Raw genomic sequence first — 56,303 nt, 5'->3', positions numbered from 1 at the left:
TTTCTAAATATCTTAAAAGTTTAAGAAAGTGTTTTTTGCTTAGTTATTTGATTATAGGGTCTAGAAGACTCACAGAAGACTTCCCAAGAAGTCTTCTGACATATCCTGCCTACATTTTATTAGAATTTAGGGTTCCCACCTAAATTTAGAAAATTTTAGGTTTTCTGCCTAAATCGAAGTCTTCCAGAAGTCTTCCCGAAGTCTTCTAAGGAAAGGTGGCATTTTTAGAATTAGATTTTGGAATCTTAACTTTAAAAAATTTGTTTTGACCTCCATGTGTTTAGTTTTGTGTATATTAAACACTTTATAAGTTGATTATAAGTTTAATGAATTATTATTTGCTATTTAATTAGTTATTTGATTAGGTTATGGTTTGGAAGACTTCCAGACGACTTCACAAGAAGACTTCTTCTGACATATTTCCGCCTAAATTTAGTAGAATATAGGTTTTCCGCCTAAATTTTAGTAGAATATAGGTTTCCCGCCTAAAGCGAAGTCTTCTATAAGTCTTCTCATGTATTTGAATTTAGGGGAAGTCTTCTATATCGAAAATATTTAACCTAATTAAAATTTTTGTCTCCATATATAAAGAAAATTTACACATTCTCTTTCTTCCTCTCAAATGACTGCATCAAAAATGTAATGTTTGTTACTCTAAAACTCTCCATCCTCTCTATAATCTCTTTGAACATCAAAACACCAAATTAAAATTTATTTCTTATGTTTTTTCTTATGTCTTCTCACTAATTTATCTTCTTTTTACAGGTTTTTCATTACATGGTTCTCATCTTTCACTCATTCAAAGGTAGATCTATAAATGTTGGATATGTATTATTTTGTGTTTTATATATTACAGTATAACCTCTATAAATTAATACTCGATAAATTAATAATCTCTAGAAATTAATAAATTTTGCCGGTCCCAACTTGGACCGGGGTAAAGTATGACACAAATCAATAAAATAATAAGGTAATAATATTTTTAAAACTTCCATGTAAATATATAGTCCCATTAAAATCATAAATTAATAATCTATCTATATATAATTTTATATAAGTACAAAATAAACATTATATTATTCATTTTATATTCACAGTGAAAATATCTTTATTTTTCTTAACATTTTAAAATATTTTGATAATAGTTAGTAAAATTATATCGAAAACCATTTAACAATCATATAAAACATAAAAATATACACCAAATAAGATAATAAAACAATATGAAAGTCAAATTTCTAAAATTTAAATAATGTACAAACGATAAAATCAAATATTTTCATATTTTATATATAAACATATTTAAAATAAAAAAAATTAAATAAGGAAACTTTTGTAAATTAATATCTCTATAAATTAATAAAATTTTAAAGTCCCAATATTATTAATTTATAGAGGTTTTACTGTATATTATAAAAAACTATAAATTCAACCTATTGTGACTGTTTTGTTTATTATTTAAGCATAAAATTATATTTTTGAAGTTTTTATCTGTTTTGAAGCCATTTGAATGTTTTTGAATTTGCAGGTTTTCCAGATCTGAGACTGACTTTGAAAGACTTCTCAGAAGACTCTCAGAAGGCTTCTAGACAAGTCGTGAAGTCTTCTGATGCATTTTATGCTAGAAGACTTCCCACGAAGTCTTCCGGAAGCCTTCTACCCAAAGTGGTACAAATTTTGGATATGTATTTTTTGTGTTGTATATATTGTATTCTGCCCAAAGATATATTGGATTCTGCCTAAAGTGACAATTTTTTGTTTATTATTAAGCATAAAAATGTGTTTTTGAAGTTTTCTCTATTTTGAAGATATTTGAATGCTTTTGAATATATAAAATTTTCTGATCTAAATCAGACTTTGGAAGACTTCTCAGAAGACTCTTGGAAGATTCTCGGAAGACTTTTTGGGAAGTCTTCTAATGCATTTTATGCTAGAAGACGTCCCACGAAGTCTTCAGGAAGTCTTCCAAAGTTTGAATATGCATATTTTTCAGATATGAGTTAGACTTTGGAAGATTTCTCATAAGACTCTTGGAAGACTCTCAGAAACTCTCGGAAGACTCTTGGCAGACTCAGAAACTCTCGGAAGACTCTTGGCAGACTTCTTGAGAAGTCTTCTAATGTATTTTATGCTAGAAGACTTCCCACGAAGTCTTCGGGATGTCTTCCAAAATCTTCTGTTCAAAGTGGTACAAAAGAATGATGTCAAGTGGAGTCCAAGCTTATCTATGTTGAGGAATGATATCTAGTTCCATGTGTAATAGTTTTGTTTATGGTCTGTTTTATGATTTTGTATGTGCACTATTTAGTTGTGAATTCTTTTGTAAACTTAAAGAAATGTTAATCAAAAGAATTTGCTAAATATATTCATGTTTTGCCAAAAGTACTTGACATTATTGAAGTTATTGATACAACATACCACAACTTTAACCATTCTACCCACTCATAACAAAACACAACAACACAAAAACTTATTCAAATTTACTAAAACTAAGAGAGAAGACCTAAAAAAAAACTTAGTCAAATTCACAAATTATCAAATTTGAATTATAAGTGAAATTTGAATTTTTTTAAATGTCAGGTAAGTTAAAAATTATATCTGATGATCTAAAAAGACACATTAAACCACATGACTTGATATTCTTGAAGTTAGTTAACACTTTTGAAAGTTAACACTTATGACGAAGACTTACTGAAAACTTCTCCGTTTAGCTAGAAACATTATTGAACATCAATGTTTGTAACTTCATAATTATCACCAATTAAGTTATGAATTCGACTCAGTAGTCCCAATATTAACTAATAAACATGAATTAGCAAGAAAATATTAAAAATTCATTTTAATTTTGGATATATTTGAAGTTTAATAAAGATTACGTAGAGGACTTCTTTGGAGGTCATCCACGGAAGAGTTTAAAAGAAGTCTACTCTGTGTAGACTTCAAAAGAAGTCTTCTGTTTATGTCATTTTTGCAATTGCAAATTTACGTAGGAAGACTTCTTAAGAAGTCTACTCTACAGAAGACATCTTGAGAAGTCTTCCTTTGTAAATATTAGCTTACTTTTGAAATTGAATTTTTTTCAAAATTCCCAGAGAAGACTTCTTTGAATTTGACCGAAGTTGGTCAGAATTTTGACTTTTTGTAGAAGACTTCTACGGAAGTCCACCTGGAGAATACTTCAAAAGAAGTCTTCTCTAAGTCTTCCGAAAGTCTTCTCAATGTCGCAAGAAGTCTGATGGGTCACTTTTGCAATTGACTATATTTGACTTTTCGAGAGAAGACCTCTTTAGAAGTCTTCCGTCGGATGACTTCTCTAGAAGTCTTCTCTCGCGGGCAAAAGTTTGACCAAAACACAGAATTAAACTCGAGAAAACTTCTATAGAAGACTTCTTTAAATGTGTTCTCATTGATATTAAATGTGTTACTACTATTTTTCAATTGCAAAAGTAACTCACACAGACATCTTCCGGCATTGAGAAGACTTAGGGAAGACTTTTAGAAGATTTATGTAGAAGTTTTCTCCAGGAAGACTTAAGGAAGTCTTCTACAAAAATTCAAATTTCTGACCAGCTTCGGTCAAATTTAAAAGTAACATGTTTATCCGAGAAGACTTCTCTGGGAATTTCGAAATTTTTTGTTTACAAAGGAAAGTTAGAAGACTTCTAGGGAAGTCTTTTATTAAAAACACACAAAAGGTCAATTGCAAAACTAACTTATGCATTGACCAGAAGACTTCTAAAGAAGTCTTCTTCGTCGAACAGATCTAAAAAATAAAATGTGGTTCGCGCTTTCATACCTTGAACTCGTGAGATGACTTGCGTGGTTTCTCCAATCACCCAGAACAGCTACCTACTCGTTAATCACCGAGAATCGTGAGCTTATGAACCTTACATAATTTGTAATCAAAATCTTCAGTTTTTTGATGAATTTTGAGAGAAAGTGTAAGATATGTGGTTTGTGTGGATAGGAAATGAGAAATGATGAAAAAAATCAAAACTTTAGGTTATTAACACTCTCAATTTGGTAATTCATGGTGGTTGAGGTATTGATGATGTCAATGGAAAAGTTGTAAATATTTGGTGAAGATGAGGGTGGTAAGGTAAAAGCATCATTTTCGAAAAAAAGGAAAAAAAAGTAATGGCATTTTCGTGAATAACTTGAACTTCTAGAGTGAATATGACAAAACAAAGTTTCAAAAAAAGCATAGGTTATTTTTGTGTTTGACTTGAAATTTTGAGTCACATTTGAAAGAAGCCCAAGCTTTTTTTTTTCTTTTCGAAAATGGTCTTTTTACTCTCTCAACCTCATCATCTTAAAGTATTAACAAGATTTTCATTGCCATCAATACACCAACCACCATGAACAACCAATTTGAAGCTCTTAATGCACCTCAAATCGATTTACACTCATTCTTTCGCAATTCTTATGAACTAAAACCAACATCTCTTTCATTTTCTCTCCATATTCATGCAAAAAAAAACAAGATTTTGATTCTAAATTTTTTATGGTTTATAGAGCCATTGAAGCTTACGATTCTTGGTGGGTCACTTTTGTTTGAGATTATGGGTGCTTGGAGAAGACTTTTGTGTGCTAAACAAGTTATCTCACTGGTTGAAACTATGAAATTAGTTTTTTTTCCAGATCTGTTCGTCCAGATGACTTCCGGGTAAGTCATCTGGCTGTAGACGACTTACATGGAAGTCTTCTGGTCAATGCAGAGGTTAGTTTTGCAATTGATTTCTAGACGACTTACATGGAAGTCGTCCATCTTTGTTTGTTAAAAAAAAATTCAAGACGACTTCCATGTAAGTCGTCTAAGGTAAACGGGTTAGTTTTGCATTTGACCGTATTGTATCAGAAATTTAACTTTTCCTGGATGACTTACATGGAAAAAATTCGAGATGACTTCCATGTAAGTCATCCAGTAGAAAATTAAAAAATCAATATTTTGTTATACCTAGATGACTTCTATGTAAGTCGTCTCAGGTTAGTTTTGCAATTGAAAAATAAAACAAAAAAAAAATTATTTTTGCCTAGACGACTTTCACGGAAGTCGTCCATCAGACGACTTACACGAAATTCGTCCATGATTTTGTTCCGAGATTCTGGTCGAACCTTGCTTATCTTGGACGAGTTTCATGTAAGTCGTCGGACGGACCACTTCCGCGTAAGTCGTCCAGAAAAAAATAATATTTTTGTTTTATTTTTCAATTGCAAAACTAATCTGTGATGACTTACATGGAAGTCGTCTAGGTATAACAAAGTATTGATTTTTTAATTTTCTACTGGACGACATATGTGTAAGTCATCCATGAAAAGTCAAATTTCTGATACAATCCGGTCAAATGCAAAACTAACCCATTTTCCCTAGACGACATACATGGAAGTTGTCTCGAATTTTTTTTTAACAAACAAAGATGAACGACTTTAATGTAAGTCTTCTAGGTTAAAAATCAATTGCAAAAATAACCTAAATGGACGACTTCCTAGAAGTCTACTAGACGACATCCGTGGAAGTCGTATACATCAATGTTTAATAAACTTTCATTTTCTTTAAGACTATAAAGACTTTTTAATTTTTTTTGTTAATTATTGTATATTAGTCAATATTGGGGCTACTGAATGAAATTTATAACATAATTGGTGATATTTATGAGGTTACCAACCATTCATGCTTAGTAAAGTTTCTAGCTAATTGAGAAGTCTTCTACGTTAGTTTTTGTAAATTTTTTAAGTAACTTTAAGATATGTTTATTTAATTTTCAAAAGTGTTAAGTAACTTCAAGAATATCAAATAACATGGTTTAATGTGTCTTCTTAGATCATAAGATATACTTTTTACTTATGTATCTAATAAAAGTGTTCTATCTTTGAACTTATGTAATGTTTTATTTTTTGTGAGTTTGACTAAGTTTTCTTGAGAATTCTTCTCCCTTAGTTGTAAGAAATTTGATTAATTTTTTGTGTTATTGTGTTTTGCTATTGAAGTTGTATCAATAACTTCAATTATGTCAAGTAATTCAATTATGTCAAGTAATTTTGGCAAGATAATATTGTAGAAAATGATCATATTTACCACATATTTTCATTAATCTCTTCAAATTTACAGAAAAAGTCACAAATAAAGGAGTACACATGCAAATCACAAAACAGACCACAAACAAAACTATTATAGTTATTTATAGATCATTCTTCTACAAAGACAAATTTAGACTCCACTTGATATGGAAGAAGACTCCGTCAGAAGACTTCTAGGAAGATTCTGGAATACTTCCTTGAAGTCGTCTGGAAGACTTCTCTTAAGTCGTCTGGAAGACTTCCTGAAAGTCTTCTAACGCATTATATTTTAGAAGACATCCGATAAGACTTCCCATAAGTCTTCCAAAGTCTGATCCAGATCTGAAAAACATGTATATCAAACCCAGATCTGAAAAACCTGCATATCATATCAAAAAACGTTCAAATGGCTTAAAACAGAGAAAAAGAGTAGAAAATTAGATAGATATACTTTTATAGAACACACAAAGTACATATCCAAGTGGAAGATGAGAACCATCTAATTAAAAACCTCCAACAAAAAGATATATTAGTGAGAAAGACATGAGACAAAATGAAAAATTCATATAAAGTTTAGTGTTTTCAAGTCAAAGAGATTAGAGTGGGTTTGAAGAGTTTTAGTTTAGGAAAAAATTATGAACATTATGCAACAGAAGTTACCAAATGAAAAAAAAATCAGACATAAAAACTTACCAAAACGCTTAGATCTGTTTTTAAAGGGAGACATGAGAGAAGTCGTCTGGAAGTCTTCTAGCCTAGAAGTCTTCTAGATCTGAAAAACCTGCATATTCAAATCCAGATATGAAAAACCTGCATATCAAAAAACGTTCAAATGGCTTAAAAAACAGAGAAAATGAGTGGAAGATTAGATAGATCTACCTTTATAGAACACACAAAAATACATATCTAAAATTAATAGATCTACCTTTAAATGAGTGGAAGATGAGAACCATGTGATGAAAAACCTGCAAAAACAAGATAAATTAGTGAGAAAAATATGAGACAAAAAAAAATTGATATAAAGTTTGATGTTTATAAGTTCAAAGAGATTATAGAGAGGTTTGAGAGTTTTAGAATGAGGAACATTATATTTTTGTTGCAGCCATTTGAGAGGAGGAGAGAGAATGTGTAAATTTTCCTTTACATAGAGAGACAAAAAAAATCCAATTAAGTTAAATATTTTCGATTTAGAAGACTTTCCAGTAAGTCTTTTCTAATAGAAGATTTCCTGGACGACTTACTTGTAAGTCTTCCAGAAGACTTCAATATTTTTAGCGGGAAACTAAAATATTTTTAGCGGGAAACTAAAATAGAAGACTTCTTAGACGACTATCAGTTAGTCGTCTAGACCCTAAACATAACCTATAAACTAAATTAACTAACTAAACACTTCATAAAATCAAATTAAACTTAAAAAGTGTTTACTATACACATGAATAAACACATATAGATAAAAAATTAATTTTTCAAAAAAAAACATTTAAGCTTTCCAAAATCTAACTCTAAGAATTCATACAATACTGCAACATATGTTGTCAAACCCTAAACTAAAGAATATCATGATTAACTACTTTCACTCATCTATGTTGAAAACTATTCAATATTATTATATCTTAATTTACATCACTTAAAACTGTTTATAATTACATGATTTTAATTTTATAGTTGTCAAAATACTTTTTAAACAATTTATAAATTATTTTTAAGATCAACAACACTAGACGACTTACCTAGAAGTCGTCCACACGACTTCCAGTATCTCAGAAGATTCAGACGACATATCGGGGCTATATTCGTAAAAATGAGTTTTAGTTTTTTGTTTGGCCACAAGGGGTTGGATGTATTTTCACAAGGCTTTTAGGTTAGCTTTTCATTTGATTCAAGTTTGAGTATAGTTTTGCATTTCAAATCAAGTTTTGAGTCATATTTGGCAAATTCTCTTATATATATATATATTTCATATCTTTTAAATTAAACTATACATCATATGAAAATACATACTTATATTTTGATATCTGCGTTGAACATATATTGAAAATTTAATAATTAAATTTTGAAATCTTCATTTTTTTAAATGATTATAAATTATTGAAACCACTAAACATTTCACGTTATAAAAAAATCATTGGTGTAAAATTTTGTTACACAAATATGCAAATAATCATAAAATCATATGAGTAGAAACCTCATGTAATAAATATCCATATTGAAAGTATACTAAATATCTATGTTAATATCATTTAAATTTAATTATATATCATATACGATAGATAAGGTTGATTGTTTTGATTTATTTATCATAAAATGATTGCGAATAAATAAGAGGGGTCGTTTGATTTATATGCACACGCCTATTTATTACATAATTGTAACTGATTTCTTAGTTATTTAATATATAATTATTAATTTATTATTTCATAATATGCAGAAAAACGAAAAATAAGTAATAAATATAAAATATTTATTTTGCACAAGGCGTGTATCTTAACCTAAGTATGTATCTCTTTAATAATTTTAAATCTTAAACATTTTTTTAAATCTCAGGCTAAAAACAAAATACCGAAATGAGAATAAACTCAAAAATCAATATTTATATCGAGCAATAACCAAAATGAAAAAAATAACACAAAAATGAGAAAAATATTGAAGATAGATAGGATTGACACGTGAACATAAACTTCTCATAACCATAATTAACTTTTAAATTGCTAAATCATGATATAAAACCGAACTGGCATAGTTTCACTGTAACCAAATAGTAGGTGTGAGATTCTTCGGCCTAAACGTTAGGTTCTTATGCGATAAGTGATTTTTTGACTTAAAATATTTTTAAAAATGAAATCAGCTCATTAGTAAACAAATTGTGTAATTAACAAAAAAAAATTAAAAAATTGTTTAAGGGCCAAAATATTAATTCAATCAAGAATATAAATTTTATTTTTCCATACAAATATTTAGTAAATAATTTTCATATAAATTCATCTTGTGCGAGGTGCGAGTTTTATCCTAGTTCTTATTATCGCTAAAGATATTTTTTTCTAATCGTAAAAAACATACTTATCGCGGAGGCTTAAAACTCATGTGCCCTCTAAGACCATGATTAACCCGGACTCTTAGGATGGAGTTCTTAGCTTTGGCTAAGAACCGTTTCTTTATTTTCAAATAAGAAAAGCTAAGTATCGTCTCTTAAATAAGAGATATAAGAACTGGTTCTTAGCCAAAAAATGTAAAAAAAAAAAAATGTTAAATCATGAGTTAATAACCCCAAATTAAGAGTCTGATTAATCATGCTCTAAATGTCAATTTTGACCACAAATTTATCTTTTTACGTCTACAATGACCACATTCAGCTAAAGAAATCCAATCCAACGAATGTTAGCGATGCAAAGAGATTCAAGACACTTAAAAAGTTAAGGTAATCTTTCTGCTAGGGATATATAAAAGAATTATACTGGAGACAATACTGAAAATTAGCACAACAATAATATTTGATAATTTAGATTCGCCACCACAGTACGTACGTATAACAAGTGGGAAACAGAGGAAATAAAACTCAGCATAAACGGACCCATTTCCACATTTATCTATATATTCATCCCAGCAATTCCCCATTTTCCCCCTAAGATCTAAACACTCATCTTTCACCACATTCTTTTACTTTGATCATCTTTTGGTTTCTATTTTTCCTTTCATATTCATGTTATATTTTGGGGTTTTTGCCAAAACTAACCCACAACTTGATTTTAACCCCAAACTTATACCCAAACTTGAATCAAATGCAAAACTAACCTAAAAGCCTAGTGAAATTACAGCTCAGCCCCTTGTGACCAAACAAAAAAACAGAAGCCATTTTTACGAATATAGCCTTAGTAAATCGTCTGAGTCGTCTGAGATGTTGGAAGTCGTCTGGACGACTGAAGTGTAAGTCGTCTGGTACCGGTTTATTTTAAAAATAATTTATAAATCTTGTAAAAAAATATTTTGATGCGTGAAAAATAAAAATCAAGTAATTATAAACAGTTTTAAGTGATATAAATTAAGATGTGATAAAATTGATTTGTTTTGAAGATAGATGAGTGGAAGTAGTGAATCATGAAATACTTTGGTTTAGGAGTTTGGCAAACATATGTTGTAGTATTGTATGTATTGTTAGGGTTAGATTTTGAAAAACTAAAATGTTTTTTTCAAAAATTAGTTTTCACCTATATGTGTTTATTTATGTGTATAGTAAACACTTTTCAAGTTTGATTTGATTTTATGAAGTCTTTAATTAGATAATTAAGTTTAGGGGTTATGTTTAGGGTGTGGACGACTTATATTTCAGTCGTCTGTTGAATAATTTACTCGGACGACGTATATTTTAGTCGTCTGTTGAATAATTTACTCGGACGACTTACATTTCAGTCGTCTGGTGAAGAAATTAAAACAGATGACTTACATGTAAGTCGTCCAAATATTCCCGCCTAAAATTTTTTAAAAAAATTATTTTCCCGCTTAAATAATTTAAACCAGACGACTTACTTGTAAGTCGTCTGGAAAGTCTTCTATTTTAGTTTCCCGCTAAAAATATTTAATTTCCCGCAAAAAATATTAAACTCTTCTGGACGACTTACATGTAAGTCGTCTGTTTTAATTTCTTCACCAGACGACTAAAATGTAAGTCGTCCAGGAAGTCGTCTGAGTAAAAAATATTTAATCTAATTGGATTTTTTGTCTCCCTATATAAAGAAAAATTTACACATTCTCTCTCCTCCTCTCAAATGGCTGCAACAAAAATGTAATGTTCATCATTCTAAAACTCTCCAACCTCTCTCTAATCTCTTTGACTTGAAAACACCAAACTATATATGAATTTTTCAGTTTTGTCTCATGTATTTCTTACTAATCTATCTCTTTTACAGGTTTTTAATCAAATGGTACTCATCTTCCATTAATTTAAAGGTAAATCTATTAATTTTAGATATGTATTTTTGTGTGTTCTATAAATGTAGATTTATCTAATTTCAGATCTGGATTTGATATGCAGGTTTTTCAGATCTGGAAGACTTCTTGGACGACTTACCTGTTAGTCGTCTGGAAGTCGTCTGGACTTCTTGGAAGTCTTCTGACAAAGTCGTCTGGACTTCCAGGAAGTCGTCTGGACTTCCAGGAAGTCGTCTGGACTTCCAGGAAGTCGTCTGGACTTCAGGGAAGTCGTCTGGACTTCAGGGAAGTCGTCTGGACTTCCAGGAAGTCGTCTGAACTTCATGGAAGTCTTCTGACGAAGTCTCCCTTTCATAATAGATCTGAGCGTTTTGGTAAGTTCTTATGTCTGATTTTTCTTCATTTGGGAACTTCTTGTTGTATAAAGTTCTTACTTTTTTCCCAAACTAAAACTCTCCAAACCCACTCTAATCTCTTTGACTTGAAAACACCAAACTTTATATGAATTTTCCAGTTTTGTCTCATGTCTTTCTTACTAATCTATCTTTTTTGCAGGTTTTTAATTAGATGGTACTCATCTTCCACTAATTTAAAGGTAGATCTATTATTTTTAGATATGTATTTTTGTGTGTTCTGTAAAGGTAGATTTATCTAATCTTTCACTCATTTTTTCTGTTTTAAGCCATTTGAACGTTTTTGGATATGCAGGTTTTTCAGATCTGGATTTAATATGCAGGTTTTTCAGATCTGGAAGACTTCTGGGACGACTTACCTGTTAGTCGTCTGGAAGTCGTCTGGAAGTCGTCTGGACTTCTTGGAAGTCTTCTGACAAAGTCGTCTGGACTTCCTGTAAAGTCGTCTGGAAGTCGTCTGAACTTCCTAAAAGTCTTCTGAACTTCTTGGAAGTCGTCTGGACTTCTTAGAAGTCGTCTGGACTTCTTAAAAGTCGTGTGGTCTTGTCTACTCAAGTGGAATCCAAGCTTGTCTTTGTAGAGGAATGATCTATAATACTTTTGTTTGTGGTATGTTTTGTGAATTGCATGTCTACTCTTTTAGTTGTGAATTTTTTGTAAAATCAGTAATAATGTTTTCCAAGATGTATTAAATGTGCTAACAATGTGTTTACACATTTACAAATCAATGAAATAATAGACTTCAGTAGCCTTTTTCTTATCTTTGGATCTCTCATATGCAATAATAAACTCCAATGGCCTTTTTCTCATCTTAATAAACAAGAATGTTGGTAGCTTTATATTGATACAACATTTTAAGAAGTATTTTAACCCTTCTTCCAACTCATAACAATAGTCATCATTATTGTCTATAACAATAATACTTAAGAGATGGAAACAAACAATAGTAACTAGTCAAAGCATATCATATTTTATTATAAGTTTGCGTTGAAAAACTTAGTCAAATTTAGTAAAACTAAGGGAGAGAACATATTTTGTAAATATGAGTTTTACATATCTTGAAGTTACTTATCACTCTTAAAAATACAAGTTATTCAAAAACTAACGTAGAAGACTTAAAAACTAGCGGAGAAGACGCGGACGACTTCAATCTAAGTTGTCCAGACGACTAAACTATACGTCGTCTGGTCAACACAGAGGTTATTTTTGCAATTGACTTTGAAATCTGTTATTTCGGACGACTGAAAAATAAGTCGTCTACTATTGTTTGGCTAAAAAAAAAACTCCATAAAAGCTAGACGACTTACATTTCAGTCGTCATAGGTTAGTTTTGCATTTGACTGGATAATTTTAGAAGTTTGACTTTTCTGGACGACTTACATTTCAGTCGTCTAGTGAAAATTAAAATAATAATATTTTTTTAAAAGTAGACGACTTACAGTTAAGTCGTCATAGGTTAGTTTTGCAATTGAAAAAAAAACTTCAAGATTTAATTATATACAGACGACTTATAATTCAGTCGTCCACGAGACGACTGAAATGTAAGTCGTCCAGGATTTACGAGGTTTGACCAGAATCTCAGAAAAAAATCCTGGACGACTTACAAGTAAGTCGTCTCGTGGACGACTGAAGTATAAGTCGTCTGTGTATAATTAAATTTTGAAGTTTTTTTTTTCAATTGCAAAACTAACCTATGACGACTTAACTATAAGTCGTCTACTTTTAAAAAAATATTATTATTTTAATTTTCGCCAGACGACTGAAATGTAAGTCGTCTGGGGAAGTCAAACTTCTGAAATTATCCAGTCAAATGCAAAACTAACCTATGACGACTGAAATGTAAGTCGTCTAGGTTCTTTGGAAATTTTTTTGAAACCAAACAAAAACAGACGACTTAACTTTCAGTCGTCTCAGGTTACAGATTTCAAAGTCAATTGCAAAAATAACCTCTGCGTTGACCAGACGACTTCCAGGTAAGTTGTCTACAGCCAGACGACTTCCCAAGTAAGTCGTCTGACGAACAGATCTGGAAAAAAACTTGATGTCATACCTTAAATTGGTGAGATAAGTTCTTTAGCATACATAAGGCTTCTCCAAGCACACAGAATCACAAACGAAAGTAACCCACCCAGAATCGTTAGCTTCTATGACTCTATGAACCATAAAAAATTTAGAATCAAAATCTTGGGTTTTTTTAGCTCATTGTGGAGAGAAAGTGAGAGATATGTTGTGTTTAGTTCACAAGAATGGAAAAAGAAGAAGGATAAATCGATTTTGGGAGCATTAAGAGCTTCAAATTGGTTGTTCATGGTGGTTGTGGTATTGATGACAATGACAATCTTGTAATTACTTGAAGATGATGAGGGTGAGAGAGTAAAAATGTCATTTTCGAAAAAAAAAGAAAAAAAAAATTGATGGCATTTTCGTAAATTATATGAACTTGTGGGGTGAATAGGGCAAAACCAATTTAAAAAAAAAAAAAGGTTAGTTTTGTGTTTGACTTTAAGTTATAGGTCAATTCTGCAAAAAGCCCTTATATTTTTGTCAAAAGGTCTATAAAATTTTACTGTAATATTCTAGATTGAACATGTCGCTAGACGGATCAGGCGGGATGGCTATGGCTTACACGGCGAGGAAGTTTCATAGAGAGAACATGAAGATTTTGACGGCAACCACAACCGTGGGTGGTGGAATCGAAGAGAATGGTGGAGGATATACCCGGTGGTTCTTTGGAAAGCTAAGCACCAAGAAAAAATCGGCTAAAGTTTGTGATCTTATAACTATAGAATAATTAATAAGCTAAGCTAGTTACATCAAAAATTAACGAATAAAAAACTACGCTTTATATATATAAATATATCTCTCTCTTTTTTTGTTTTACTTCAGTTTCTTCTCTATGTTTGATAATGTCTATCATGTCATATTATTTACGAACTTATTGGTTTTACGAAAAGAATACTTTACGTTAAGGTTTCTGTAAAGCTATGAGAATTAATTATAGCACATCTCGTTGCTAAACTTTGTTTTTATGATGAAAAAAAACATGCACTCATATTCTCATATACAACTTTGAAAAGAAACTCAGAAAAATCTTCAAAATTATTTGGGTAAGAAAGAACATGAGCAGATTATCCTAACTATCTCCAGTGGTATATAATTCATGTAGCCAACCAATAACAAACAAAATATATCTACGGATTATATAACCTGAAGTTGTTTTCACACATGATAAAGGGTGTTACGCATGCAATTTTTTTTTTTTTTGGTAGAAGCATGCAAATTTATTCTCAGACCACCATCTCTCCTTCCCGTAGCAAATCCAGATGTTCACGTAGTTACCTGTTTTAATTTAAGACAAGCTTAATATCTAATCTATCCATTGATAACATCATTTTTTCTCACTGATTACATCATAATATGATATAATAGCTACATGTGGCCGAAAATAATATTTTGCCGACTTTAGAAATATCAGATTTGGTTAAAATAACTGAAAAAGTGATGATTAGCTGGAAAGCCTGGATTTATTAATATTGTATATGTATATATATTCTATAAACAGTATATTGTTATATGGAATCTTATTGTAATGCCTCTTTACACCCTGTATAGGTTTTTGATTCTCCAAATATACAAATTATTGGTACACGAATTTGAAGGTTAGAACATGCTACAAACATCAATTTTGTGATGGAATCTTCATCTCATATTAGGTGTTTTTATAAGTTAATACAAAACACTTCAATGCAAAACCTATCCTGATATTTCGTTGTCATAAAAAAATCCTGCCAAGATTAGGTTATGTTTTTTTCTCTGTCTGAATATAAACATTCCAACTGTCTATTTCACCAGAGAGTCTCTCTATCGGAACATGCGAATCATCTGAGAAAGCAGACTCTGAAGCAAATGAGTAGGATCTTGACGACAAAACAGGCTGCTCGAGGCTTCCTTGCTTTAGGAGAGTACTTCCAGAGGCTTCGTGCTCTAAGAGAAGAGAACAAAGAGAAGAGAAGCACAAGAAAGAAGAGTCAACTTCCTCGAGTGATGTTAACTAGGGACTTGTTTATATGTGAGAGAGAAAGTAGTTGGAGATAGAGAGTGATTGATTCTCCATAAGAGAATCATCTTCCTCATTGATGTTTTGGTGTTACTTCGAGTGCGTGCGCCTGCGGCCCTGCGTCATATTCCCCGGAGCAAGAATGCTCCGACGGACCATCTTGCAAAAGAGACTAGGATCAAAGGTTTTATTTTCTCCCATATAGATTAGATCTGGTCAGATAAAGGTATTATTCGGAGAACTTTACTCGTTTGACCATCACTTAGAGCATAATTAACCCTATAACCTTTATGGGTTTCTTAAATTTTATTTTTTGTCTGATTATAAAAAAAAAAAAATTTAAAAGCACACCAATCGCAGACCGCCACGTGTCGATGGGATCCGTGAACAGTACAAAAAACCCACCACAATAGATCTTTATCTCACGCCTTCTGTCACCGGTTTTATAATTTTGGTGGAGTCCACACACTAATTTTGCTAAAGAAAACCTATTAACAAACTCCGATAATCATGGCTGTAGTTTAGTTAAATGGATAGCCGACAAAAAGCTTCAGATAATGAATTGAATAAAGAAAATGTAAAATTTGGGTGTTTAAGTGTTGAATTGAATAAAGAAAATGTAAAAAGTTCTTCAGATAACTCTTCAGATAACCGTCTCGTCTGACCATCGTTTGTTTCTCTTTCTTTGTCACAAAGGTTTTTGTCGTCATCGTTTTGTTTCTAGTACCCACTTTCTTCACTAATGGAGAAAAAAAATAAAATAATGTATCCACTTTTCGTCCTTGACATAAAGTTTCACTATTCTTATGTGGTGGTGATGAATTTCTCTGTTGCTTATCAGCGAAGGTTGTTTCTTTTTACCCTTTGTGTTAGTTCTTTGTTTCCGTGTTCATGTTAACTCATTATAATCATATATTTTCTCTTCAGTGATTGTAAGAATCAGATACTATAGTTATCTAGGACCATGAACACAGGTTGGTAAACTTTATACAAAAGTAAATATATGTTGGATTATATAATCTTCAGTTCTCAGTGAGGATTATTTCCAGGGATTGTTGCATTCGAGAGGGAATACAGGCTCTCCCTGGAAGAGCAGAACCGGAGAGTTAATGAGATTCAAACAGCACTCCAAGCTCATATAAGTGACACTGAGGTCCAATTACTAGTAGATTCTTGCTTGAACCACTACACCAATCTCTTCAGAATCAAAGCTGATGCTGCAAGGGCTGATGCATGCTACTTGGTATCAGGGGGGTGGCAAACTTCAACTGAACGTTTATTCCAGTTGATTGGAGGTTTTCGCCCATCCGAGCTGTTAAATTGTAAGTCCCCACTCTTTATATGTTACAGTATTCACTCTTCGGAACACATCTCAAGAAATGCTTCTAAAAATCTTCTTTGTTGTTGCTTCAGTTTGTGTTGCCACACCTTCCTCCACTAACTGAGCAACAACTCTTGGACGTTGGAAACCTCAAACAGTCGTCTCAACAAGCAGAGGATTCTCTCTCTCAAGGGATTGATAATTTTAAGAAGGTTTTGGCTGAGAGCATAGCATTTGATATAACATCTTTGGACTCCAGGAATCATGAGGCTCGGATGGCTGCAACCATGGAGAATCTTCAAGCAGTGGAGTGTTATGTGAAACAGGTAAAATCTCAGTATTTGATTTATGGTCTACAGTTTCTTTATTATCATCAGTTTTCATAGTGCTTTACAAACATCTGAACTGGAGAGGATTCGAACATACAACACTTGAGTTTGGCAAAAACCAAGAAACCTAGTGTCTCTTTTGTCTCTATAATTAAGCATTCAAGATGTATGTCTTATAAGTGGAGTATATCTTGTCTCTCTACGGGAAAAGCTGTATTGGATGGCCTTATATGTAATGCGCACGTTTGAAATCTTGTGTGTTGTGTTTAGTTTTTCTCCAATGCTTTCATTCTTTCTTTTCTTCTCCATGGTTTTAGGCTTTTAGCAAATGATGATTGTAAAAACTAAAGATTAAGAGTTTTTAAATCTTTGTATTAACATTGTCATGTTGAAACTTAAGAAGCTGGGCATAATCAAGACAGGTTTGAAGACGAAACCAGGAAGAGAAGAGAATCAGACCAATGATTAGGAACTGGCAGAGTACAGAGACTGTCTTAAATTCAGTCAGTTATCTCATCAGCTTATTGTTTAGAAGCGCCTTGAGGCTGATCTCTTCTCTGATCTCTTCTCTCTCCCAATGCTTCTTTCTTCTTGATAATATCTTTGAGTAGATGCTCAAAGATTGTTCAACCTTGAGGTTGTTCTGAGGAGTCGCGTAGAGAGCTCTTATTACTTTGTGTATTCTATCTTTTGATCCAGAGAAAAGGTCCAAAGGATCATATTCACTTGTTTCTGAGATCTGTAACACGAGTTTATAGCGTGTAAGGTTTTTTTTTTTTTTGCGTGTGAGGTTTGGATTGTGATCAATCTAAAGAGATTCAAAGTACCTCACGTTCTTGAAGCTTCAGAACTTGGTGCATCTTGAAACGAGTGATACTCTTCTTGATAGCATTCTCCTCAGCTATGAAACTTGAAGATGGAATAAACCCACATTTTGGCTACTTCATCAGATCAAACACAGCAATGTACATTAACCGAAGCATTCGATCACCAGCGAAAAAAAGGAAGAAACACATGATAATAATCAAGAACACCTTTATTTCAACACTTAAGCATGGTTTATCCTCAACCCGACCTGAAAGCAGAGAAGATCATCAACGTGACATGGCCTAGTAACCAAAAACCACAGCTAACCGTGGGCAAAAAGTGTCAAATCATCCATCAGAAGCACGAAACTGCGGTTAGTATCCGCACTGGCTACATCAGCTCGCCAAGAAGGTCGCTGAGATGTCCCAATGTTCTCAACAGACTCAAGAAACTCCTTTGCTACAAGAAGACGCATCTGTCAACAAAGCAAAGCTCTTTAAAACATCGCAAAATGGAAAATTTTCCATGTTATGATGACAAAAGATAAATGAAATGAAGAGTCCAGAATTGACATATTTATGACCCAACAGAGGTCTCATGCATGACATGTTTGACGAACAAAAACTCCAAAACCTCCTTGTTCGGGCAAGACAAGTTCCTTAATCTCTCCCCAAATAAGCTTTTCATGACTCGTTAGACCATTTTCACTTGTGTCTCTTTTCACATCATTGGGCATCTTCTGTATTCTCATCATCTTTCCCAACTTCACACATAACACAAAAGAAGAGAGAACAATGGTATATGAAATCAACGTTAAGTATTTCTTTTTCCATTACCGAGATGATAAAAAAAAGAACAAGGTTCAAATCAAAAATATTGAAATGAAAAGAAAAAAGAGACTAACAAAAGTGGGAGAGGTTCCAGTGTAAGCGAGAACCAGATTAACAGCTCCTTCACCTCTATACGACCAATTAACTGCATCCTTTGGTTTCAAAACAATCTCCATCTGAATCAAAAAACACCAACACATGAATACATGCCCTTTTTCAAAAAAATAAAAAAAACACATGAATACATGATAAACTCGTATTTTCTTTTTGTCGCTTTTTACTTGTTTGGTGTTTTTTTTTTTCCTTTTCAGATTTTCCTGCGTGAAATCAAATACTATATATGATCAAATCCAAAAAGGAAAACAAATCAACTAAGCACCTTTAATATTGAAAACAAAAGAGTGTCAAAATCTGATACTAATTCTTATGTAGTTCTGCAGATTTTCTAACTTCGCTCAAACACAAGGAGTGCAATATGAAACAAATTGGGTGTATTATTTTAATTATTGTCTGAAACAGACTGAATGTGTTCTATTAAAATAATCAATCAAGTTTATAAAGGGACGTGTAACAAAGATAACAATGTAAAGAAGGAATTTATAAATCAAATAGTCAGTGAATAAAGAGAAATTTTATAAATTGAAATGTTTCTGATACAATATAATTAGTTTGCAAGGATTACACAAGTAATTATAAAAAGCAGGAGGAAGAAAGGGCTTAGCCATTTTGTTGTAAAATGCTTAAAACTATGCGAAGTTAAAGGTGTTAAGATTAGAATTAACCAAGTCTCTCACCGTATATATAAAATGAGTTTGAAGAATTCGTAAATGAATATGTATATCCAGTACTATCGGTCTTTTGAGAACATAAATTTACCGCGGAATTGAATTTGTTGTTGTAATTTAGAGGGGATGAAAGCTTGTGAGGAAGACCGGTTAAAGAGAGAGTAAACCGGGGAGGGGCAGAAGAAGACAAGAGATCAGGTGGTGGGAAAGACCAATGATGAGGAACTGAAGAGAAAAGACAGAACAGAAGACTGTGTCTTAAAACAAGCAGTTTTTCTTCTATCTTTCTATCTTAGCTGTACTTTACATTTTTCTCCGTACCTTTATTATCTCTTATTGGCTTATCTTTTTCGATAAATTAAAAATATACTTAAACTGACGTCGTCTCTATAACATGGATATGGATTTGGTAATTTTATCGTTTAATAAATATTAAAATTTCGAGTTTTTTTATAAAGGGTTCACTAATTAGATTTTTTGAAGTAGTGCAGATAGAAGTAGATCGAATGTATTTAAGGTATATTATATGTACATTCAAAATCAGTTTCCTATATCAATTATCTCCAGAAATGGAAACAATATATATACATTAGCTGTTTGCACCATGGTTTATCGAACATTAGCTGTTATATTTTCTCATCCATTTTTTGCATTTGCTCTTTCTAAATCTGTAATGTATACTTAATATTCCCTAGAGAGATTATGATTCGATTTTAAATATTTTCTCTTACAAGTGTATCTCTTTTCCGTAGTATTAATTCACGCGGCCAGAGAAATTTAAAACCACAAAAAAGCCATCACTCACGTACCGACAAAAATATTAACCAACTAAAAGTTTTTAAAATATCGTAGAACACCCTCAAAGAAGATAAATTACACTGAAAAATACAAAAAACTAGAAACAAATCCTTATTGAAAAAAATACTCAATTATTCATATAAATTAAGCCGGTAATACTTGTTTACACTCTCAGCGATGGTATGATTTTAAGGTATGGGAGGATCCATGGATTCCATCGAATTCCGCCAGAGCAGCTGCCCCCATAGCTCCTGTGATGAACCCTAGCATGAGAGTAAGCGATCTTATTGATCAGGGATTGAAGGATTGGGATGTGGGACTGTTGGAGAACTATGTTCATCCTGAGGATATACCACTCATAAGGAGTTTGGCCATAAGCTCAACTCACCGTCGTGATACTTTCTGCTGGAACTTTACAAGGAGCAGCCAATACACGGTTAAATCTGGATATTGGGTGGCACATAATTTATTAAAGTTAACAGAGGAGAAGGAAGTTTTGGAGCCAAGTATTACAAAGTTCCAGGCCTTTGCGTGGAAACTGAAGGCCCCTACGAAGATATGTCATCTTATGTGGCAGTTGTTAACTGGTCATGTGGCAGTAACGAGGAATTTAGTTAGACGCAATATGCGGTGTGACAATTACTGCCCAAGATGTGGAGAAGCAGAGGAGACTGTCACACATGCAATCTTTGAATGCCCACCAGCCCGTCAAGTATGGTCTTTATCTTCAACCCCGACGTGCCCAAATATTTTTCCGGTATCGAGCGTATACACAAACATGGATTATCTATTCTGGAGGAAAAATAGTATCATGGAGCCAGAGCAAGACAGGGATCCTTATCCCTGGATAATATGGTTCATTTGGAAGGCTAGGAATGAAAAACTCTTCAGGGGCATAGATAGAGATCCTCTGGAACTAGTTAGACATGCTGAGAGTGAATGCCATGCATGGTTTGAGGCTAATGAGGTGGTACAAGCAGTGACACAAGACACTATAAATGAGGAACCCCAAGTCGTATGCTTGGAAAATATTTGTTTACTAGATGGTTCTTGGACCCTTTCAGCTAACTTTAGTTGATGTGGATGGACATGGATGGATAGCTCTGGGAATATTCAGCTTATGGGGACAAAAAACTTCTCTCGACGTTAATCAGCCTTGCATTCGGAGGTAGAAGCACTGCGGTGGGCGATGGAGAGTATGCTGCAGCACTCGACCTGCCAGAGCTTTGTGACAGACTGTAAGGAACTGATTGCTATGGTTAAGGATCTTCAGGCGTGGCCAAGCTTTGCGACAGAATTGGAGAGAATAGAGACGCTACAGAAATACTTCCCGGACTTCAACATCACTTACATTCCACGGGCGCATAATCAGACTGCAGATTTTCTAGCTAAGACTGCTAGATCTTTTAGCTAGATCTTTTCGTAGAGAGTTACACTTTGTTGGTTGTTCTATTCCGGTTTGGTTACCCAGACCACCTCAAGTTTGAGTAATAGAATAGCCTTTTGACGTCAAAAAAAAAAAAAAAAAAAAACTCTCAGCGATGGTAATATTTGTTTTCCATAAAGAAACGAATAAGTTAATTGTCGGGAGTACGAATTAACAATAACAATCAACCCCTGTTCGGGAACGCACGAGGCGCTAGTCGGGTGGTCGGGTTGGGCCTAGCGCCTAAAGAAAAAATCGGGATTAATAAAAAATTATGCGGAGCGAAATTTTTAGATTGTTTACTATGTTATAAAACATGTTAATCTTTAATTGTGTATAACATTAATACATTTTCATGTTTAAGATTGTATAAAACACACAAATAGAATATATAAACTTAATATAGTGTAATTTTTATCAAAATTATGAATATAAATGATATTTACAAAATTTTAGATCAAATAAATAAATAAAAATATTATTAAAAATAAAATATAAAATAAAAAAAATAATTAAAAAATAGATTAGACGGCTAGGCGGTCATTTAGGTGGTCTAGGCGAAGAAAATCGGATATCCGATTTTTTAAACCGATTTGGCATAAATCGGAACGGAAGAGTAGCGTCCAGGCGTCTAATAAGCGGCCGATTTTTAGAACAGGGCAATCAACTAAGAAGAACTGGTCTGATCTCTCGAACTATCATACCAACAAAACAAGACTTCAAACACTTTCCTCTCGGCGATCCTCCTCCTCCGCTCTCCACCACCGTCTCATCCGCCACCGCCGCTAATATAGCTTTCCTATATCCATCTTCACTACCACCATGCACATTGCCCTTATCATGATCACAATTATGGATAACACTATCGTCATCGTCAGTGGCAGTAATAATGACACTCTTATCAACATTATCCGCCAGATCATCCAAATCATCCCCCACCTCGTGTTGTTGATCATCACACTGATCATTCTCATCATCATCGTGATCATTATCATTATCATCATCAGATTGGTAATGAGAGGGCTCTTGAGGAAGTGCAAAAACGTCATCGTCTAGAGGAACAAGGTCGAGAGTGAGACGTCCATTAGATCTATGCGCACGGAAGTACTCGTGATGACGCACCTTCTCTTCTCTCAGGATAAGCCTCCCGTCGCTCGTCAACACACGCTTCAAAACCCACGGCATGTGCGGGAGAAGATTCTCCGTCTGAGCAAGCAACGTTATCGGCGGGGGAAACTCACGCGCCGCCGCGGCTCTAGCTGCTCTCTCCTCTCTCCTCCTTCCTCCGTAACGATACCGGTTCATAAACTCGGAGGAGGAGAATACGTCGTTTACTTCGTCGGCGGAGAGGACGTCGAAGCAGCTCTCTGTCCCGATGTAGTCTCCCACGGCGGAGGAAGATGATGATGACGTGCGGGAAAGCATGGATGACGTCAGATAAGACGAGGTTTGATCGGAAAAGATGGAAAGAGACTGATCAGAAGAACAAGAAGCCATGGATGATGATGATGACTTGGAGGAGGAAGAAGAGGCTCTCTCCATATTCTTGAATTTAAATAAATAACAAAACCCAGAAAATATTGATTTTTTGTGGGTTTTGTTTTTCTTTTATTTTTATTTAATGGGATGTTGCATGTAGAGAATTTAAATAGGGAGACAGCTAAGCGAAGGTGTTGACGTTATGGAAGGGATGGCCTCTGAGATATTACTGAGAATCTGTGACATTTAATGTTTTTCCTGTGGAAAAAAGAAGAAGGAAATGTATATTAGACCAGAAACGGACCCAAATTAAACTTTTAGCAACAGGTTTGAATGTGTCATCACTACCACATAATTAAAACCAGTCCCTATCCGATAAAAGTTTCTTAGAAATTATATACTGTCCATCGCTAACACCTTTCTTTTATCCAATGAATGGAGTTCTTTTCTTAACCCAAAAATGCATCCAGTACTACATTATAGGAAAAAAAGAAAAAGAAACTGTATTTTTTTTCAATGGGTTTCAAATATAAAACTATATATTAAAAAAAATAAGTTTATAAAACTTTAAAATACTTATAACTATGAGTAGATTTCACTACTAAAATAGATCCTCAAATTTAAAAAATGCCCCAACCTCAAATTCTTTTTTCTGCAGTCTACAACTTTAAATTATAATCAGACATCTACAACTAACTAAAAGCCTAGCACTTTAACCAATTTCTGTTTTAAATAAAAAATAAAACTGAAACTAATAATTAAATAAATTGTTGAGTATTGTGACATTCAACACTTATCAGCTGTAAACCGGGTCGGTTTACTAATGCTTGGTACAAGATTAGAGAAGGTGATAACCAGGGCGGTTATTGGAATCAGCTCAATCCACTGTACCGGTCTCGTCTATATATCTAAAGAGAAAGGGAGTTTGTTAGATCATCGGAGAAATCAGAAAGAGAAAGAACGAGTCACTAGAATCAGAGAGAGAAAGGAGAAGAAAAGATCAAGAGCTTGTGTTCATTGTATAAGTCTCTTGATTCACCTTTCTTTGTACAATCTCTTGAAGTGATTTAGTGAAATTGTTTTGCTTGTGCCGTCAAGCACCCAGACGTACGGATTCACATTGAATCCCGAACTGGGCAAACAATATGTGTGTGTTCATTTCTTTTGATTCTTTATGTTCTTGGTTGAAAACGAGAGCGTGAGAGTTGTGAGGTTAAACACATTGTGAGTGGATCGAATCAGACTTGATTGCGAGCTCAAGATTCATATTAGGAAGCGAAGTTTGATTTATTAGAAGTGGTATCAGAGCCAGGTTCCTCGGAGATGAAGGAATCGATGGCGAAGGTGAAGATCGCTTGTTTCGACGGTCAAGGGGATTTCTCGATGTGGAAGAAACGCATGATGGCTCATCTCTCCATTCTTGGCCTCAAAGATGCCCTGATCGAACCTCCGGTGACTTCTGGATCTGAGATTGAGATGAAGAAGGGCGAGGCAGAAGAAGACTTCAAGAAACGGATCAAGAAGCTCGAGGTGGAGAAATCAGAGAGAGCCGAGAAGGCGATGAACATGATCATTCTGAATCTTGGAGATCATGTACTGAGGAAACTAGAAGAATATACAACGGCGGCGACGATTTGGCTGCACTCGAAAGGTTGTATAATTCCAAAACTCTTCCAAATAGAATTCATCTTCAACACAAGTTATATACATTTAAGATGATAGAATCTAAATCTATAGATGAGAACATTGATGATTTCTTGAAGTTAGTTTCTGGGTTAAGCAGTGTGAATGTTTCTGTTTCAGAGGAAGTTTCAAGCCATACTGCTGTTGACCTCTCTCCCGTCACAGTACAATCAGCTAAAAAAGACGTTGAAGTATGGAAGAGACACACTGACTATTGAGGATGTCACAAATGCCGCAAAGTCAAAGGAGATTAAGCTTAAGGATGTGAAAGAGTCATCAAGCTCGCACAGGTCTGGTGATGCATACATCACGAGAGGAAGACCAGAGAGGGGAGACAGTTACAAAGGCAAGAACTTCAAGAGCAAGTCGAGGTCCAGGTCTAGATCGAAGCTTACATGTTGGTACTGCAAGAAGGAAGGACACGTTAAGAAAGACTGCTATGCAAGGAAGAAGAGGATGGAGAGTGAAGATGATGGTGAGGCAGCAGTGATGGTTGACAAGCTACAAGAAGTGGATGCTTTAGCTATCTCAGATCAGGATTCAAGAGGCAAATGGGTCATAGACTAAGGATGCTCCTATCATATGACTTCTAGGAGGGAATGGTTTGTTGAGTTCTCAGAGCTAGCTAGTGGTCAAGTCTTACTTGCGGATGACAGGGCGGTCTCGGTGCAAGGAATTGAAACTATCAAGATTAATGCAAAAGGAGAAACCGTCAAGTGTCTTACGAATGTTAGGTATGTACCTAACCTTAAAAGAAACTTGATCTCTGTGAGCTCACTTGATATGCAGGGGTTTATGCAAGAAGGAGGAAATGGCAAGACTTGTTTCTATAAGAACGGAAAGTTAGCTCTACAAGGGACGTTATGTGGAAGTCTCTATCTGCTTGATGGAGATACGGTGGAGCCAACTGCATACGCCGCTGTATCAAAGGATGACACTGCATTGTAGCACAGCAGATTAGCGCATACTAGCATCAAGAACCTGAAGGTGCTGGTTGAGAAAGGCATCTTGGACAAACAGAAGATCAGCGATTTGGAGTTCTGCGAAAGCTGCATCATGGGCAAGAACAAAAGGTTAAAGTTCAACGTAGGTAAACACAATTCTGAGGATGTTCTGAGGTATGTACACTCTGACCTCTGGCGATCTCCGAATGTCCACTTGTCATTGTCTAGGAAGAGGTATTTTCTTTCTATGATAGATGATTTTTCTAGGAAAGTCTGGGTTTATTTCTTAGCAACTAAGGATGAGGCTTTTGGTAAATTATGTGCGTGGAAAGGTTTAGTTGAGAATCATGTGAACAAAAAGGTTAGATGTCTTAGGACTGACAATGGTTTAGAATTTTGTAAAACTGCGTTTGATACCATTTGTAAGCAGCATGGCATAGAGAGACACATGACCTGCGCATACACTCCACAACAAAACGGAGTTGCAGACCGAATGAATAGGACGATCATGGAGAAAGTGAGATGTCTGTTGAACGAGTCAGGCTTAAAAGAAGAGTTTTGGGCAGAAGCTGTAGCAACATTTGTTTACATCATCAACCGTACTCCTTCTTCGGCAAATGATTTCAACATACCTGAAGAGTTGTGGTTGGGGAAGACACCAGGCTACAATCATTTAAGAAGATTTGGGTCAGTGATGTATGTTCATATTGATCAAGGCAAGCTCAAACCTAGGGCTTTGAAGGGCGTGTTCATCGGTTACCCACCTGGGGTAAAATGATACAAGGTCTGTATTGTTGAAGAAAGAAAGTGCATTATAAGTCGAAATGCAGTATTCAGAGAGGACAAGCTGTACAGAGACATTGTCAAGGATCGAAATGCAAAGCAGAGCCAGTATGGATCTGAGAGTCAGAACGGTGTTAAGAGTCAAATTGAGATATGTGAGACTTCAGGAACAGTTTCAGAGAGTCAAGATGAAGGTGGAGGTGTTAAGAGTCAAATTAAGATAGGTGAGGCTACTGAAGAAGTTGAAGATCTCAACAACTATCAGCTTGCTAGAGATCGAGCTCACAGAGAAATTGTAAAACCCGCAAGGTTTACGGAAGACTCAGAAGTTGCTTTTGCGTTATCTGTAGCAGAAGTCATTGACTCAGAAGAACCTGCTACCTATGATGAAGCGTTGAAGAGCAAAGACTGGAAGAAGTGGAACGCATGAATGGATGATGAAATGATGTCATTGGACAAGAATAAGATGTGGTTTCTAACTGAGTTACCCAAAGATAAGAAGGTAATTGGTTGCAAATGGATATACAAAAGGAAATCAGGCATACCAGGAGTAGAAGAACCAAGATTCAAATCGAGATTGGTTGCGAAAGGCTATTCACAATGTGAAGGAGTAGACTATCAGGAGATCTTCTCACCGGTAGTAAAGCATGTCTCTATTAGATTGATGCTATCAATAGTAGTGGACAAGGACTTGGAGTTGGAGTACTTAGATGTAAAGACGGCGTTTCTGCATGGTACTATAGAAGAAGACATTTATATGGAGAAACCATAAGGTTATGTGGTTGCAGGACAAGAAGACAAGGTGTGCAAGCTGGTGAAGTCGTTGTATGGTTTAAAGCAGGTGCCGCGTCAGTGGAACAAGTGTTTTGATCAAATCATGATCAAAAATGGGTTTGTAAAGAGCGAGTATGATCTATGTGTGTACTTGAAGAAGCTGAGGAGGCAAGAGTATGTCTACTTACTCTTATACGTAGACGATATGCTAATGGTGGCAAAACATATGTCAAATATTGATGAAGTTAAGAAGATGCTTGAGAGAGAATTTGATATGAAGGACTTAGGGCCTGCAAAGCGAATACTGGGTATGGATATAGAGAGAGACAGAGCAGGTGGAGTTCTGAAGTTATCACAGTCAAGATATGTGAGAAGATCTTACAAGTTTTCAGAATGGGAGAAGCTAAGCCAGTTTCTACTCCTGTTGGTGCTCAATTTAAATTGGTGGCGTTAAAGGAAGGAGAGCAAGGTCTGGCTAGTTCTGATGTGGAGTGTCCATATGCAAATGCAGTTGGAAGCATCATGTATGCTATGGTAAGTACAAGACCAGATCTAGCATTTGGAGTAGGTCTTGTAAGCAGATTCATGAGTAATCCTAGTAAAGAACATTAGGAAGCAGTGAAATGGATATTGCGGTATTTAGTGAAGATGCAGGATGTTGGCTTGGTGTTCAAGAAAGGTTCAGATGGGTTCAGCGTGAAAGGGTTTTCAGATTCTGATTTTAGAGGAGACCTTGATCGAAGAAGGTCTACAACTGGGTATGTTTTCAAGGTCGGAGGAAAGACTATGAGCTGGAAGTCAGGGCTTCAACAGGTGGTGGCTCTGTCAACAACGGAAGCGGAGTATATCTCGTTGGTGGAAACCATTAAAGAAGGACTTTGGTTAAGAGGAATAACAGAGGAGCTAGGGTATGATCAGACAGAAGTTGTGGTGGGATGCGATTCTCAAAGTCCAATCTGTTTGGCGAAGAACAATGTGTTTCACGACAGAACGAAGCACGTAGTGGTATCAAAACATGTAGCTCTGAAGATGAGCTTTGTTAGAGATATGATAGAAGCTGGAGAAGTGGTGATTCAGAAGGTGCATACTTCGACTAACCCAGCAGATATGTTGACAAAAGTAATACCGAGTAACAAGTTCGAGGAGGTGCTTGTTGATCTCGGGGTAGCTTACTGCTAAGGGAGTAGCTACGCTTGACGGCATAAGAGATGAATGATGAACTCATGGTGTTGATGTCAAGGTGGCGATTGTTGAGTATTGTGACATTCAACACTTATCAGCTGTAAACCGGGTCGGTTTACTAATGCTTGGTACAAGATTAGAGAAGGTGATAACCAGGGCGGTTATTGGAATCAGCTCAATCCACTGTACCGGTCTCGTCTATATATCTGAGGAGAAAGGGAGTTTGTTAGATCATCGGAGAAATCAGAAAGAGAGAGAACGAGTCATTAGAATCAGAGAGAGAAAGGAGAAGAAAAGATCAAGAGCTTGTGTTCATTGTATAAGTCTCTTGATTCACCTTTCTTTGTACAATCTCTTGGAGTGATTTAGTGAAATCGTTTTGCTTGTGCCGTCAAGCACCCAGACGTACGGATTCACATTGAATCCCGAACTGGGCAAACAATCTGTGTGTGTTCTTTTCTTTTGATTCTTTATGTTCTTGGTTGCAAACGAAAGCGTGAGAATTGTAAGGTTAAACACATTGTGAGTGGATCGAATCAAACTTGATTGCGAGCTCAAGAATCAGATTAGGAAGTGAAGTTCGATTCATTAGATAAATATATAGATTTTTTTTTGGTAAACAAATAAATATATAGATGATACAGAAGTTAAGGTATTTTGAACCACACAAAATATACAGAACAACTGCAAAAAGAAGATTTTGAACCACACAAAATATACAAGTACAACTACAAAAAAAATGCCTAGAAAGAAGTTGGTAGATGTAAAAAAAAAAAAAAAGTTGGTAGATGTAAGAGTCACGATGTGATTAAATATATACTGTTGGTCCATATATGTTGGATATATACGGTATATATTAGAATCAAGATGTGATTAAAGATTGCCTAAAATAATATACCAATATACCCTAGCCTCTTGAACCAATTAGTTAACGTTTATGGATTAAGAATCGTCATAAAATAACAGGGAGACTAAAACAGCCAAATTCTGTTGCCTGTCTTATGAAGTTTAACAAAGAAAAAAGTTGTCTTTTTACTAATTTTATTTTCCCTATGAATTAACCAGATTCCGTCCGTTCTTGAACGCAAAAAGATAGCGATTCACGAAATAAACAAGTTGTTGACTGATGTCTGATAAAACAAGTTATTGACTTATTATTTAATTTAATGATTAATTCATACACGCATTGGTCAAATCGAACAAGCTACGCGTACGTTTATTATATGTGTAACAAATTTTAAAAAAAATCGAAGCCGACTTCCACGAAGATGTTTCATAGGATTTTTTTTTCTTTCCAGATTTCAAACAACGATTTAAACCCAAATTCTATGGGAAAAGATAACTAATGTTGTGAACAAGAGATGAAATCGTGTTCTCTGTCTTATTATTTCTGAATCAAAATGTTCTCTTATATAGGGGATATAAGGGATAGATAAAAGGAAAGTATCCAAATCATAATCCTAGAGTGAAAAGGAAAATCTCCTAAAGATAAACATGAAAGATAAATGGAAACATTATCTAGACAAGGGGCGGCCGACTCTCTCTCCCCTTTGGGCTGCCGACTCTCTCTCTCTCTATGGGCCTCGGTCTTGGCCTTTGGTTCCTAGCAATCCACATTGTTCATAACACTCCAGATCCTTCAGGCGGCGCATCCCTATCTGATGAACCAGCTTCCTGAATGTTGAGGTTGGCAGAGACTTGGTGAAAAGGTCGGCTGAGTTGTCGCTGGATCGGACTTGGACCACTTGAACCTCCTTTGCCTTCTGCAAGTCGTGGGTGAAAAAGAACTTGGGCAGGATGTGCTTAGTCCTGTCTCCCTTGATGTATCCTTCCTTGAGCTGAGCAATGCACGCTGCATTGTCCTCGTAGATAATTATTGGCTCCTCCTTCTTTTGTCCCACGGCCAGACCACTCTCTTTCAAGACATGGCCGGTCATGTTCCTCAACCAAACAAGCTCACGGCTTGCCTCATACATTGCTATGATCTCGGCGTGATTAGACGATGTAGCAACTAAGGATTGCTTTGTTGAACGCCAGCATATTGCGGCTCCACTATGTGTAAACACATATCCTGTCTGAGATCTAGCCTGGTGTGGGTCAGATAAGTACCTAGCATCTGCATATCCGACCAAGTTCTCTCCTGGCCGGTTGGTGTAGAACAAACCGAGATCTTTTGTTCCTTGCAGATATCTGAACAGATGTTTCACTCCGTTCCAATGCCTTAAGGTCGGACATGATCCAAATCTAGATAGTAAGCTCACGGCAAAGCTTATGTCCGGTCTAGTATGACTAGCTAAGTACATTAAGGCCCCAATGGCACTTAAGTAAGGCACTTCCGATCCGAGTGCTTCCTCGTCCAGTTTCTTTGGTCCGAATGGATCCTTTTCCAGGTCTAAGGACCTTACGGCCATAGGACACGGTAAGGGGTGTGCCTGGTCCATATTGAATTGCTTGAGTATCTTTTCTGTATAAGTTTCTTGATGCACAAGGATGCCATTTGCTTTATACTCAAACTGTAATCCCAAACAGAACTTAGTTTTCCCTAAGTCTTTCATTTCGAATTCTTTCTTTAGACATTCAACCGTTTGGGAAATCTCTCCAGAGGTTCCTATTATGTTCAGGTCATCCACATAGACAGATATTATAACATAGCCCTTGCTGTCGAATTTCTTTATGAATATACATGGACTTATTGGATCATTCTTATAACCCTCTTTGGTTAGGTACTCGGATAGCCGGTTATACCACATTCGACCTGACTGTTTTAAACCATATAAAGCTTTGTTCAGCTTAATGCAATGTTGTTCTCGAGAACCTTTCTTATCTTTGAGCTCAATACCCTCTGGAACTCTCATATGTATTTCATTGTCCAGTGGTCCGTATAGGTATGCTGTAACTACATCCATTAGGCGCAAATCAATGTTTTCTCTCACGGCCAGACTGATTAGATATCTCAATGTAGTCGCATCCACCACAGGGGAATAAGTTTCCTCATAGTCTATTCCTGGTCTTTGTGAGAATCCTTGTGCTACAAGCCGTGCTTTGTATCTCACCACTTCTCCTTTCTCGTTTCTCTTCCTTACAAAGACCCATTTGTATCCCACTGGTTTGACATCTCTGGGTGTCAACATTATAGGGCCAAAAACGCCTCTCTTTCTCAATGATTCTAACTCCACGTTTATAGCTTGTTTCCATTTGATCCAATCTGATCTTAGCATGCATTCTTGTATGGACGTGGGTTCTAGATCCTCATCTTTATCCATGATCTCAAGTGCTACCTTGTATGCAAATAAATCATCAACGTTGATATCTCTTATGTTCCATTGTTTTCCAGACATCACATGGTCTATAGAGATCTCTTGGTTGTCCGGCTCTGGTGTCCCGTGAAGTCCAGCGTCCCGGACCTCACTTTGAGGAACGACCGGATCATCGGGTGTGGTCGGTACACTCGGCTCAACCGTCATGGTTGGCTCGACCGATCCATCTATGTCCTGGACGGTTTCCTTGATGCTCTCGGATCCAGCACCTTTCTTGGATTTCCGAGGCTGTTTGTCTTTGGAACCAATTGGTCTGCCACGTTTTAGACGTTGCTTAGACTCTGTAGCCACTTGACATTGTCTATCTTGGACGTCTAATCTTACAGGTGCATTACAAGCCGGGATGTGTGATATTGTCACTCTATTTGGGTCAGCAAATGTATCTGGTAGTCTATTAGCTAGCTCTTGAAGATGTATTATCTTTTGGACTTCTAAATCACAATCTTTAGTCCGAGGATCTTGCCAAGATGTTGATGGTCTAAACCATTCTAATTCTTTTGTTATCAACCGGCTGTTATCTCCCCCTAAGGACGGATATGTGGACTCATCAAACTGTGAGTCTTCGTATCTGGCCTTAAACAAATCACCGGTTGTTGGCTCAAGATATTTTATAATACTTGGGGATTCATATCCTACGTATATTCCCATCCTCCTCTGCGGTCCCATCTTAGTTCTCTGTGGTGGAGCAATTGGAACGTAGACGGCACATCCAAATATTTTGATGTGGGACACGTCTGGCTCATGACCCGTAAGTAATTGGGATGGTGAATATCTATGCTCACTAGATGGCCTGATGCGAATCAGTTCCGTAGCATGTAAAACCGCATGTCCCCATGCTGATACCGGAAGTTGAGACTTCATTAGCAATGGACGGGCTATCAGCTGGATACGTTTAATGAAGGATTCGGCCAAGCCGTTCTGTGTATGGACATGTGCCACGGAGTGTTCTACTTTTACCCCCATGGACATACAGTATTCATTAAACGCCTGGGACGTGAACTCACCAGCATTGTCTAGACGTATAGTCTTAAGTGGAAAGTCTGGAAAATGTGCTCTCAGCCTTATCATCTGAGCAAGCAGCCGTGCAAAGGCTAGGTTTCGAGTGGACAACAGGCATACATGCGACCATCTGGTCGATGCATCAATGAGGACCATGAAGTATCTAAACGTCCCACAAGGTGGGTGTATCGGTCCACATATGTCCCCTTGGATCCTTTCCAGAAAGTTTAAGGTTTCTTTATTAACCTTGGCTGGTGATGGCCTAGTTATGAGTTTCCCTTGTGCACATGCAGCACATGTGAGATTTTGTGGGATCACTCCTTTAAACGTGTGCCCTAATGAATTCATCATCAGTTTTCGCATCATTCCTGTTCCGGGATGGCCAAGCCGGTTATGCCATAAAGTGAATAGCTCTGAGGTATTTGCCTCGACCATACTGATCTTTGCATAGTAAAGACCAGTAGACATTGCGGGCATGGTCTCTAGGATCCTTTTATTGCCTTTGGTGATCAAAGTTATGTTAAGGAATTCTTTGTTTCCTTCTTCCCATGTTTCAAGGTGGAAACCATTCAACCTTATGTCCTTGAAACTCAATAAGCTTCTTCTAGAGCTTGGGGAATACAAGGCGGTTTTGATCTCTAGGTGAGTGCCCTTGGGCATCATCACATAGGCCTGGCCGTGACCTTCAATCAGGCTGGCCTCACCCGCAATGGTTTGTACCTTTGCACTTTGCAATGTGAGATTCATGAAATACCTTTTGTCTCTAAGGATCGTATGACTTGTGCCACTATCCACCACAAGTATACTCATCTCATCATTCATTTCTATAAGTAAAATTTACTAGACTTTAGAGACTTTGTAAGATCTTTAAAACTTTTATTATAAATGTCATAAAATAAAAACACCAAATCAAAAAAACATAAAGCAATAAGACAATGTGATTCGAAAAACTAGTCCTTTAGACAGTCAGATGTCTCAAAATCCATTTGGTCATCTTTGTTGTCCCTGTCGGATTCATCATCAGCATCATATCCATATCCTTTGTCGTCATGACCGTTCTCTTGGATCATGTTTGCCTCCGGGTTCTTGTTCTTGATACTCTCTTGATAGAGTTCGCACAAGTGCTTTGGAGTTCTGCAGTTCTTGGCCCAATGATTGTCCATCCCGCATCTGTGACACAATGACTTGGACGTGTAAGATGGTTTGGATATGCCACCTCGTCCACGGCCATAACTCCCTCGGCCCCGACCGTAATTGGAACCACGACCACGGTTATTGTGGTTTCCTCTTCGGCCGGTTGAGTAGTTATCTCGACCGTTATGGTTGTCACGCCTACGCCCCCTGTACCCACCACGGCCATGACCGTATGGTTTCCTGTTGTCTTGGGCGTAGTAGGTTTCTTTGGGATCTTTCTTTTCAACATCATGGGCTTCAGGTAATGGTGCTGTCCCGGCCGGTCTAGCTCCACTGTTCTTCATGAGAAGCTCATTGTTTGCCTCGGCCAAGAGTAGACAGGAGATCAGATCAGTGTATGTGGCAAAACCTTTTGTTCTATATTGCTGCTGCAATACAGAATTCGACTGATTGAAAGTCGTATAGGTCTTTTCAAGCATCATCACATCAGACACTTCTTCACCACACAGCCTTAGTATTGAGACGATTTTGAACAAGGCTGAGTTATACTCATCCACGGACTTAAAGTCCATGAATCTGAGATGCATCCAATCGTGCCTTGCCTTTGGAAGCAACACCATCTTTTGGTGATCATATCTGTGCTTTAAAGCATTCCAAAGATCCAATGGATTCTCAATCGTCATGTACTGATCCTTAAGACCTTCAATGAGATGATGGCGCATATAACATATGGCCCTGTATCTATTCTTTTCATTCTCATTGCTGTCCTCGATGATAGTATCACCGAGTCCCTTGGATTTTAGACTAATCCTTGTGTCTAGCGCCCACTGCAAGTAATTGTCTCCGGAGAGATTAAGGGCTGCATAGTCTCTGTTTGCTATTTTCGACATCTGATCCACATTATCACACAAGACATTAGATTCATAATGGGATCACGTGGCCGCATGATATAAGCAAGCTCGGCCACAACACATCTTATGCATTTATGATGTTCAAGCAATACTAATCGACCATGGTGCTATCAATCAAGAGCCACACGGCCCTGTCAGTTTTCTAATGCAAACAACCTAAGCTCATGTGATTCTATATGCTGGCCGATCTTGTTTTAAACAATTGTGAATGCAATATCATGTTCGGATTCATGCAGAAACGATTTAAAACATTCTTATGATCCCTAGGGTTTCAATCTTTAAAGTTCTATCAACTTATGTTTAAGGTTTCAAGGCCTTAAGTATTTGTATGTTCAGACAGATTGATTCAAGCAATCTAAACAATCCTAAACCTCAATTCAAATCAGAAATCAAGCAATCAAGATCAATCTTAAAATTGGCTACATGTCTCCTTTAGGGTTTAGGGTTTTTGATTCCTTGATTAGGGTTTGTCAATTTCAGATTCAATCAATCAACATACAATCAGGTTCTAATTGGAATCAATTTATGTTTCTAGTTCTAAGGCTTGTCGATTTTAATCTCATGGTTTCTTTTAGGGTTTCATCAAGACATTGTTTCCATAATGATGGAATTAGGGTTCTTACTGTTCTAGGTTCTCAGATTGTGTTTATACCTTAGTTTCGTAGGGGATTATGAACCGGACCACCAGAGAATGGATGGAACTTCGAGCTGAGATGATCGGACGTCTGCTGCCTCCTATCGGGTCGCGGATGGAGTCGATCGCGGCTGGAGGTGTCTCGGCTGCGAGCTGGACGGGGATCGGATCGTCTCGGGTCGGTCGCGGGCTGGATTGCGGTCCTTCTGATCTGGAACGTGATCTGAGAAGCTAGGATGGATCTTTTTGGGTTCTTGATGAACAAGGGACAAGATTAGGTTTAGGGTTTTGGTTTTGGATCGCCGGCTTAGACTTTTTGGGTTCGATTTTGGTCTCAGGGTTCAGAGGCTATCGTGCTGATAACGTGTTGTGAACAAGAGATGAAATCGTGTTCTCTGTCTTATTATTTCTGAATCAAAGTGTTCCCTTATATAGGGGATACAAGAGATAGATAAAAGGAAAGTATCCAAATCATAATCCTAGAGTGAAAAGGAAAATTTCCTAAAGATAAACATGAAAGATAAATGGAAACATTATCTAGACAAGGGGCGGCCGACTCTCTCTCCCCTTTGGGCTGCCGACTCTCTCTCTCTCTATGGGCCTCGGTCTTGGCCTTTGGTTCCTAGCAATCCACATTGTTCATAACAACTAAATTACTTTTCACGAAGATTTTTACGTTTATATAGGATACGTTAAGTGAGATTGGAATTAATTTCTAAATGAACCCTAATCAAACATAAAAAAGATTCAATAATCTAAAGAATCAAATTGAATAATTAATTACCTGTATACATGTAAGCCGGACCTGAGATTTTCGGAGCCTTATTCGGAAAAAGAAATAAATTTTGATTTTACCTAAGAATCAAAAGAAAAAACTCTTTGGTTTTCTTATGAACTTGCTTATACAAAGAAGAAGTTATAAAACCAGTTTTGTAAGTTTCTTCTGGTGAGTTAAATTTTTTTTATTATAATATGTATAAATTATTTAAATGAAAAATAAAATAGAAAAAGTCGAATAACTTACGTGCTAATGTTACAGACCCACATAATATTTTATTCATGTACACCACAAACCAAAACTTTGATTTTCAATTTGCCTTGCACTCTTGCACATAAGATTACATATATTAACATTACATAAGCAAAAATTGGAAGTGGATACGAATGTTTCGTGAGCCTTGGACTTTCTTCTCTGACGGTTAAAGGATGAACGTTAAGCGAACTTTTGTTCACTTAATTTGATTTTCTAATATTCTGGGATTAAGGGAAGATAATCAAGAAATATTAAAACGGACGGAAGACAATGCTTAAAATAAGGTGAAGTCGGCCATTCCTCTCTCGCCTTATGTAAATCCTTAGCCTTTCCTAATCTCTGGGGTTATTGATAACGCGTTTAACTATTTTACAGCATTTCCATAGTAACAAAATTTTGGGAATTAATTATTCACTATTTTCTCATCCAAAGGATAATGACAATAACTCATAGCCAGAATCTATATATATAAAAATATGTTTCTCTCTCTTCTAAGTTATCCACTTGGAAAGTCACTCTTTGACAGGCCGACACGTGTCTCTGGGTTTTATTTATTTGGCTGAGTTTGAGTTTAACTTTGGGCTTATACTATGAACAATTGATAGGACTTTTTACTCTTTAAATTATTGAATGTGTTAATTATTTCTTAATACATAGTAGATAAAAAAAAACACACACACATTACGATATTGACGTTATAATATCATCAAAGCAATCTTTACCCTATGTACCTCATCCTGTGATAATTTATAAAGTAGCAACGAATCTATGAGTTCAACAAATTTGCAATTACCTACGTCAGAATTTTAAGTATATGAACAGTCAACAGTAGTGTGTTGAATATCATATTCATATGATTTAAAAGCCTTTACAAATTTTTATTTTTAAACATACACCAAAAATTTTATGAAAGTAAATATTCATTCAGGTTCTCAACCACTTCAAATACCACCAATGCCAAAAAAATTTAATCAAGTGCACGAAAACTATAATATATTTAAAACTACAATAAATACATTAGTTAATGAAAAATCTTTTTAAAAAAATATTATGGATGCATACATAAATATTAAGAGAAATGTATAAAAAGAAATAAAAGTAACAATAACTTGAAGAACAAAATGTATAAGACTGAGAATATTTATGATTTGTGGTCTAAGATATATTCAACTTATTGTCCTAATTAAGATATATTCAACTTATTGTCCTAATTAAGGTATAAGAGCAAACATATAGTTTTGTACTAACAGCTTACCAACCAATTTAATTTACATAGTTCATTCAACAGTAATCAAAACAAGCAAATTATCCCTAATCAAATCAAATATTGGTAGCTTTATAGTCTATTTAGTATTCAAATACATTAACATGTATAATATTTAACTAATATGTATATTTTTATATGATACAAATTTATATTAAACATTCATTCTAACTGCTTAAATTGTTTTTTTAATTTTCATCCCGCGGGGCCGGCCCTAGTGATATATATTAAAATATACAAAACGGATATTAGGGGTTATTACATCGATGATTTTATACAAAATGTGATATATCTTTATACAAAATGTGATATATCTTAAACTCAGAGTCTGTCCTAGGCCATGCTAGGTGAAACATTCGCAACAGGTCTCCAAAATTTTTGAAAAAAATTACTTACAAATAGACACCAAAAAAAAAAATTATAGACCCCCAAATTTGAAAAAAAAAAATTTTTTTACATAAACACAGCTACCGACTCTCAAAATCTCAAGGCCGGCCGTGCTTAAACTAGGTTCATTAAAAGAAAGCAAGCAAAAAGCCTCTCGTCGCGTGAATGTAATCAACTTCTAACGCATGAAAAGAAAGAATCTACAAAGTAGTGAATATATAGAAAACTGAGAATATTACGGGATATTTAGAGCATATATAATTTTTTTTTGGTAAAATTATTTAGAGCATATTTATTAATCCCCATATACAGAAATAAATATGCTGGCTTCACGATTTTCATTAGATTCGAGGTTTTAGGTCATCTTACTTGAGATCCGCTATACATATGCTGTTCTACTTATTACAGTAACATGTGAGAGATTGCTGAAATGAGACCTAAATATCTATCATTTGACTTAACGTGCGTGATGGGCAATGTCGCAAGTTCTTGTCACATTATTAATCACCTAAACTTCAATGTTTTTTATAATACTTGCTAGTGCTACGATGACGAAGAGCAACGTCAGGAGAATGATGAATTTTGAAATCTCAGAGACTACAAGTTACAGGAACAAAAACGCAGGATACCAAGAACGCTTTCTTGTATATTAGAAATCTGTTAAACAATCTTCCAACATCTGTTGAATCCGAATTACTCTCAGTCACACACGACTAGAGACAGACCAATTTCTAATCTCACAAAACAGAAACACGAGCTGCACACAAGGTCACTCATAGTTCTTCAGCTCTCAAGAACAAACCTCTTGCTCTAACTTTTTTAATCTTAAACAGCTAACCTAGATCTACCCAAAGTAATCAGGTTAAATACCCTTAACATCATATTCTATCTTTCCTAATATTGTGATAAGCCCAAATCTTCCAGATCTCCTTTGCTTCACGCCAAAGTAATATCCTGGAACCAATGAGACACTGACACGTCATCGTCTCATAACTGACTTGTAACCGCGAGTTACACATCCATCAACTCGTGTAACACCTCCTCTGTTTCGCGATCCGACATGCTCCTTTTCCTGAGCTTACATTCTCCCCCTTTTTATCTGAATGTGACAACCTAAGCATCCTGCACTGGAAACAACCACACAGTACAAATATCCAAGAGCATGGAGATAACTAGAAAACTTAAACCACTAATCATGAGCTTGAAAAACACATTCTTAAATAAGTTGCAAATACGGTTCATAAAAAGCATAGCCAATACACATAGTATAGTCTAAGTCTTAGATGCCACAAGATAGATAATATCAACATCACACTTTCTAAAGAAATTTAGATGTGACACAATCGTTATTCAGAGACGCCTCAATCCTCTTCCTCGTCTTCATCATCTCCATCCTCCTCCTCGGCTTCATCAAACGCAAGATGAGGGACATATTGCACATAATCTCCCCCTGCTTAGGTGCACATTAAGAGAAAAACATATTTGTTAGACAAGCAGCAGGTAAAGATATAAAAATTGTACAACTCCCTTACTCCTCAGGCGAACTCGAATGCAATGGTACGATTGATGTCTTCTTCAAGACTGGCAGCACTTGAATCTGCTCCAGACCCTCGACCGGCCTTAATGTCCTTGACGACCAATTTTGGAGTTCCCGTGAATTCATCATTTAGAGTGTCAGGAGGTATAGTACGCTGAAAGAGAATGGCCTGCTGAATCAAGGTAGGAAACATGATGCAACGAGTCTTCTCTGTTGTAGTGTTTCCTGCCATCGCCATAATTTGATCGTAGACTAGTTTCCCAAAGTCGAATCCATCATTATGATGGAGCATGTAGACAAACCTGAGACTCTTCTGATTCATAGATGTGTAGTTCATGGTAGGAATCCAATTCGAGCAGACGAGTTTGTACAGAACCTGATTTGTAGCGGTGAGATACTTCGAACTCATATTCTCCCATCGCCTTATTCTGCCGTCAGTGAGAAAATCACAAACTTTATCAATGCTTTCTTCCATCCAGTTGGGATCTTCTTCAAATCCAGGAATGCAGTACAGATAATTAATCATACTCGGAGAGAAATCAACAAGAGAGCCTCTGACATACACAGCTACACCATCGTCTCGTTCCTCAGCCTCATGGAGATTAGCAATTAATTCTCTTACCACATTCGACTGATAGGGATCAATATCAGTGAGTGTGTGAATCAAATCTGCTCCAGTCACAATCCTTCTGACATCAGAGAGATTATCGTCCGTGAGAGAGATACACTGCTGAGGAATGAACTTCTGGCCCCAGAGGTCTTTGTACCGCTCAGTCGCCGCCATTGAGAAGAACTTTCCGGTCATTGGCATTCTTTGTGGTCGCATAAGCTCTAGATAGAACTGAGCTTTAGTTTGATAAACATTCCGACTCTCCGCATATCTCTGTTCTTTGGAGTGATTTTCAGGAGTATCAGCTGCAATCAGAGCTTCATCGGGGTTCTCGTCAGAGGATTTCTCATCAGAGAGAGACTCAGCTTCCGTCTCAATGTGCTCCGGCGGAGGTGCAGTATCACCGGCTGAGACACGACGGCGAACCCGCTTTCGTGAGGATGGACATGATCCCGAAGGGATGTCAGAAGTGTTCATCGGAACTGTCTCGGAGACACATGGCGGATCGGACTCAACATTCTTCAGCTTTGAGAGACGCGAGCTTCTTCTTGCTGGTTGCATGTCGCTAGAAAGAGAGATCGATCGAGTGCGCCGGCAAGGGAGAGAGAGTGTGACACATGAGATCGGCTGAATCATTCAAGCCACAAGTACCAACCCTAAGCACACTCACATGACCCGTTAGAAAACACAAAAATAGGCCCAAGACAAACGACCCAGAACTAACGAATGAAGGACTCAAAATCAAACCGTTGCATTTTTTTTTATTATAAAGTTTTAAAACTACCATGTACAAACATAACTTACGTTTGTGAGAGAGAGAGTTTGTGTGACTGATAATCACGACCTTGTGAGCAATACATCACGACCTTGTGAGCAATACATCACGCAAAAGAAACCGTATCTTGAACAAACCACCAGAAGACATACTCAAGGATGCCTTTAGCGTCCAGAAGAGAGCTACAGAGATTGCTTCCCACTCGTACTAAGTCACCAAGAGGTTTTAATAGAAATCAGAGAGACCAACCCAAATCTGTAGCTATTTCTCAGCCGAGTAGCTGACACAAACATGATTCTACTACACAACTCACTCACACCTTAGCTCCTATAGCACAGTCATATGTATGGTCTGGAAACACAGTGTAGACATTTTGTGGGTCTGTCTCTCCAACTCGACAAATAGAGTAAACAATTTTTTTTTTTATCAGAGTCTATTTATCAACTCAAGTGAGTGAGACAGTTGTCAATACTAGAGACAAAGTGGGGCAACACCTCGCTCCAGGCTGAGCTATCTCGAAGAGTTGACATCAACCCTGCCCAGTCCGGACAGTGATCGAAATCAGAGTCAGAATGTTGTGTCATCCAGCTCCAAAACGAGTATCCATCATTCCGGGTTTTTCCCTTTTTTTTTTTTTTTTTTTTTTTGCATTTGCATGAGATACACAATTCTCCTTCTGCCTATTTTCACTCAGTCTCTTCTGTGTTTCCTCATTTAATCCAGACAGTGATCAAAGCTCAGACCTAAAATGTTGCAGCATCCTGGTCCAAGATGAGTGTCTTTCACCAGTGAATCAAGTGACTATACTATTGAGAAGATAGGTGGAGTAAGCTGCACAATCGAACTTGTTGGCTCAAGGTTTTGGGGTTGTGGTGACATATCGACAAGCAGTAACACATATATATACAGCAGCTCTCCTCTTCTGACAGGACTTATTCAGAGATTCACAATCTCTAAAGCCTTTCGAAGGCCTAGGAACATGTTATAGTCCAGAGGTTTGGTGAATATATCACCCAGTTGTCTTTCAGTTGGTACATGCTCAGGATCACTATTTTCATCTCAACCAACTCTCTCACAAAGTGATGTCGAATGTCAACATGTTTGGTACGTGAATGCTGAACCGGACTTTTATTCAAGTTTATAGCACTCATATTATCACAATGAACTAGCATAGGGTCAGAGATGATACCATAATCCACGAGCATTTGGCGCATCCACAGTAATTGAGTGCAACAACTCCCCAGGGCGATATACTCAGCCTCAGCGGTTGATAGAGAGACACAGTTCTGCTTCTTGCTATGCTAGGCTACCAAGTTGTTTCCAAGGAAGAAACATCCACCAGATGTGCTATGTCTGTCGTCCAAGCACCCTGCCCAGTCAACATCACAAAACCCTACAAGATTCACATTAGTTTCAAAGGTATAATGTAGACCAAAATCCAACGTACCTTTCACATATTTGATAATGCGTTTGACAGCATTCATATATGATTCCTTTGGAGAGGCTTGATATCGTGCACAAATACCTACGCTTAGACATAGATCAGGTCGACTCGCAGTAAGGTACAGCAGACTGCCTATCGTGGCTCTATAGAGTTTTTCATCGACCGGTTTCCCATCAGCATCTCGCGACAACTTTGTAGTTGTGCTCATCGGAGTATTGGCTGTCTTACTCGTCTGCATTCCAAATCTCTTAATAAGATTTTTTGCATATGTGCTTTGTGATACCGTGATTCCATCATCAAGCTGCTTGACTTGCAGTCCAAGAAAATAGCTTAGCTCACCCACCATACTCATTTCGAACTCCTTGGTCATAGTTCTAACAAATTCATCAACCATGGACTGAGAGGTTCCTCCGAATATGATATCATCAACATAGATTTGGATGATAAGTATGTCTTTTCCATTCTCACTAATAAACAAAGTTTTATCAACTCCCCCTCTTTGAAACCCAGCCTGAGTCAGGAACTCAGTCAGTCGGTCATACCAGGCTCGGGGAGCCTGTTTAAGTCCATACAGTGCCTTTTTGAGTTTGTAGACATGATCAGGGAAGTGAGGATCCTCGAACCCCTTAGGCTGTGTGACATAGACTTCTTCCTGTAACACACCATTCATGAATGCACTTTTCACGTCCATTTGATAGAGCTTAATCTTCAGATTTCATGCCATTGTGAACAAAAGTCTGATCGACTCTAGTCGTGCAACTGGGGCAAATGTCTCATCAAAGTCCACACCTTCGATTTGTGCGTAACCTTGTCCCACAAGTCTGGATTTGTTTCTGACCACGTTCCCATTTTCATCAGTCTTATTATTGTGGATCCATTTAGTGCCAATGATGTTGACACCATCAGGTCGTGGAACTAGTTCCCATACATGTAACTGATCAAACTGCTCAAGCTCTAGATGCATAAACTCTGTCCAAAACTCATCATTTAGTGATTCCTGAAGTGTTTTAGGTTCAATCAAGGATACAAAACACTCGAGTTCATTCATCTCAACTATGAAGCATACAAGCTTGACCATTTCCTTGAAGTCAATCTCCTTCTTCCTTGTGACTCTCTCGTCAAACACTCCACCAATCACATCAGCAACAGAGTGATTCCTATGCAGTTTAGCTTTATCCAGATCAACATGATGTTCCCTGGTCTGATCATCCTCTCCTTCTGACTCGTCTTTGATTTTTACCTCAGAGGATGATGAAGCTGGCTGTGTGACACACTCAATTTTCTGAGTTACTCGTGCTTGATAGAATCCGATACTGTCATCAAACACAACATTTACATTATCTCCAGTGAACTTGGTGCGTTGATTGAACACTCTGTATGCTGAGCTGTTTGTTGAATATCCTAGAAATATCCCAACGTCACTCTTTGCATCAAACTTCCCGAGATGTTCTTTATCATTCAAGATGTAGCACAAACAACCAAAGACGTGCATATGACTGAGGTTTGGAGTCTTTCCCTTGAACACTTCATATGGAGTAGTTTTTGTGTTAGGCTTGACATACACGCGATTTATCACATAACACGCAGTGGCTATAGCCTCTGCTCAAAAACCGGATGGTACACTGTTTCCACAAAGCATAGCTCTAGCCATCTCCTGCAGTGTCCTGTTTTTTCTTTCCACTACTCCATTTTGTTGAGGAGTTCAGGGAGCTGCATACTTATGTTGGATTCCTTGACTGCGGCAGAATTTATCAAATTCTTCATTTTGAAACTCACCTCCATGATCACTCTTGATCTGCACTATGCCGCCTTTTTCCTGTTTGAGTTGCAAAGCTAGAATACGGAAACTTTCCAATGCATCAGATTTGTTCCTCAGGAAGTCTACCCAAGTGTATCTGGAGAAGTCATTTACAAGAACAAAGATGTATCTTTTTCCAGCAATGCTGTCTGGTGTGATTGGTCCCATATGATCCATATGCACCAGCTCCAGTATCCCCTTGGATCTGATCTCAGAAATCTGCTTGTGCTGAACCTTAACCTGCTTTCCTGACAGCAACTTCCACACACAGTGTCAGTTTGTTTCACCAGTTCTGGAACTCCCCTGACAACCTCAGCATTGACCAGTCGGGTCAGACCATTAGTATTCATGTGTCCGAGTTTTTTGTGCCAAAGAACCAACTTATATTCTTTAGCCGAGTAGCACAAATGTGATGGCTTCCACATGTAACAGTTATTTCCAGATCGCACACCGCATAGAACCACATTCCCTCTAGCATCGACAGCTCGACATTCTTTGCTGTTGAAGATGACGTCCAATCCCTCATCACACAGTTGGCTGACACTGATGAGGTTTGCCTTAAGACCATCCACATAGAAGACATTAATGAGTCTAGTTAAGACAACCTTGTTCAATTCACCCACATCTCGTATCTTTCCTTGACCACCATCACCGAAGGTTACTTTGCCTCCTTTGATAAACTTTAGCTTCTCAAAGAAATCTTGATTTCCTGTCATATGTTTTGAGCAGCCACTGTCAAAGTACCAAGGAGTATCAAACTGTAGGTTGGAATCAGAACTTGTGTATGCAACGTTGCTCACTAACTCAGTTTCGGTAGACAAAGTTGCAAAGTTGCAGATGATAGGTTGTTCTGCATTAGTGCGTAGTTCATTCTTCTCAATGTGTGAGACAGTCGAGACTATCTGCTTGTAGTTCGGGTACAGATCTCGCTTAGCTATCCAAACATGACCATACAAGGATGGTTCCATAAAGCAAAGATTCATTCTCCAGGCTCGTTGATACTGATTTCTTCGGAAGTAGCAGAATCTGACGCTATGACCACGCTTTCCACAGAAGTGACATCCATTTCCTCGTTGCGTAGTAGTAGTCTTCTTCATGTTTCCACTTTTCTGATTATCAATCTGAACCTTTGTCGATACTTGGATTTCTTTTTCTTTCGAACTACCTTTCAGAAATACAGTTTCAGCAGATTTGGATGCAGAGCCTTGAAAACCAAATCCCTAACTGCTGGTAGGACACTGACCAACGGTGAGAAGATGATCTAGAGTTTTTGTGCCAGTAGTGAGCATTCTTACTCTCTTGAGATTTTCAGCGAGTTGATTTTCAAGTAATTTGCTCTTGTCCATCTCCTTGATCAGTAGATCATTCAGATGACTTACCTTCAGCTCAAACTGCTTCTGCACCCTTTCCTGTTATGTCATCACTCTCTTTAGGGACAGCATCTCTTGGTCTGAGTTCTTTAAGATTGATAATTCAGCAACTTGATTTGAAGGTTTCTCCAATTCCAAGATATTCACCTGAGCTTTTAGCTTGGCCTTATCTTTCAGTAGTTGTAGGTTCTCATGGCTGAGTTCAGCAAATTTGTCGAACAAATAATTATATTATGTTTCAAGGTCGTTGCTGAGATCATCTTCATCCTCATCCACGAATGAATACAGCTTTGGTTCTTCTTCCTTGCAGACAAGTGCCATAAAGTTTAGATGTAGCTCATCGCCATCGCTGTCACTCTCTGAGTCTGTATCACTGAAACACATGAGTGAGTTGTCCTTTTTCAGATTATTAGGACATTCACTTCGAGTGTGACCAAAACCCTTGCAGTCAATGCACTTCAGCTCTTTTCATTTAGCTAGCGGACACTCATTGCGATAATGCCCATAGCCTTCACACTCATGACACTGCAACTCCTTCTTCTTCGAGTCTTGCCTAGTGTACTGAGAGCTGTTTTGATCTTAGTCATTCCTCTGAAACCGTTAGTTGGATTGATTCCCTCCTTTCTCCATTCGCTTGATGAACTTGTTGAAGTTTCGAGCCATTAGTCCCAAGTTCTCTTCAATCTTTGTGACTTGATCCTGCTCTTTAGAGTCAGCTACAAAATCGATGCTCTTTTGAGAGTTAGCAGTTCGATTAGTTTTCTCCAGATCATGAACTTCTTAGATACCATACAGATGATCAAACTTCATCTCATCAGTATTAACGGCTATATCCAGTACAGCCTTGTAAGCTTCGAATCGTGGAGGTAGACATCTTAACAGTTTTTTCACCAAATCCTTCTCATCATATTTCTTTCCAAGAACTGATGCTTCTCTGGCAAGTTCACTGATCTTTGAAATGAATCCGTCAATTGGTTCATCATCCGTCATGCGAATGTTTTCAAACTTTGAGGCTAAGTGATCGATCCTTGTTCTCCGCATGCTAGTATTTCCTTCAAAGTGATTGGTCAAAATATCCCATGCCTCTTTAGCAGATTCACAACCTTGGATGATTTTAAACTGGTCCAGATCCACCGAAGATAAGATTGCAGTGAGGGCTTTAGAGTTGAACTTCGATGCTGCCTTCTCTTGATCAGTCCACCTATCCTTTGGGTTTGGGGCCAAGGTTTTGCCATCGGTCATCATTGTTGGGACATACCAACCTTCCTCTACTGTGGTCCATTCATCCTCATCAATTTCTCTGATCAACTGTCGCATCCTTGCCTTCCAATGACCGAAGTTGCAACTGTCCAGCATGATAGGTTTATGAATCCCGAATAGTTCCTTCATGGTGTCCATGAAACAGGATCTGAACCTGTTAGTAGTATATGATACCACAGAGGTTTCCTGCTCTGATACCAAATGAAAGTTCAGAGACTACCAGTTACAGGAACAAAAACGCAGGATACCAAGAACGCTTTCTTGTATATTAGAAATCTGTTAAACAATCTTCCTAGATCTGTTTAATCTGAATTACTCTCAGTCACACACGACTAGAGACAGACCAATTTCTAATCTCACAAAACAGAAACACGAGCTGCACACAAGGTCACTCGTATTTCTTCAGCTCTCAAGAACAAACCTCTTGCCCTAGCTTTTTCAATCTTAAACGGCTAACCTAGATATATCCAAAGTAATCAGGTTAAATACCCTTAACATCATATTCTATCTTTCCTAATATTGTTTCACGCCAAAGTAATATCCTGGAACCAATGAGACACTGACACGTCATCGTCTCATAACTGACTTGTAACCGTGAGTTACACATCCATCAACTCGTGTAACACCTTCTCTGTTTCGCGATCCGACAGGCTCCTTTTCCTAAGCTTACAAATTTTATTTGGAACCAATATACTCTAGCAAGGGCTACTCCTTATAATAGTAGTTGTCTCTTTACTGGTCCATTATTGTTGCTCCGGGCCTCCGGCCTTTTCTGCCCTTAAATTCTTCATTTCGTTTACTCATATTTCCAGATAAATTAGTCTCACATACTAATAAATACCACAAACACAAATATTCAACAGAACTCATGCACAATGTGGTAATTTTGGTCAAATGTAGTTAGTATCAATAATAATCTTAAAATACATGCATGTTTTTCTACAACTCGCACATACGGGCAACCGCACCGCCGAAAGTGAACTTGCTTAGTGACAGAGACAATACTATTGTTTTTTTTTGGTAAAAATGTAAAGAGACAATACTATTGTTACGAACAGCTAGATTATATATATTATATCGAACACATCTTTAGTTGGTTATACGATTCAGGGTGATTGTCTTGAAATACTTTTCCCATCAATAAACCATATTGGCTCTTCAAACATGCAAATTATATGGCCCTGCAAACAGAGAAAAACAAGATACAACAGATTACAATGTAATATTTGTGTTTAGTTTTTATATACAGAAGAATATTTATATACTAATCCTAAATTACATGAGAAAATTAGAGAGAGAGAGAGAGAGAGAGAGAGGGAGAGACTTACTATTCGAACAAATCTAATCAAAAGAACCTTAAGTGGGGATCAAGGGGCATTCCATAAGCTGCGTATAATGGATCATATGCTGCATTTTGTATAGACCTGAAATATTACGTAACTGTATAAGTAGTGTTCCTAAATTCTTGTTTTTTCCTTTTAAGATTTGAATTTGAGATTCTAATTAACAAACCTTACCGTACTTTACCAGACTAGACCAATTATATGAGTTCTTAAGAATATCTGAATATGTACCAACTAATATTTAATTGCTTGATATATTTATAGTCGGAAACTTGGCATACACAAACCTCTTGTCATGATGGTGTTTAGCTGCATATCCTGCACCTGAGCGCGTATTTTCATTTTGCCAAAAAGAATACGTCGATGAATCTGCTATAGATTTTTCTTGGAAAGTTCCCATGGTCCTCTGCAATATTCATTATTTAATTAATTCACACTCATAAAAGTTTTCCTGCTTTAAAGAAATGAATTATATATAATGTATGTGAGAGCGCATGTTTATACTCTTGTCTTAGCCGATGAGCTTTCATTTTCAAGTTGATCATTACAACTGCGTTGTCTTAAAACCCCACTCTGCGCAATATTAGACACCATAATACCATTTGATATTAGAAACAAGCTCATTCTTCAAAGGTGGTTGTATTGTTCATTTATTGACAAGAAAAAAAATTGCATTTTGTCCAATGATAAGATTAAAAGACTAAGTATAAGATGGCATGCTCTGATCCCGGGTCTGAGGAGATGTACAAACATCGGCTCAAAAATTCATAGTCATCAGAAAAAAAGACAATACCTGCGGAGTCATTATGTTTGTGTATGAATTCCGATACTGATTGTACAGAGTTGGGTTCGTAGAAGGGATTGCTGTAATATGTTCTTTTCCCTTATCTTGTGTGCCATAATGTCTAAATAAACAAAGGTATGATAAATGCAGTGTTAACAAATAGATTGCATCAAGCACTAACTATAATTATATTATATTGTGATAGTAGTGGAATCTTTGTACCTGAGAGAGGTTAAGGGAGTTTGAGTTGTAGGTACCGAAGGTATCGAAATTAGATTTTTCCTTGGCCTACAATAAAATGTGAATATTGTATCTTCTTTCAAACATTAGATCATAAAAATACTGAAGCATTCATTTGTTTTGTAAGACCATGATGTTACCTTCCACGGGGTCGACGAGTATAAGTAGTTTTTAATGAGCTTGGTGTTTGGAAATTAAAAGCATATGGGTCAGACTGATATGTCTGCGCAAATGGTGAATAGCTTTCTGACCTGCGGTTCATTCAAGAAACTCTACAATTGTAAGATAATCTAATTTAAGCGTACATACAAAAATCAAATAGTGAAAAATCATCATAGCTACGTTTTTGGGGTATGAGTATAAGAAATCATGGGAGTACGATTCTCTGGATTCGGTATAATGTTTCTTGACGAGGCACAAGGAATCTGGTGTTGATTGCTTAACCTAGCCCCCCTAAAATATTTGGACAAAAATTTATCAAGGACATCTACGTTTAACAAAAATGTAGATAAACTAATTTTAGAAAAATAGTAAGTTGTTTTCTTACACATATGGTGGTTTAGGAACGTTGGACGGTTCAGGTCGGTGCATCTGATCATTTTCATGACGATGCTTTAGTTTTGCAAGTAGTAAGTCGTCATCATATCGTTCTTCCTGAAACCTGCATGGACTGATAATTGTATTAATATTAATTCTAAACCTTTGTATATATTTAAAGAGGCAAGAGGATGTTATAAGTTGATGAGTACAAAGAAGGATGAATGCGATGATCTTGAAACATAGGATTGTGATTTGTTGGTGCATTAGTTCTCCCAACTTGTTGTGCATTACTCCCCATCTGAAGCATCACAATATTGAATGAGTTGAGACTGCTGAGTAGATAAAGAGATATTTAAATAACCAAAGTTATAGAAGATTCATACCTTTAACGTTGAAACATACGGCTCGTTGGAGAAATTAGGAATTGTTTGCGACAATGAAGGTTGTTGATAGCTTTGATTTACAAATCCATGTTGTACATCAGTTGACTGAAATTCAGTTGTCATCACCTTATTCGTCGAGGTTAGCAAACAGTTTTCACTGTAGCCACTTTCTCTTTGGCCACTCTGGAATGTACATGGTGGCTGCATATTTATGAGATTAGTCTACATATTGATCGGTTATCCTCCCATTTGTTACAAAAAGTGTCTATGTTGTAAATTTTTCGAGAAAATACAAATAAATCAAATGCATATCAGCGAAAGAAGTTTCATGGTTAACTTATGCTCATACCATGCCCGGAAATTTTTCTACTGCGTTGAAAGATCTAGAATAATGGTCCTGGTAATGGAAGCTTTGATGTTGTAAAATCATCTCTGGAACAAAGCTTGAATTTCTTGTTAATGTCTCTTGATCAGTGTGCGGATTTTCTATTAATGTTGAGGGATGTACATCATTGGTTTCTCTTTGGCCATTGCGGAATGTACATGGTGGCTGCACCTGCATATTTATGAGATTAGTCTACATTTTTTTAGAGATCCTTCAATATTAAAAAGTGTTTATGTAAGTTTTTCTAGAAAATATAAATATATCAAATGCATATTACTGAAAGAAGTGGCATAGTTAGGTAACGTCATACCATGCCAGGAAAGTTTTCTACTGCGTTGAAAGATCTGGAATAATCGTCCTGGTGATGGAAGCTTTGATGTTGTGGTACCATCTCTGGACAAAAGCTTGAGTTTGTTGTTAATGTCTCTTGATCAGTGGGCGGATTTTCTATCAATGTTGAGTGATATATATCATTTGTGGCGGCAGAGACAGAGATAGATTCAACAATCTCATTGTGTACACCTTCTGAAGCCAGCAACGAAGGATTTTCCGGACACGCCTGTATGAGGAAATGAATACATAAGATAGATATATTCGGGAGTAAATAAAGTTAGTAAACTCAAAATGATATACAAGCACTTTGAAAATGATATCATATTCATGTATCAAATATCAAATAAATTGAACCCTTATCTTCTTAACAAATTATATGCATAAATGTATACATTTACACCGACAGTCAATTTTAAAAGAAAAATGTAAGAGATGAAAAAGTATACCGTGAGAGCATTAAAATTTTCTGGCGGGTCCAAGAACAAAAAGAAGTTGGTGTCCAACGGAAACTGAAGATCATCGCTTGAAGTCATGTTTAACAACACTGTAATTTTCACAATCAGATGAACATATTGTAAATTTACCACAAATTGCTTATGCAAAACCTTTTTTTGTGTGCCTATGCTTATTCAAAATACAAATAGTTTCAAAATAAATTTTAGACCAAAATACGGTAGTATGAAATCATATCAACCTACAATAATTATCGTGATAACAGCTAAATTTCCAAATCAAAGATACAGTAGGACGAATCTATAAGCCTAGAAACAGAAGATATTAAAAAAACATCAATTTTCAGATGGTAGATACGGTAATAACAAAACCCAAAGCATCAACAAGTTTCTTCCTTTTTCAAAAAAAATCCTTTTTCAAAAAAAAAAAAACAAGTTACTTCCAAATTGATTATGCCATACGAGATAACAATATAACAAAAATCTTTGCATCAATATCTTACAAGAAAATTTTTAATGATATGATATAGGGAAGCTTTAATTATGTAAGAAATGATGATAAGTTTTAAGCTAGAAGACCTCAATGAATCTTTGAGAAGCATGAGTTTTATATGTGAGACAAATTGTATATACCTTTTCTTCAAAAAAAATGCGGTCTAATATGTTAAAATGGAAAGCACGAGACTGCTAAAACAAACAAAAAACATGTATAACAGAACATGAGAGGGGTGGATGTATATATAGTGAGAAACATACCTTTATACATGTGTATTTTATGTGATTGTCTATATTTTGAAATAGCCCATGTATTTTGACACAAACGATGATTTTGAAAGTCATACTTTTGATAAGAAGAGCTAAAAATAGCTTAACTTAGATAATTGACTACTTTACATTTATTGGTGCAAAATCTAGATTATAAGGAAAATACCCTATATTCAAGATTTGTTATGAATATTAGATATGGATGACTATTATAGAGATAAACTCATAGGATATTCTAGATATACTTATATTTAAATTTACTTTATCTCCAAGTATTATATCCTATATATATCTGATTCCCTGTGAAATAATACAGTATTAATTCTCCTTTCTTTTTTCTTTGTTCACAATACGTTATCAACACGAAATCATACCTCATCTGAGCAACTTCCAAATACATGAAACCCTAGCTTTTGAAAAAAATATCGAAACCGTCTTTCCATCGAGACCTAAATATTATGTTTAATCTTAATTCAATTGATCTATAATCTTGTACTTTAATTGAAACTAGAGCTTGATCCGCGCACCCCTCTGGTATACACGTTTTCTCATTAGATTCCATATTTTTTCTATATTTTTGGTAAAATATATTCTTAATATTTGACTAACAAATAATGTATAATAGAATTTTTCGTTTATAATATAGTTATTCTTTTTCATCATTGAACCAATGTCACGTGTTCGTGTAGTTAAATGGATATTATGGTAGCCTCTGTTTTGTAAAAACAATTATTATTTTTAAAAAAGATTTGTTTCTCTTTTGTGTAGTGTGCCATCTTATGAGGTTAAAAAAGATATAATAGTATCCTTTTTAGATTTTTATAGACATCAGTCTACTGAAATTAGTCAATGTTTTATGTTCGGGTAGTTAGTTCGATGTTAGGTTCATGAGATATTCATCATATTCAACTGAAATTTAGAAATCCTTAGAAGCATAAGTGATATGTTATGATCTTGTTTGGTTTTGACACTACTTTTTTCTCGCGAAAGTTGCTTTAAGAGTAGCAATCTATCAACAAATCAAAACCCAAGTATGAGTCAATTTAATATACTATCAGCCAAGAAATTTAAAACTTGAGATTCTGTTAAAATTAAAAACTAAAAACATGTTACTAATTTGAGTTCCTTACCATCTGAAGTATAATTGTTTACTCAGGCAGCACATAGCTCAATGCAAACTTCAAAGTGCTTATTGTTTCTCCGGCCTTAGGACGATGTGGACAAACATCTAATGTTGAAGAAACCGGCACAAGACTTGCATTGCATCCGTTAAAAAAAGACCCTTTTGAGAGCTATTCCTGATCTCTAACGTATCAATCACGTCAAGGAATATAAAACTGAAAACATAAACATGAACTCTCTCTCTCTCTCTAAAACATTAAGAAGCGAACCATTCATGATACATGATAAAAAAAGAAAAGGATATCTTCTGCTGGTTCCATCAATAACCAGAAGGTTTTTGACTTACTCAGTTTAAATATCAATCATCTGAACATCAATATCACAAAATAGTTGAGTGATTATCATATAAAGTTAAACAAAACAATATAAAAATGAGAAACTTACAGTTTCATCTGCGTGCATTCAAGTGTATCCCCTCCATAGTTGTGTTTTGTTTTCTACGAATGAAGTAGTTTCACGTGCACTCGCCATGTTGTTTTAAATGGCTTCACGTCTTTATAAAGCGTAAAAGTTTTGTTTGTGCCATACCGATTTCTGTGTTTTTATCTGTGACAGTTGAATGGGAGATGAGCTATATACATCCGGTGATCGACGACATCTATTAAAATATTGTGTTATACCGGTATATAATAGTTAGATATGTTACTTGATTGTAGGGGTTATTATTGAGAAGGGAAGATGCCTTTTGCCATCGAACAAATCGATTGGAATAAGGAAGGTTAGTTAGGATTGTATCACGGCAACTTAAAATAAGGAAAAATGAAATCGTAGTTAATAAAAGCGAATATTGAACTAAACCGGTTTTTAGTAATTAGATATGGTACTTGATTGTAGGGTTGTTATTGAGAAGGGAATATGTTTTTTTGTTTAACACAAATCGAATGGAATAAGGAAGGTTAATTTGGAGTTTATCACGCCAACATAAAATATAAAATGTGAAGGCGAGTGAATCAAGGTGAATATCTTTTTAACATATCTAGTGAGTTAAGTTTAAAATTGATTTTCCATTTATTATTAATAATTTCGTGTAATTTATTATGTAAAATTTTTTGATTTATTTGAGAGGATATAAAATTGGGATAATTTTAAAAATACCCTATTTGTGATTTGAAATTTGAAAAATACACCCTTTTTTATTTATTGAAAATTACACTTTATTACCTTTAATAAGACACTTTTGTCCTGGTTTTATTTAGTAATTAATTTTTAATAACTAATTAATTCAGAAAGTATATAACTAAAGTTAAACTTTAAAAATATTATTATTATCTGTGTTTGTAACGTTTTGAGATAAAAATATGTTCATGTTGTTGATTTTTAGTATCTTTAATAAAATGATGAATGAATTGAATCATACAGATTTTTAAGAACAGTGAAAAAGTAGGTTACAAAATTATCTGCAACTGGAAGAGTTCTTCCGTGCTCTAGGCTTCACAAAGTTCAAAAAATATCTTTTCTTCCCTAGAATTATTGTGTGTTAATCAAAGAAAAATACTGTACGGAATAAATTGTGGTAAGAATAGAAAAGATACACCGATGCAACATTTACTGGTTTGATCGGTAATGGCTGTAGCTTTAAAATTTTTGCTGTAGAAAAAAATCTGTAAATTTTTTGCTGTGGCTTTAGATTTTATTGCTGTAAAATTTTATGGAAAGCACTAAAAAATTGCATGGGATATTTGGCTCTGCAGAGCACTTGTACAGCTATAGGTTATTTCAAGAGCTGTGGTTTCAAAAAAAAAATTAAAAGCTTAATTACTCAAAATTTGGTGCTTTAGAAATAAATAGGGCTGTAGACAGCACCTACAGCAACTACCAATCACCTCCGCGTCTTATATTTTATCTGGGTTTGTTTCATGTGTCTGATCGTACATCGGAACAAAAAAAGTCTTTAAATTGGAACAAGTGATTATATAGGTATTGCTAAACAACTTTGTATTATTGACTAGTTGGTTTTTGTTTTTCTTTAAATCTTAAGAACAAGAATACGAGAAATTTGCTTAAAAAAACTGAAGGGCATTTTTCTTGGCAAAGAAGTGTTTAAAATATGCTTTTTCAAACGCATATGATTCAAAATTTATTTGTGTTTTAATTTAAAAAATAATTTAGATGCTAAAATATTTACCAAGATTTCAATTGGATAGTTTGGTAATTTAACGTATGAGTAAGTGTAGTTTTCCAAAATATTATATAACGGTATAGTTTTCAAAATAAAATCTTATATGAAGTTATTTTCCCAAATTTTCCCTATAAAATTCATATTCATTTTTATAACCGAAGTTATGCGAACAAAATATGAAACATTGGCATCGTATACAATAAACTGCAAAATGTATTGTCCAAAGTATATATACATTGTAATTTTTTTTTTTAATTTATACATTGTATTAATTTAGATGAAATGCTAAAGAAGATTATTTTTTTACTAACCCGTTAGTCCACTAATATGTTTAGCTTTGGGCGTTCGATTTTAGGTTCAGTTCCAGTTTTTTTTCTTCAATTTGTGCCAATTTGGTTGTGATTTTCGTCTATTCGGTTCAAGAGATATATGAACCGTTTGGTTATTAATGAATTTAAATTTAGTTTCGGTTTGGCTATTTTGGTTTTTTGTTTGATTCGAATAATAACGTTAAGAACCTGATAAAATTTGAATTTAATTCGGTTTTTGGTTCCCATTTTTGGATAATTTTGAATAATTTGGGTAAAAATCACATTTTGAATTTTGTTGGATACAATATCGGATAATTTGAATAAATTTAAATATTTCGAATAATTTTTTTTTTGTGATTATGTTCTATCGGGAAATAACAAAAATTTTAAATATCTCGGATA

The 56,303-nt window shown here is 35.9% G+C and overlaps 6 protein-coding genes and 1 long non-coding RNA gene across 8 annotated transcripts; 2 read left to right on the top strand and 5 right to left on the bottom strand.

Moving 5' to 3' along the window:
* The first annotated feature begins 13,835 nt into the window (after window positions 1–13,835).
* Window positions 13,836–14,879, top strand: LOC106423825. The gene has a single exon (XM_048762737.1). The coding sequence runs from the start codon at window positions 13,981–13,983 to the stop codon at window positions 14,182–14,184; it is 204 nt and encodes a 67-aa protein (XP_048618694.1). The 5' UTR covers window positions 13,836–13,980; the 3' UTR covers window positions 14,185–14,879.
* A 319-nt stretch (window positions 14,880–15,198) lies between these two features.
* On the top strand, window positions 15,199–17,374 carry LOC106399780 (transcription factor TGA3). Of its 2 annotated transcripts, XR_001280157.3 has the most exons (4): window positions 15,199–16,296; window positions 16,378–16,424; window positions 16,500–16,772; window positions 16,864–17,374. XR_001280157.3 is itself a non-coding variant. In XM_013840233.3 (3 exons), exons 1-3 carry the CDS (start codon window positions 16,415–16,417, stop codon window positions 16,893–16,895), a joined length of 315 nt encoding a protein of 104 aa, XP_013695687.1. In that variant the 5' UTR covers window positions 15,205–16,414; the 3' UTR covers window positions 16,896–17,374. The 2 variants fall into 2 exon arrangements, 1 of the variants encoding a protein (XP_013695687.1); XM_013840233.3 differs by having other exon boundaries at window positions 15,205–16,424.
* A 234-nt stretch (window positions 17,375–17,608) lies between these two features.
* Window positions 17,609–18,913, bottom strand: LOC106400446 (inositol-pentakisphosphate 2-kinase-like). The gene is made up of 6 exons (XM_048764108.1): window positions 18,812–18,913; window positions 18,527–18,670; window positions 18,235–18,382; window positions 18,135–18,175; window positions 17,928–18,038; window positions 17,609–17,839 (listed from the first exon to the last, which is right to left on the bottom strand). Exons 1-6 carry the CDS (start codon window positions 18,911–18,913, stop codon window positions 17,609–17,611), a joined length of 777 nt encoding a protein of 258 aa, XP_048620065.1.
* Window positions 18,914–22,138: 3,225 nt separating this feature from the next.
* On the bottom strand, window positions 22,139–23,811 carry LOC106399052. Its single transcript, XM_013839530.3, has one exon. The coding sequence runs from the start codon at window positions 23,286–23,288 to the stop codon at window positions 22,410–22,412; it is 879 nt and encodes a 292-aa protein (XP_013694984.2). The 5' UTR covers window positions 23,289–23,811; the 3' UTR covers window positions 22,139–22,409.
* Window positions 23,812–33,857: 10,046 nt separating this feature from the next.
* Window positions 33,858–34,763, bottom strand: LOC106399051. The gene is made up of 2 exons (XM_048764107.1): window positions 34,027–34,763; window positions 33,858–33,912 (listed from the first exon to the last, which is right to left on the bottom strand). The coding sequence occupies exons 1-2, from the start codon at window positions 34,761–34,763 to the stop codon at window positions 33,858–33,860; spliced, it is 792 nt and encodes a 263-aa protein (XP_048620064.1).
* A 1,606-nt stretch (window positions 34,764–36,369) lies between these two features.
* On the bottom strand, window positions 36,370–41,809 carry LOC111210830. The gene is made up of 2 exons (XM_048762736.1): window positions 36,611–41,809; window positions 36,370–36,441 (listed from the first exon to the last, which is right to left on the bottom strand). Exon 1 carries the CDS (start codon window positions 41,051–41,053, stop codon window positions 39,806–39,808), a length of 1,248 nt encoding a protein of 415 aa, XP_048618693.1. The 5' UTR covers window positions 41,054–41,809; the 3' UTR covers window positions 36,370–36,441; window positions 36,611–39,805.
* Window positions 41,810–46,907: 5,098 nt separating this feature from the next.
* LOC125589978 lies at window positions 46,908–54,742 on the bottom strand. The gene is made up of 4 exons (XR_007326164.1): window positions 53,856–54,742; window positions 51,050–53,777; window positions 49,979–50,910; window positions 46,908–49,884 (listed from the first exon to the last, which is right to left on the bottom strand). It is a non-coding gene; the product is annotated as an uncharacterized LOC125589978 (long non-coding RNA).
* Window positions 54,743–56,303: the final 1,561 nt, after the last annotated feature.

This window comes from Brassica napus, chromosome C7 (assembly GCF_020379485.1).
Source record: "Brassica napus cultivar Da-Ae chromosome C7, Da-Ae, whole genome shotgun sequence".
NCBI lineage: Eukaryota > Viridiplantae > Streptophyta > Magnoliopsida > Brassicales > Brassicaceae > Brassica > Brassica napus.
The sequence above is the reverse complement of the archived record's forward strand: the minus strand, read 5'-3'. Positions and strand labels throughout refer to the sequence as shown.

What these genes read in the sequence shown, in the direction of transcription:
- LOC106423825 (XM_048762737.1), top strand. Translation starts at nt 13,981, where the DNA reads ATGTCGCTAGACGGATCAGGCGGGATGGCTATGGCTTACACGGCGAGG.
- LOC106399780 (XM_013840233.3), top strand. An exon ending in CCCATCCGAGCTGTTAAATT is followed by an intron (nt 16,773 to 16,863) that starts GTAAGTCCCCAC and finishes TTGTTGCTTCAG; the next exon opens with TTTGTGTTGCCACACCTTCC.
- LOC106400446 (XM_048764108.1), bottom strand. Translation starts at nt 18,913, where the DNA reads ATGGAGATTGTTTTGAAACCAAAGGATGCAGTTAATTGGTCGTATAGA. An exon ending in GCTTAAGTGTTGAAATAAAG is followed by an intron (nt 18,039 to 18,134) that starts GTGTTCTTGATT and finishes CTGATGAAGTAG; the next exon opens with CCAAAATGTGGGTTTATTCC. An exon ending in TGAAGCTTCAAGAACGTGAG is followed by an intron (nt 17,840 to 17,927) that starts GTACTTTGAATC and finishes CTCGTGTTACAG; the next exon opens with ATCTCAGAAACAAGTGAATA.
- LOC106399052 (XM_013839530.3), bottom strand. Translation starts at nt 23,288, where the DNA reads ATGGAGAGAGCCTCTTCTTCCTCCTCCAAGTCATCATCATCATCCATG.
- LOC106399051 (XM_048764107.1), bottom strand. Translation starts at nt 34,763, where the DNA reads ATGCGCCATCATCTCATTGAAGGTCTTAAGGATCAGTACATGACGATT. An exon ending in TGCAGAACTCCAAAGCACTT is followed by an intron (nt 33,913 to 34,026) that starts GTGCGAACTCTA and finishes TGAATCCGACAG; the next exon opens with GGACAACAAAGATGACCAAA.
- LOC111210830 (XM_048762736.1), bottom strand. Translation starts at nt 41,053, where the DNA reads ATGATTCAGCCGATCTCATGTGTCACACTCTCTCTCCCTTGCCGGCGC.